Source organism: Phascolarctos cinereus, unplaced genomic scaffold (genome assembly GCF_003287225.1).
Source record: "Phascolarctos cinereus isolate Bilbo 61053 unplaced genomic scaffold, phaCin_HiC Scaffold_4;HRSCAF=312, whole genome shotgun sequence".
In the NCBI taxonomy this organism is placed as follows: Eukaryota; Metazoa; Chordata; class Mammalia; order Diprotodontia; family Phascolarctidae; genus Phascolarctos; species Phascolarctos cinereus.
The window spans coordinates 688,279,321-688,351,409 of record NW_027555847.1 but is presented as its reverse complement, the minus strand read 5'-3'; the positions used below and the strand labels follow the sequence as shown (position 1 = coordinate 688,351,409).

The window sequence follows — 72,089 nt, the reverse complement described above, 5'->3', positions numbered from 1 at the left end:
GACTTACCCAGGGTCACACAGGTAGGAAGTGTCTGAGGTCAGATTTGAACTCAGGTCTTCCTGACTCCAGGCCTGGCGCTCTATTCACTGTGCCACCTAGTTTCCCCTTCTTATGCTTTGCTCTTCTCCATCTACTCTACAATCCAGCATCACTGTGCTTTTGCTTTTCTTTACGTACAACACTCCATCATTCTATCTCCTAACTTTGTGCCTTTTTACTGGATGCCCCCATACCTGAAGTCTTTTTTCTTGTCTCTGTCTCTTTTTAACTCTCAGCTCAAATCTCATCTTCTGCAAGAATCTTTTCTCAATCTCCCTCAATGCTAGGTCCTTCCCTGAGATTACTTCCAGTATCCTTGTATCTATCTTGATACGTATGTAGTTATTTGCATGCCACTTAGCTGCTCTTAAGAGTAGCTTAAGTCAATGATAAGCAGAATTTAAATTGGTTGAGGGGGGGAAGCTAGATGGCACAGTGGATAGAGCTCTGGCCTTGGAGTCAGAGGACCTGAGTTCAAATCCAGCCTCAGATATATACACTTACTAGCTGTGAGAGTCTGGGCAAGTCACTTAACCCCAGTTGCTTCACACAAATAAAGAAATAAATTGGTTGGAATGTTTCGGTGCCTTTCTTTTTTAGCTAGAACAAGCATTTTTCCTACAAGATGGGAAGGCAAAGAACTGGAAGACTTTTAAAGAAAGAGGAGATGGCTAACGTGGAAATATGTTTTGCATGACTTCGTACGTATAATGGGTATTATATTTCTTGACCTCTCCATGGATGTGGAAGGGGAGAGGGAGAGAGAGAATTTGGAACTGTAGATAAAAAAAATTACATGTAAACATGAGAGAGAGGGATGGGGAGAGAGAGAGAAAGGACTCATGGTTATATACTACCTTGGGTAAATATCCAATTCCACAAAGATAAAAACAGTTTTGAGTATAACCCAGTAACAGTATCATCAAGTTGACTTCAGGGTTAATTTTTCTGTCACTGCCATTCTTGATAGTCGTCTTCTAAGGTATCAAAAAGGTTGGGAGCTACATCTTTGAAGGCGGTCCTGTACCAACAAAATCACCAAAGACGTAAATAGGGATTCTGGAGTCCATGGCAAATTCAGTGGAAGATGAGAGAATTGTAAGCTTCAAGGGAGGGATACAACTATAACTGCATCCTGGGGTTGACCTGGTGGAGGTTAGGAATCTGGAAGAAGGCAAGTTAGCAGAATGACCCAGAAAGGAAGTGTCTCTGGATGTCAACAATGACACCTGGTTATTTCACCCTAGTTACAGCTCTGAATATTATTAAAATACTGAATGATTTCTTGTATGCATATCCTTGTCTTGGCTTAATTCCAACACCTGGAGGTCTCCTTTAGCTCCTGGACAGAGTATATACTGCATTCCTTCTGTAATATCATCAATGCTCACTATAGTGCTATCCCCATGTATGATAATTAATAACTATTTGTTCAATGAATGTTGAATGAATGAACAATAAATTCTGAGAAGTCAGGTGGCAAGGCTGCATAGAACTAAGGCTGAATTTCTACCATGATTTCTGGAACTTGCTAATATACTGTTTTGAATTGTTCTATTGCTACCTTCTATGTATCTTGTCCCTACAACTATATTATTAATAACTTGAGAGAGATAATGTAGAATGAAAGAGGTTTGGAAAGCATCAAGTCCTATACTAATGTATGATGTGTTATTTCACTGACTCCTTTTGTATTCCTCATAATGTGTGCCTAGCACAGTATTGACTTTTAATTGCTTGTTGGATGAATGGATGAATGAATAGTTTGTGTTTCTGAGTAATGGTTCATAGGAATTAGGATAGATTCCCTTTCTCCTCTAAAACATTTAAACCCTTGTTATAAAGAATTAGATTGTCTTTTAAAAGGTTCTTTTAAGAACCAGGAGGATAATGAAAAATCTTCTGATGTACTAAACACTAATAAACTCTTTACTGCTCCCTAGAGGAAATCTGAAAAAGGTTGGAAAAACTCAGATATCTTTTCTGTTTTTGTTCCTTTAAGAAAATAGTCAATTCAATTCAAGCGAACAAACTTTATTGGATACCTACTACGTGCAAAACAATAGCATAGGTGATAAGGATAGAAAGACAAAAATCGAATGGTCCCTGACCTCAAGTAGCTTGTATTTTGGTGGTCTAAAAGATAATTTACAAAATAGATATTAAAGGTTTACATATGTATATGGTGAAATCCTGTAGATGGTGCTTAGATGGCATTGTGCTAATTTATCTCAGGTTCGAGAACACCACAGGGCCTCCTTACTCAGATCCACGGCCACTCTGAAGAGATTGACATGACGATTCCAGAGGAACCAAGTGAATGAAGTATGTATAGGTATGTATAAGGCTCTTCATTTCCCACCTGGCTGCATTCTGGCCAGGAATCTCCTCAACATGAAAGATCACTCACTTCAGCACTAGAACTCATACCTCCTTAGTCCTCTCTGCCCCTGGCTCTCCTTCTTCCCTCCGATTGGATGGTGGAAAGTTCCTCTCAGAACCTCTGTTTAAAAGGTGGAGAACCTAGGCCAGCCATCTCTCCCATTTCCCATTGTGCTGTACTCTTCTGGACTTCTCCATCCTGCCCGTTTCCCTCCTCCCACTGAGAACCTTCCCTTCCCCCACTTATTTTCAAGTTGCTTTTGTTTATTGTTTTCCCCATCAGAATTTAAGCTCCTTGAAAGCAGGGACTATCTTCTTTTTTGTATTTTCATTCCCACTGCTTAGCATAGTACCAGATGCATAGCAAATGCTTAATAAATGCTTGTGGACTTTGTTGTTGACTCAAAAGAGATTAATTTAACAACCACTTAGCAATTGATTTAGCAAGGAACCACATGGATGAAGAATGTACGTTAACCAGATTACACAGGTGGATACTGAGTTAGCACAGCATTGTCTGTCTCGAGCAGTTAGTGCAGATGAACAGTGAGTTAGGCAAATCACAAAGTAAGAAGAGTGGAGAAGGACGGATTTCATTTGGGAACTTGTACGGTACAAATCATATGTTGCTTGCAGATCCCAAAGTTCATCTTTTCAAAACATGTACTTCCAAACTCCAGTGGCTCTGGGTTACCCACTGATGTGGGTATTCTCTCCAGTATTAATCCAGGTTTGCTCATTCTGTGTCACTTTTATCTGTCTTCCTATAAGTTTGCCAAAGCAGTCCATCCAATGTGCTGGGAGCTTTCCTTGTGATCTCCTGATGTCTAGTGTACACCAGTGGGGAGCTCAGACTATCCATCAGTTAGCTTTTTTCTTTTTTCTTCGGTCTACGGCTGACCCATCTTATTTGATTATACACTTCTGGACATATTCTTCACTCTCACTTATATTGAATATTAAATCAATGGACAAATCTTGTCACTTCTCCCTCCTCAATAATTTTTGCAGCTGTACCCTTCTCTTCACTCACATAGCCACCAACCTACTTCATGCCTTTATCATCTCTTGCCTATACTATTACAATAGCTTGCTAATTTGGTTTTCCTGTCTCAAACCTCTTCTAAATCTAAAATATATTCCACAAAAGTGCCGAAGTGATGTTCCTATAGCACATGTCTGATCATATCACTACCCTACTCCTTAAACTCTACTGGTTCCCTATTTCCTCTAGAATCAAATATCAACACTTCTCTTTAGCATTTAAAGCTCTTTACAATCTGGTTCCTAGCTACCGTTCCAGCCTTATTGTAGATTTCCTTCCCTTCACCGAAACAATGGTCTAGCCAAACTGACCTTCTTAATGTTTCTCATTGACCTATTTACTGTCTCTCACATTTTGTATTCTCTCTGTTTCAGTCAATTGGATAACTGTGAAAATGCTGTCTACCATATCATATTCAACCGAATATTGATGCAGAAGCCTGCTTCTTCTCTTCTCCTATATTCAGTGATGCATTTATTGCGTGTGCAGATGATATTTTCTCTCCAATAGAAATCTGTTGCACTAGCCCTCCACCACACCTTGAATCTTTTCCCTCCTCACCTCTGCCTCTTGGAATCTCTAGTTTCCAACAAGACTCAGCTCAAACATCATTTTCTCCATAAAGCCTTACCTGCTGATGCCCCATCAAATTACACTATATCTCTTTTGTATATATCCAAATATATGTACATGTTGTTTCTTATGAGAGAATGTAGCTCCGCTAGGGCAGGAATTGTTTCAATCCCCAGCACTTAGCAAAATGCTTGGCACCTGGGAGGTTCTTTGTTGATTGGCTGATTGTCCTATAATTTCTTATTTATATTGTATTCCAGCTTGCTCACATCCACTGTGCACTTCTCCATTGACCTTTGGGTGACTTGCAACTTCAGTTCTTCAGAGCCTATAATGTTCCATGACTTGGGGCCATATAACATCACTGAAAGAACGTGGGCATTAAAAAGATGAGCCTTTGTTTCAAGACTTTGGGGGAGCCGGGGAGGGGACCGTTAAAAGACCTCAAATTTCCCAAAGGCAATCAACTCTGCTCTCCACTTTCCATTCAATTCTAGACCTGGCTCATTGTCCATTTGTGCATTTTTGGTATCTGTCAGACAGACAGAAAGACTAACAGAAAGACAGAGACAGACAGACAGACAACCTCTACAGATCTTCCCTCCAATTTCGTAGTATAATCTGGACCACAGATATCTTTATCCATTTCATTTTTCCTGCGTGGATAATTAGACCAAACTCTTCTGAGTGATTATAGAGCTCATTTGGATGTTCTGCAGTGTTCTGGGGTTTAATGAAATTAGAACAATATCATCTGCAAATGGAGCACTTGTACCACCTCACTATCTACAGGGAATTTTTCTTCAAAAATGGGAGCTCTGTTACAGATCTCTCTCTTTGGTGAGCATACATTTTCCTGTTTTATACCTTGCTTAACAATAATTGCAAAGCTATTGAACAGGTAATCTCTATTGTTATATCCTTTCAATCAGCTTTTATGATTTTGACTTTTGCATAGGACACACTTTATTGGAGGAGGGGCTTTAAGGTAGTATTTTGCTCTACCAAATCAAATACTTCTTAGAGCAAAAAAAGAAAAGGAAAAAAAAGCATGGTGGAATTTTGTATTTTCTAATATATCTCAGTCACTTGTGTGATTATGAAAATGTCTGTTATGGAATATTATATACCAAAGACTGCTTCTTCCCTTCTTCAACATTTATTAAGGATGTCTTCATTTCATATGCAGATTATTCTCATGAGCACTGTGTACAATTGGCAAACTATGCTCTTTTGGACTCCATCTTTTTGCTCATAATAAGATCTGAGTTTAGCCCTAATCCCATCATAACCCAACCATAATTCCATATCTATCTACTTTTATCATAGTTAATGCTATCATATCATGTCATATCTAACTCTAGCACCTGTCCTCTTTCAGATACCTGGAGAATCAGTCCCTCAGTACCCTTGATTGTTTAGACTTGTTCTAATCCAGGTGCTTTTCATATTCTACCCATTATGCTCTAAGGCTGCAAATCATGGGACTCTGCAATCTTAAAAAAAAAATCAGAATTGTGAACCACTCAAAGAATTGTGAAGAGATTCATGGTGGAAATAACCAGGCTATAAAATATTATTGGTGAAGATATCAAGGTTGACTCTCACATAAGAAGTGGTATAAAAAAGGCCATACACATGAGAATCTATGTGCCCAGGAAAAAGGAAGTGGGCTGATCTCGTAGCAAGAGAGGAAGACAGTTACACTATTGTCCATGAAATAGCATAGGACCCAGCAGAAGGCCTTCCGATAAAGACTGCATGTGGATGAGGAGTGTCCACATTGACAAAATCATGCATTCTTTGAAGTACCCAAAATAAGTATATTATTAAGATAAAACTCTTAATAGCAAAATTACATTAATTCATACCAATTGGGGAAATCATAGATTTAGAGTTGTAAGGGACCTCAGAAGCAATCAAGTCTAAATCTAAATATCTCTAAAAGGAAGAGTTTTAGAATTAAGAAGATAAAAAAATTTAGATTTTTAAACTAAAAAATAGGATCAAAAACATTTTCTAAATACTGATCTTTGAATAGTATATACAAGAAAAGAATGTAAGTAATAAATAAAACTGCATTATGAATTTGCTTGGCATGTTTTTCCTTTTCTGACGGTGCGAAGTAAAATTTTAGCTCGGAGTAGATTGAATTATCACAAATTCTAAGTTAGTGGGGTAAGAACTAATCCATAAATCAACAAACATTTCTCATAGGCCTGCTAGGTCCTAGGGGGCAGGTACTGTGTTAAGCGCTAGGGAGACAAAAACAAATATGAAAGTCTTTTAAGGAGTTTTTATTCCATTAGATATGTACACATCTAATTAGATACAAATACATATACAAAGTAATTACAAGGTAATTTCCGTGGGAAAGGGGAAGAGCCACTGCTGGTGAGATTAGGAAATACCCCACGGGGCAGGTAGGTGGCACAGTGGATAGAGCACTGGCCCTGGATTCAGGAGGATCTGAGTTCAAATCCAGATTCAGAAACAAAACACTCACTAGCTGTGTGACCCTGGGCAAGTCACTTAACCCCATTGCCTAGCAAAAAAAAAAAAAGAGAGAGGAAAAAAAGTGGAAATACCCCATGTAAGATGCGGCAGTTGAAATGAGTTTTGAAGGAAGCTAGTGATGCTAGAGGTAGAGGCAGTAGTAAACACTAGATGTAGAGGTAAGAAGGAAGTACATTCCAGGTTTGGAAGACAAAACTGTGTAAAGGCAAAGAGAAGGGGTGTTGTGTGTGAGGAACAGCAAAGAGGACAGTTCAGCTGGTCCTTAGAGTCTGCAAAAGGGAGTATAATATGTAACACATTTGGAATACTAGGCTGAAGCTAGATTATGAACGGCAGGACAATGAAAAACCTTAAGGTTTTCTTTGCCCTTGCCACCACAACAGTTTTAATATGAAATGGGGGGAATGAAAATGAAAAACGAATGGGAGAATTTGGAGTGTGCGTTGAAAAACACCAAAGTTGCCCACTGCTAAAGACACTGACGTTTCCAGGAAGCATGGGGGCTCATAGTTAAGGTGAAAGGTCAGTTTAAGGCATTTTCTTTGTTCTGGAAACAGGATACGCTCCAGAATGAACTTCGTTGCAAGTATTCTCATCTGACTTGATTTAACCTGCTAAGCACAGGAATTGCTGATATTTTTAAAGAAGACCGCTAAATACATTACCTTATCTCTATTATCTTTGGTTTTCTTTGTCAGAGGATTGTTTGATTCATAAGATTTAAGGTATTGAAAATTAAATAGGACCAAACTTTTAAAAAAATTTATATTTTTGAATCAACCTGAGCAGGAACAAGTGCTAGGTTTGGAGTCAGGAAGACCTGAATTCAAATTACACTCCAGTCTCTTAATAATGGGGATCTGTCTTAAGAACTTTGGAATTGATCATGTCACATGGGAGACACTGGCACGGGACCGCCCAGCACAGCATACCTACCTGAGAGAAAGAGCTGTGTTCTATGAGCAAAGCAGAACTGAAACAGTTCAAAAGAAAGGTGAGATGCACAAACTTAGAGAATCCACCCCAAATGTTCACATGGATTATTCGTGCCCTGTGACAGAGCATTCCAAGATCATATTGGTCTCATCAGCCACAGTCAGACCCATTGTAACTGGACTCTAAGATAGTGATGTCATTTTGGTCCTCATCGAGAACGAAGGACAATGCCCAACCAATCAACCAATTGGGCAGGTAACTTGACCTTCATGTGACTCCAGCAATTCCTTAGGACCTTTCTACTAAATCATAGATGGATTATAATCTGCCTTTGTAGAAGGAGTTGCCACCTTGAGAGCTGCCCATGCTGCTGAATCACAGATCTTCGATATATTCAAGTAAGATTATTATCCTTAAAAAAAAAAAAAGGACATCACTTTCTCGGGACAGTGTAAAGTGAACAGGCTTAACCTCAGGTCTGTGAATGTTTTTTTTTTTAATGTTCAAAGTTTAGGTTTAAGTCTCTGGTTTCCCACCTTTCTCCTTTTGTTTTTATTCTTTATTAGCTACCATGTATCATAGGGTTGCATCAGCTTCTTCTAGATCTTCTGGGAACCTTCTCAATTTTATCTCTGCTCCTTTCTCCAGGGGAGATTGTAAAAACTCCTCCTGACTTTTCATGGACCTATTATAGTCCTTCCAGTTTATTATTATTATTATTGTTTTTATATTAATGGTAAGTACAACCAATTTTTTCCCTGAAATATTCAGGACTTTTTGACAAATTACCTTCCAGCAGCAATGAATAATAGTTTACATGGACAGAGAACTTTTAAGATTTTTGAGGTACTTTTCCTCAGAATGGCCATGTAAAGTAGATGGTGCTGGCAATATTATCCCCATTGTACAGATGAAGAAAGTGAGACAAAGTGATTTGTACACTATTATACAGCTAGGAACTCTCTCAGGCAGAATTCAAACCCCTGTGTCCTAACTCCAGACCCAGCACTCATCCCAATATCCCATGCTGCCATCTCAATACAGGAATTAGGAGTTCATGTCTCTGTTCTCATGGCTCCCTCAGACCTACTTATCTTCCTTCTTGGACCTAAATGTGGAGCTAAAAAACAAGTTCCATTCCCAGGAACATCTGTCCTACTCTGGACAGTTAGCAAGCATCCTTTTTTAACTCCTTCTGCCCAGGGAGTGAACTGCTGTTCCTAATGAGGAAAAAACCTTTTCAGAATTCCTGATATAGCTCACCCTGCAGACATCCTACATACACACATTGAAGATATTCCTGTGGAAAGCGAAAAATTAACTTGTCCAGATTTTACCTATGTGAAGTAAAACATCTTAATATTTAATAGCTATAAAATTATGTAGCAAGTACACTCTAGCCCATCATTCCAGACCCAGGCAGCTATATCTGCTCTTAAGGGTGCTAAGAGGACCCAAAGGTTTTAATGTCTCTTCTCTATTGCCACTGGTTCAAACCTCTATTGGTCATGCTCCCTTTACTATTAGACTAGAGCCCCATTCCATTCAATCACTTAACATCAACTAGCTTTTACAAAGGGATATGTTTGCAGATACAGCAAAAACAGAGCTCAAATAGTTGCTCCCAACACCTCAGACACAACCTTTCCCCTATCCCATCTCCGTCTCTGAGGAGAAGGGGCTCGCTCATCTTACATAGCATTAGTTCCACTAAGTTCACATCCAAATGTGGCATCACTGCTGGATGAGCCCTTGTTTCAGTTACCACCGGCTGGGTTTCAAAGATTACTCCTTGCTCCTCAGAGCACTGATGCTCAGCTAGATGTAAAACCTGGACAATGGGACACCAGGATGGCATCTCTTCTGAGGCTTGCTCTCCTGACCTTTCAAAATTCATAAGACCTGAGCCTCCAGCTTAATCTCCTCCCTGCAAACGGGAACCAACCCTCCAAAAATGGTGAGGCTAAAGGACAGAGGCCCAATTCCATGGGGCCACACATTGGCCTCAGAGAAAAGAAGATCCAAAGTCTGTCCCCTTATAGCGTTGCCTCTCACTGGACACTGTCAGCAGATTCAAACAGAAAAAGGGCAGCTGAAGAGAATATTGGTGGAAGCTGGCTAAGGCCTTTTCAAGGTACCTCCAGGTCCAGATATACAGCCAGTCAAAGGTTAGCAGACCAGAACTAGTTATAGAATGCTTATACATGCTGTTTAGTCTTTCAAAAGCACTTCTATTATATATCATCACAACTGTTCTAGAAACTGGCTTCAGTCTTTCCTCGCGGGGGATACCATGTAAGGTATCAGTTTCCACTACATTTAGAATCACTAACATGCCATTGAGGTGAAGAAATTAATATTGGAGTAAAGATCATTGAAGTAAGATAATTCTCTCTCAATTTATTCCAACTTAAATCTAATGCAAAAAGTAACACTTCATTTACTCATCAATATTCTGTCTCATTACTGATCCAACCATTCTGGAGAGCAATTTGGAACTATGCCCAAAGGGATATGAAACTGTGAATACCCTTTAACCCAGCAATACCACATCTAGGTCTGTATCCCAAAGAGATCATAAAAATGGGAAAAATATACAAAAATATTTATAGCAGCTCTTTTTGTAGTGGCCAAGAACTGGAAATTGAGGGGATGCCCACCAATTGGGGAATGGCTGAACAAGTAGTGGTGTATGAATGTAATGGAATAGTATTGTTCCATAAGAAATGATGAGCAGGTGGACTTCAGAAAAACCTGGGAAGACTTACATGAACTGACACTGAGTGAAATGAGCAGAACAAGAAGGACATTGTACACAGTAACAAAAACGCTGTGCAATGACCAGCTTTGATAGACTTAGCTCTTCTCAGCAATGCAAGTATCTTAAACAATTGCAAAAGACTCACAGTGGAAAATGCTATCCACATCCAGAAAAAGAATTATAGTGTCTCAATGCAGATCGAAGCATACTATTTGCTCTTTTTTTTTCTTCTTTCTCATGGTTTTCCCCTTTGGTTCTGATTCTTCTTCACAGCATAACTAATATGGAAATATGTTTAATATGAATGTATTTGTACAGTTTTTATCAGACTGCATGCTATCTTGGGGAGGGGGGAGGGGAAGGAGAGGGAGAAAATTGAACTCAAATTCTTATAGAAGTGAATGTTGAAAACTAAAAATCAATTAATTAATTAATTAAAAATATTCTGTCTCAGACAGTATAGTAAAGAAAATATTCCATTTGATAAGTCATTTATATTCAGCATCCTGTGTAACATGTTAGTTAATTTAATGTTTTAGAGAAGCTTCCTTGTTGGTTCACCATTAACAGGGTTTATGGGAACTGTATAAGTCTGGCTCTGTATTTGGCAAATACAAAATGTTTGCTTAATGGTTTTATTTGGACATAAAATATAATTGTAAAAGGCCTAAAAATAGTAATGTTTCATACTCATATATTTTAATCCCAAGCCCTCATAGTAGGATATGTAGAATCTGATTGTAGTGATGGTGGTTGCTATCTCTACACAGATTTAGATGGAAAGACTAATAATGCCTGGTCAACAATGCCTTCTATAACACAGAAGATACAAAAAACTTCTCTTTGGTCTGTGACAATAAAAGCAATTTGCAAAGTCTGGCATTTCCAGGAGCTCTCACTGATAGATACAGTCTTTTGAAATGTTTCTCTAAGAAGATACAGGTCTGGTCGGTTTGGTCTCTTTGTTGTTATTTCTTGGCACTTGAAGCAAAAAGAAAATTCCATATGACTCAACACAATGCCACTGATTCAATGTGAGATGACAAATTGGTTTTGATTTTTTTACGTGCAAAACAAACAGTTAATTCAGTAGAAGGGACCACAAGGTTCTGCTAAATTTTATGTAGTATAAAGGTATTGCTTCTTCTGTCCTGAAAAATATCACGCCACATGCAAAATCTAACAAAAAATGCCTAAATATTTCACTTCTAATTGGATGCATATAATCAGCTTTTACTATACTAATTTATACTTTGAAAAACCAAGGTTTTCTAAGTATTTGGCTCTGTTATTTTCATTATTAAGGTATAAGTAGATTGCAACATGTTACCAATAGTAACTTGCAAACCAGAAGTACTGTATCTGTGACCTTAGGCAAAACTCATTTAACCTCTGTGAGCTTCAGTTTCCTCATCTGTAAAACGAGGAGTGAGACTAGATGGGCTCTGAGGTCCCTTCCAGTTATAAATATGTGATCCTAGAAGAAAGAATGTGGCCAGGAAGTGGGCTTACAATGTGCCCATAAAAAGGAATGACAAGTAGACAATCTGATGTTGCGCTAGTATCCAAAAAACATCAGAACGACTAGAAAAAGGCTTCTAGTGTGTTGAGTAGAAAACTTATGGAGGGTTTACAGAAAGATGTGATCAAGAAGGGCAAAGGGTCAGGGAGCGTGGGTGGACTAAAAGAGTGCCTACGTTGATGAGTCCTAATTGAATACTTTTGCTTCCTTGATCGTTCTTGGCTTCATTTTTTCAGAGAACTATTTCATACATCCATATTTAGATTCTTTAAAAAATAAAAGCCCAGGACAATTGAAATAAGTCAAGGGGATTAATTTCAGCACCTAGCACTAACAGCACTTTTACCTTGTGCAGGCCTGATCCAAGCTTCCTCACCACTTCCCACACCTGGACTCACCTCTCTCTTTTCTAGTTCCTCTTCGTGTGTTGTTTTTCCCCATTCAAAATAAGCTCCTTCAGGCCAAGGACTGTCTTGTTTGCTTGTATCTAAATCCTTAGCACTTAGCAGTGCTTAGTACAATACCTGGCACATACAATACAATGTGTGTTGGATTATGTTATATCATACTGTATGTATTGTGTTATACTCTACTGTTTTTTCCTATGTTGTACTATATTATACTATATTGTATCATACTCTAATATATTGTATTATACTGTACTATATAGTACTATACTATATCATACTGTACTGTATTATACTGTATTATATGGTACTCTCCTATATGGAATTGCATTGTACCATACTGTACCCCCACTCTACTGTATGTATTTATATTATACTGTACTGTATTGCATTACATTGTATTGTATTGTATTGTATTAACACAGTTCTTGGCAAATCCCACCCGTGTAAGAAACATTAAATGCTTTACCATGTGCCAGATGCTGTGTAAGGTCTGGCTAAGAATAGAAATAGAAGGAAGGAAGGAAGGAAGGAAGGAAGGAAGGAAGGAAGGAAGGAAGGAAGGAAGACAGCCTTTGCCCTCAAGGAGATTATATTCTAAAGGGAAGACAACACATAAAAGGAAGTGAGAAAGAGGAATGAGGGTTAAACATATGGTTGTGGCAGTAGTGTAGAGAAAGACTGGGAGGAAAGCCCAGAGCACAGCCTGGAGAGGAACGAGGACATGAGTGGACTCAGTATTCTCCTTAAAATGGAGATTCTGGGAGAAACCAACCTATTAGATGGGAGAGACCACAGGCGTTGAGGTTATTTCCAGAAATGGTGTACAGTCCAGGGCTGGAATGGGATTACAGGGTGAAGAAGTTTCTGGGGCTTAGTTGACAAAGGAGAAGGAGAGTCAGGGGCACAGCCTGGAGAGGTTAATGGATGTTTTCTATTCTATTTAGTTCACAGTATTTTTCACACAGAAGGGGCTTAATCAATGTATATTGTACTACTTTGGATGCATTGAATTTTGGTTTTGGCTGCTATAGTTGAAGCAATGTAAAGCCCACTGGTATGTCTTAAAATCCAATGGGTTTGACATCCCAGCTCTGCTCTTGACTGTATACGTGACCTTGGGCAAATCACTTTATTTCTTTAAGACTCAATTTCATCATCTGTAAAATAAAGGGGATGGTGTCTAAGATCCTTTCCAGCTCTAAATCGATGATAAATATTCCAGTCATTTTCAGATGTGATCTGCCTCCTCAATAAGATTATAAGCATCAGGAGGGCAGGAACTATCATTTTTATTTCTTTTGTTTCTCCTCCACAGTACCTAGTATATTTTGTACATGGTACTCAACAGTTGTCTGGTTAAGTATAGGGCTGCATGCTTTTTGGCTCATCTTCAAGTTTCAGTGCCTGATCAAAGTACAATTGGCAAAAAGAGGACCTACACTAGTTGTTAAACCACTGATGATCAAAAAGCTTGGGCAAAGTTTTAATGGTAAACAAAACTATTATCTGCCTTAGCCAGGGGTTCATTTCCCAATTTTCTCCCAGTACTATGTAAAACATAGACTAATTTAAGTTCTGAACTGGGGCAATTAATACCCTATATGCCCAGTATAAAAAACAATGAGTCATTTAGTTCTGAAGGGTAGAGCAGAGAAAGTAAAGCCATATGGTCTTGGTTTGGCACTTCTTTACTCCTCTTTCATGGGAAAGGCACTATTAAGTTTGGCCTAGGCTTTCTCCCTTGGTTCCCAACAGGCAGGCAGTTGAAGGTATTATCCCAATTTGCGTCACCTGGGTTCCCTGAGGACTTGCAGGTAGGCAAGCTCAGAACTTGGTAGTTAACTCCTTTGTGGTCATTGAGCCCAGCCTGATCTTTTACCCTCTGTGAATGCTACTCAGCTCTCCAGGGTGGAATCTTTTCTTGGATGACTAGCTACTTGCTTCATGGTAATAGTAAGTACTTTCATATTTATTATTTAACAAATTTCCAAAGTGGAAGGGACCTCAGTATCCATCTGGTCTAACACATATCCGAAAAAAAAGTCCCTTTTAGATAAAATGGAGAATGTTTTTAAAAATTGTGCAAACAAAATGAATATAATTACAATTAGAAAGGAAACAGTTAACTGGGCAAAAATCTTTTCAGCAAGTTTTCTAATAAAGGTTTTGTATCCAAGATATTTAAGGATCTGATTTTTTAAAATGTATGTATATACAAGAACTATTCCCAAATAGGTATTAGAGTAAAAACAGGCAGTTCCCAAAGGAAGAGATCCAAGCAATCAACAACCATATTAAAAACAACAACCTCCAAATCACTAATAATAAGAGAAATGCAAATGAAAACAACTCTGAGGTTCTACCTCCCATCCATCAAGTTGAAAAAGATCACCAAAAAAAAAAAAAGAGAGAGAGAGAAACTGACAGATGTTGGAGGAGTTGTAGGAAAACAGGCCGAATAATCTGTCCTTAGTGCAGTTTCAGGTTGTTCAGCCATTCTGGAAAGCAATTTAGCACTCTCCGTACAAAGTTACTAAACCATTTTTTCCTCTTTAACTTATGATATCACTATTAGGCCTATATTCCAAAAATGTCAAAGGAAGTAAGAAAAGACCCATATATACTTTAAAAATACTTGTACTATTTATTGTAGTAAAGAACTTGAAACTGAAGGGATGCCCATCCAATGTAGAATGGCTGAACAAATTATGGTATATGAATGTAATAGAATATTATTATGCCATAAAAAAACAATGAAAGGAAAGGTTTCGGAGAAACTTGAGGAAAAAAAAAACTTGTATAAACAGATTCAGAGTCAAAGAACAATTTACTCAAAGCCAGCAACAATATAAAGTAGAGTATATCTTCTGGGATCACTAACCCGAGTCCTGCTTGTATTAGCAGGCTGAAACCCTAGAGGGCAGTTGATTACTTTTCATTTCGTGGTTCTAGGGGTAATCCTGAGGTGTTGGGGGTTTTTCTAATACTATTACTCTTGAGCCCCCACCAGTGAAACTCCCCATAGCTTAACCAGTTAGTGTCAATTAGAAAGCCTGAGTTAATTAGCTTTTTAGTTAGAGGTATTGTATTTACTAAGGCTGTACAGTAACAATAATTGGCTAAAAGAAAAACCAACCCAACAATAATAAAACATTCCCTGCAAAAGTCTGGGACATATTCTTTCACCAGTGTATATAGTGTTTAGGGGAAATTAGGTTAAACCTTTGAAAATATATATGGCAAAGGGATAACTCACAACTCCTTGATAGATGGAAGTCCTTTCTTTCCCTGCCTGGAGTCCTTCTGCAGTTCACCTGAGGTATGCTCTGAGCTTTGAGGGTTAGAATCCTAGAGTTTATAGCTATACTGCACCAAAGACATTATCCTCCCTGAAGCTGCCTTTCCTTGATGTATCTAATTTGTCATCTTCAGCTCCTGGACTGTTACATTGTTTGCATCTAGTCTAAACTCTCTGATGACATGGCAAAGAGCAGCGAGTGGATGTGATACTCCATCTGGTCTTAACCTCCCTTCTCTATGCTGCAAAAGAGTCTGGCTCCTCAAAGTACCCCAGTCTGCCCCCCAATCTTAACTGTGTTCTTGCTGAGCTCTTTCTTCCAATATACCTAGGCCCAGAGATGTGTCTAATTATTTTACCCAATCCCAGTATCTACCCTCTGATTTCATAATGGCTTGAAGAACTCTACTTCTGGCATTTACTTTATGTATTCCATTGATTCTATAACTCAATCAAAGAGGTTTTCTCACTGGATAAAGGTATCAAGTAGAATGTCTTGTTAGTTATATTGATTGGGGTAGAGGTGTGTTGTGTTTGTGTTTGTGTGTCTGTGTGTATAAAACATCTTTTTTTACAAAAGAAAATCAACTTTGAAAAGACTTTAAGAATGCTGGTCAATGCAATGAGCAATCAGAATTCCAGAGACCAATGTTGAAACATGCTATCTACCTCCTCCTGACAAAGGAGACAGATCTGCCGAATAAGACATATATTTTCAGCCACGTCCAATATGAAATTTTGTTTTGCTTAACTGTGCATATCTGTTACAAGGGTTGTTGTTTTAATTTGGTGGCGGGGGAAAGATAGAAGAAGGGAGTTAGCAATAGGACTACCTTCCTCCCCAAAACAAGGGGGGAAAAAGAGAAATAATAGAGTGAAATTGGAGTATTTCTTTTTAAATGGATAGAGGGGAAAAGAAGGAAGGTCAGAAGGAAACCTAGGCAAGAAAGAAAGCTATAAAAGTTACATACTGAAATGATTATATACTTAAAATGAAAAGCAAGTGGTATAGAATAGAGATTCAAAATTACATATACAATCACCTATTTCTTTTCTACTTTATATATGGAAATGCTAATTTTATTTGGCAGTTATTAAATTGAGAATAAAAATATAATTGAAAAGCAAATCTTTGTTATAAGGGAAGACTTGCTGATAGGGAGAAGAAATGTTTATATTTGGAAAGCAGTATGATCTAAAAACAATAAAAGGTAGTAACATTTTTTAAAGAATATTTTTAGCGATATCTTTGACAAACGGTTATTTAGACTTTGCTTCAAGATCTCCACTGAAGGAGAATCAACTATTTAACAAAAGCATTTATTAAATAAATGTCCTGTGCCAGGCACTGGATTAGATGCCAGAAACACAAATCACTCCCTGCCCTTAAGAAACTTATGTTTGTTTTCCTACTAACCCAGAAGTCCCTTCATTTTTGTTTAAATCTGGTTGTTAGTGTCAACTGAACAGAACCCGCCTCTAACCTGTGGGCGGCTGGAGCTGAACAGAGCAGGCTAGAAAAAGGAGAGTCAGGAACCCAACAGAAGTTTAATTTCAAAGTGAGGGAAACAGCTTGCAAGCAATGACGCATGTGCCAGGGTTTTGCCCTTACTGCGGGGGCCCAAGGCAGTGGTGTTGCGGTGTAAGAGGTTGAGAGGTTGTGACCCCTCAAAGACCTGCATACAGGACGGGTCGTCTGGAATGAATTCACTGACTCAAGCATTCTTTAATTCAAGGTGGCAAAGATCTATTGTTATGCTTTTCAGCTGTCAAGGATTCTTAAGGATCCTGTGAGGGACTGAGAATGCAGCTAGGGTTTATATGGAAAAGAGCATGGGAAAGAAATGCCAGGAACACTGATAAGGTAATCCAAAGGTGCAGGTGTCTTTGGGGGCTATGGATGGGAAAGTACAGGGAGTATACCAGACAGGAAGGGGGATGGATCTTTGAAGTCTGGCAAGAGGAAGAGTCCTCGGTCAGGTCAAGGACACCCCTCTCCCTCTATCTTGATGAAAGAATGCTCTGCAACAAGGGAAAGCTTTCTCACAACTAAAGAATTGGGAGGCTTCCAGATACATGATCTGAGGGCTGGGGCCTGAGCAGCCCAGATAAGGGTCGTGCTGAGGCCCATGCATGAATAACTGCTTGGCACAGTGTCCTTGGGCTGGGGAGTGGTTGTCAGAGGCAGTGTTTCTGAGACTAGGGAGAAATTGGGGTACAAGTACAAGCACAAGCACCCCGTCAGTGGGGCTGAACCTCGATTTGTATACTTGTGGCTAGACAGAGTCAGTGTGGTGTGGCAACAGTGGTGAGGCACAGCAGCGACAGAGAGCAAGGTTGTCTAGTGACAAAAAGTCCTTTTGTAGCAGGGCTTCATGTCTGGGCCTGTTGGGGCTCGCCCAAGCTCGGGGACCATCAGTTCCAGAAGGTCAGTGCAAAGGATTATTGTTATGCCAAGCTCAGGACACTGCTTGCTTGCTGGGCCTTAGCTCTGGAAAATACGGTGTCTCCTAATATCTTGACATTAGGAAATTTTTTCTGACCTCAAACCTAAACTTGGTTCTTGGCCTCTCCAGGCTCTACTTCTGACTCTTCTGATGTCCTCAACCTTTTCACCCTGGAAATTGACTCTGCCCCTTCAGTCCCTTCTTCTGATTGCTCAACACCTCTCAGACTCTCCATTTTAAGGAAAGTGCCCAGGCCAGTCAGGTCATCATTCCTCTCTGGGGTCTTGACTCTCTGGACTTTCTCTACCATGCCCAGACACTGGCACCTTCTCGGTTTCCTTCTGTGCATTGTTATCGCTCTCTTCAGGGCATGAGCTATCTTTCTTATTGCTTGTATTTGTATTTTCAGCACTTAGCACAGTGCCTGGGACATAGTAGGCACTTAATAAATGTTTGTTGATTTTGCTTTGCAACTTTTACCCAATGCTTTTAATTTTGCCTTCTAGGCATGCAGAACCCCTCTTCCTTGTGCCAGGTCTTCAATATTTGAAGACAGATACCAAGTCTCCCAAGGCTTCACTTATTTAAGCTAAATACACATGCTTATACAAATATTGTTCTCTAGTCCAGATTTTCATTTAGCTTCATGTCTAAATCGTTGGCATTCCCTTGATAGCTCTTAGAATTTCTGGCTTCCTTCAAGGCACAACTTGTGTCATTTCCTACAGGAAACCTTTCCTGATGCCCCTGACCTTTAGTGTTCTCTCTCTCCTCAAGTATTCATATATATACTTAATTGTTTATGTTTATCACTCCCCTTCCCACCCTGCCCCGTGTAAATTCATTAAGGGGAATGAATGGGGTTTTGTTTTCTTTTTTTAATCCCACTACTTGGCACAATGCTTTAGACATAATGAGTACTTCAAAATATTTCTTGGAGTGAACTGGATTGTTGGATTTCCCTTTCAACTCACCCCCTCTCCCAGAATCTCTATCTATGGCTATCTGGCCATTGAACAAGTTCAAAATAGAATGATTACTTGTTGGGAATGTTGTCTCTGGTCAGTTACAAGTTCCTCTACCAGCTGTATTCTAGATTCTTTAGACTTTATCACTGTGCATCAGCTGCCTTCTCAGACTTGCAGTTTCACTAGAGTTTGTATAGCTTTCTCACTTTGGAGCATACCTTTACCCTATGGCCTTCTTTCCTCATTGGTGAGTGCCTTCTGAAACCTCTATTTTGGGGAAATGTTCAATTCACGCACAAATCAAGCTGTCACCCTATGATGTCATTGGTCCTCTTGGAAAACAACCATTCCCCTGAGCAGGCACTTTATCCCTTCCCCTCCTTTTTAGTCCCCTTTTATTTTTTGTCTTCACCAATGGAAAGTAAGTTCCCTGAGAGAAGGGACTTTCAGCTTTACTTTATACTCCCAGCACTAACAGGGTTTGGCACGTAATAAGGGCATAATAAAAGCTGCTTGACTTGATTGATTTGTTTTGACAAGATGTCTTTAAGATTCCAGGAGAGGAAGACTGGTATAATAATAGTTGATATTTGTATAATGCTTTCAGGCTTACAATTTTACATATATTTTACATTTGAGCCTCACCACGACTTTGTGGTTATAATCTTATATCCCATTTGTAAATGAGGAAATTGAGACATGAGTTCAAATCTCTATTTGATATTTTTCCTTATCTGTAAAATAGTGATAATAATATTTGGGCTATCTTACAAGGTTGTTCAGAGAAAAGTATTCTGTAAACCTTAGTGTTACATAAATGGAAATTATCATATAGAATAGGACCTCCTTGTGGTCAGCCACTCTCGTAAGTTTTGTATGCCCCAGGATATAGCACAGTGTCTCACAAAAAGTCTGGGCAGCTAAATGGCACCATAGTGCATAAACTGCTGGGCCTGGAGTCAGGAAGCCTCATCTTCCTGAGTTCAAATCCAGCCTCAGACACTTACTAGTTGAGTGACCCGGGGCAAGTCAATTAACCCGGTTTACCTCAGTTTTCTTATCTGTAAAATGAACTGGAGAAGGAAATGGCAAACCACTCTAGTATCTTTGCCAAGAAAACCCTAAATGGGGTCATGAAGAGTTGAATGCTGAACAACCATAACAAAAAATCCCCAGGATTTAACACAGTATCTTACAAAGAGTCAGTATATTATAAATGTTTTATTAAATATTTGATTTCAGGAACATAATTTAGTTTCTTCCAATCACATATTCTATGAGCAAAGATACAGGTAATAGCAGACCTGAGAGATGAAATTCCACACTGCCAACAAATAGCCAGAATCAGGGGGCCATTTCAGCTGTTGTGGCAGCCAAAATATAGTTGAGAAGTTGTGGCAATATGAACTTTGGATTTGTAATCAGAGACCTGGGTTCAAATTGTATCTTAGGCATTTATTACCTTGTTATCTTAGCCATCATCACATTTTCCTCAGATGAGGAAGAAGGGGAAAATGACATGCACTGTGCTAAGCACTTTGCAAATATTTTCTCATTTGATCTTCATTTCATGATTGAGTAAACTAAGGCAAACAGAGGCAAAATGACTTACCCAGGATCACAAAGCTGGTTTTCCTGCTTTCAGGTCCAGCATACTTCGCCACCTTGCTGTCTTAATAATAATAGTAATAATAATGATAATAATAAACTAGCATTTATATAGATCTTTAGAGTTAGCAAAGTACTTTATCTCATCAGGGCCTTCTAGATCTATGACAGATTACCACATGACCCTCTCAGCTCTCACATGACATTTGGTTGTAAGTTCCTAAATTGCTGATCTTGTCTTGTTGGGTATTGTAGTTGGTTTGTTGTTTTATCACTAGACTAGAGAGAATGTGCTACATATAGTGAATAGACAGTTAGATTTGGAGGGAGGGAGGCAGGAGAAGAAAACAAGCATTTATTAAAAACCTACTATGTTTTAGGGCAGCTAGGTGGCACAGTTGTGACAGAGTACTGGCCCTGGAGTCAGGAGGATCTGAGTTAAAATTTGGCCTCACACCCTTACTAGCCGTGTCATTCTGGGCAAGTCACTTAACTCTCATTGCCTCAAAAAAAAAGTATTTTTAAAAAACCTACTAGGTGCCAAGCACTGTGCTAAGTGCATTCTGCATATTGTCTCATTTGACCCTCACAACAAACCTGGGAGGCAGGTGCTATTATCTTCATTTTAATGAGGAGTCTGAGGAAGAGAGAGGTAAAGGGGCTTGCCCAGAGTCACACAGCTACGGTTTGAAGCCACATTTGAATATAGGCCTTCCTGACTCTAGTCCCCAGGATCTATCCACTTCATCACCTAGCTGCCTGGATTTAAGTCTCAACTCTGCTACACTGATTGTGAGTAAGGTGCCCTATCTCTCAGGCTCTCAGAGATTCTGTAAGGCTATAAATTGCAGTGAAAGTGTTGACCTACATTGCTAGAGAACATCTCCATGTTCCCTATGCCATCAAAACCATAAATCCAGATCCGACTGTCCCCCCATTAAACTATAGGATTCACTGAAGGTAGGGACCCCTAATCATCGATCTAGACCTCCACTTCCTGCCGTGTCCAGCATGGTTTAATACAGATAACACTGGGATTTGGAGTCATTATACCTGGGTACTAAATCCAAACTTTTATGATCTTGGGTCACTGGGCCTCAATTTCCTTCTTTGTAACATAAGTGGGTTGGATGAGGTGATAGCTGAAGATGACTTCTGGCTCTAAAACCTATGTAACTCCAAGAATATAGAAAGTGTTTAATCAAGTCATTGATTATGCATTAATTAACTACTGTGTGCCTCTCACTATGCTGAGTGCTAGGGTTACGAAAGAAAGGCAAAAGACAATCCCTGCTCTCAAGGAGCTCACAGTCTGATAAGCGGGGGGACCCGCAAACAGCTACTTTAAAACAAGATAAAGGATTAACTGGAGATAATCTCAGAGGTAAGGCAGTAAGACAAAGCGGGATTGGAAAAAGCTTCTTGTACAAAGTCGGCTTCTAACCGGCACTTGCTAGCTTAATGGTTGATGCTTTGCCTTAATCTGAGGGTTCCCAAGCATCTCCTTCCACTTCTAAATCCCTTTAAGTAAAAGGAGCTCAGAAGCAAGGACTAGGCTTCTAACCCGACTTTAGAGGCAGCAGGGACCAGGACTGCCCCTAGTCTTTTGACATCCTCCTTGACTAGGCAACATAGAACAACTCTCCCCTCCTCCCAATGATCGAGGTGGGAGTGGGGGTGGGAAAATACCCAAGGAACTGAACTAGATGCCATCTAACACCCCCCCCAGCCCCAATGTCCTCTTCTGTGAAATGGGGACTAATAATCCACGTATGCTCCTGGAGACTGGGCCTTCTTTTGCTTTTCTTTAAAGCCCCAGCACTTGGCACAGTGCCTTGCACACAGTAAGCGCTTAATAAATGCTTGCAGATTGACTACCTCGCAGTTACTGAGGGACAAATGAGAACACGTGAAGGCCTTGCAAATTCTGAAGCACTCGATGAATTATAACAATAACAGCATGTAGACAGTGCTTTAAGGTTTGCAAAGCGCTTTACACCATCTGACACTTTTATTGTCATTATTCTGAGGAATTAATTAGTGCCTTTTGTCCCAGCTTTTTCGGATTCCTGAAGGGCTCGAGTTCGGTGCCTAGATCCCGGCAGACATCGGGCCTGAAAGAGGACAGGCCCTCGAGTTTCCAGTTGGCGGGAGCCCACCTCCCCGTACCCCACCTCCCGCTTCTTCCCTCTAGAGGTGGTTGTTAGGCGCGCTCCCGCGGCGGCCCTAAGCAGTTCCTTTGGGGCGCATGCGCATGAGCCGGCCGCGCGCCGAGGCGGGATCGAGAGCGGGGACGAGAGTGCGGTGAAGTGTAGGTGGGGCCGGGAAAGAAGAAACTAGATCTCGGCGGAAAAGCTCGAGCGCGCTTCCGCAGCTGTCTCAGCAGTGCCTTTGGGGCGCATGCGCACACGCCAGTCGAGAGCTGAGGTGGGACGGAGGCCAGGCGCTAGAGCGCGGTAAAGGTAAGGGAGGGCGGCGGGGAAAAAGTGATTAGAAGGGTGAGGAGAATCACTCGAGCGCGCTCTCGTGGTGGCCCTGGCAGGCCTTTGGGCAGCGCATGCGCACGGGGGCCTGCGTGGAGGGCGAGAGCGCGGTAAAAGTCTTTCTGGGAGGGGTAGAAGGGATTAGAGGAGTCGGGAGCGTTCTCGATTGAGGGAGCGCATGCGCAAAAGTCCGCCGCAGCGCTCCCGATGGCACTGTAAAGACCAGGCGTCGGCGCGCTCCCGGCTCGTCAGTCCGTTTCTCTCTTCCCGCCCCCGCCCTCTATGCCCCGCCCTCTCTCCCTTTTTTGGGGGCAGCCGGTAACGTAACATCCACTTGAGCGCGCGACGCCTGGCGCACGTGGGGGCACGTTGCGCCGTTGCCCCGCCCCTATCCCCTCCCCTCGGCCCCTCCCTATTCCGCGCGCGCGGCGGCGTCGGCTGCGTCTCCGGGTATTTGAATCGAGCTTCCGCCATCTTTCCATCGTTCAGTCAGGCGGAGACGGAGACGCTTCTGGAAGGTAGTGGCGGGGTGCGGCGCGGGGAACCGGGACCGGGCCCGGGCCAGGGAGGGGAGGCCGGCGGCCGGGGGTTCCAAAAGAAGGCTTAGACGACCGACGCCAACAGGGAGGCGGCTGGGCGGGCGCCCGGTCCCCCCTCTTAGGGGGGTGGGCGCCCGCGCCGGGCCGGGCTGGGCTTGGCGCGCTTTGTGTGAGGAGGCCCCGGCCACGCAGTCCATGCGGAGGCCGCGGGCCATGAGGGAGCCGGGGAAGGGGCCCGAGGGGATGTGAGTGCGGGTGCGAGTGCGGGCGGGGTGGGGGAGCGGCCTCGCCTTCCTTCTCCCCCATTCCCTCCCGCCGCGGGCTCCATGACCAGGCGGTTTTCCCAGGACCAGCCCGGCCTCCGCCGCCCCTTTTTGGCGTCCCCCGGAGACGCCCTCCGGCTCCCTGCGGTTGAATGAACCCGAAACTCTGGGGGAAAAAAAAGGGCCGCCGCCATTAGCGCCTCATTCATCCCCCTCCCTCGCCATCGTCGCTCCACGCGGGTGGGGGGAGGAGCCGCCGCCTGTGTCGCGGCCTGGGCCCTGGATGAATGGGCAGAGCAGGCCTGTTTACCCGGGCGCGGAGGGGGGGGGGCTTTGTGCGGCTGCCGGGGCACGTGGCTGGGGGGGCGGGGGGCGGGTGCATGCGGCCACGGGTCCGAGGGCCTGACGCTCTTGTATCTCTCTCCCAGAACCATCGCGATGGCCGCCCAAGGAGAACCCCAAGTGCAGTTCAAAGTACGTAATTCCTGGGGGGCTGGGGCAGGGGTGGCTCTTTTCTGCACCTAGAAGAAACCGTTGGATCAAAAGGCGGCCTTGTGATGAGAATAGATGAGTTTGCACGACAGCCTCCCCACTTACATAATAGTTCCTGAGAATAATCTGTATTTTGTAATTGATTACCTCCTAAAAAGTAGTTAGTGAGGCTTTTTAGTCTACCTAGGACCTAGTTAGTGTTTGTTAGTTATTCAAAAAAGCATTTAGATTATTTGGTTGGTGCATAACACAGCTTCATGTACCCTGAAAACAATGTGTTCTTCTATACTTGATTACTTAAACTGTAATAGCTCTCTGAATCCACCTAGTGTGCATAGTATATGGAAATCAGTGTTAAAGAAGGCATTTAGATGGTACTGTTTGATATTGTTTGAAATCGAGAATATTCATATATGGTTTTAAGTCCACTTAAAATACCTTTTTCAACAGCTTGTATTAGTTGGTGATGGAGGTACTGGAAAAACAACATTTGTGAAACGTCACTTGACTGGTGAATTTGAGAAGAAGTATGTAGGTATGTATTTTTTTTTAAGTTACCTGCACCAGTTTCAGTTAAAGTCAGTGAACTAAGTCAAAACTTTTTCACTATTCCAGCCACCCTGGGTGTTGAGGTCCATCCTCTAGTGTTCCATACTAACAGAGGTCCTATTAAATTCAACGTATGGGATACAGCTGGCCAAGAGAAATTTGGTGGTCTGAGAGATGGTTATTACATCCAAGGTATGTATATAATTATTTTGCATGTTTGCGTGTATCAGCTGTTCCCAAGAGTCTCCTTAATATATGTATACTTTTTACAAGTGACTTCTGTTCTTTGTGGAGCTACTGTATTTAATGTTGGTCTGAGATCTGAATCTCAGCTGGTCTGCTGAGGTACCAAATGCAAGCTGTTTGCTGATAGCAAAAAGGAACCCCTATATATTTTGTGTGAGATACTAGTTAAAGTTGTAGCATAATTTTTTATTGCTTAGACATGTGACAGTTAATTGACCAAGTTGTTTTTTAATAGATAAACTTTTGAGAAACTTTATTTGAATTTTTGAAAGAAAGGTAGCGTCTATGTGCCTGGTTGTTACAAAAATCTTTACACTTTAAAAATGAAAGATTATAGAATTAGGATTTGAAAGTGGATCTCTCAAGCTTAAAGAAACAAGGCTAGAGTGTTTAAGCTACTTGTCCCTGGGGCTCCAAATTTTTCTTCCCCTAAATACCTGTAAATGTGTAAAACATTTCAGCTTTAGTTTGAAAGGTTAAATCTTGCTGCCTCAGGAACTTGAAAGAATCATTTTAAATTTTAATGTTGTGAAGTCAAGACTTTTAAACTCATAAATTTCTGGTTTTATTTGAAAATGACAATATTTTTGTCTGCCATTTGTTCATTTAGAATTATAAAAGGGTTTTTGAGATCATCTAATAACTAGCATTTCTGTAGAGCTTTTATGTTAATTTGATTCTCACAACAACCATATGTGAGTAGATGCTATCATCCCTTTTCTTCAAATGAGGAAACAGATCTAGAAAAGCTAAGTGACTTGCCCAGAAGTCAACACAGGTAGTGCCTCTCAAGGCATGCCTCAGCATGATTCAAAGAGGACTCAGGTCTTCCTATCTTCCAAATCTAGCACTTGAACTACTATTCAAAAGTAGTTTCCTGAAGGTTGTACAAAATTGCTGGTGGCAGAAATAGAAATGTGAAGCTGTCTCCTGACTTCCACCTTCATTTAATTCCACTTTGCTCATTATGTTTTCCAATAAGTTGTCTGTTGTTCACTTAATATTCATTGAATTTCTTTTCAGCTCAGTGTGCCATTATAATGTTTGATGTAACATCAAGAGTCACTTACAAGAATGTACCAAACTGGCATAGAGATCTGGTACGAGTATGTGAAAATATCCCCATAGTGTTGTGTGGCAACAAAGTGGATATTAAGGACAGAAAAGTCAAGGCGAAATCAATTGTCTTCCATAGGAAGAAGAATCTCCAGGTAAGTCTAAAATTGACCATTTACTTAAGAGTAGGATTCATTGCATATCTATATTCATGCGAAACAAGACTCGTACCAGGCAACAGGATAAACCCACTTTTAACAATTTGTGGAGTGCTTCTATATTAGATTATTTGTGTATTTTGTTAAACTCTGCATATTAACTGTTCTACAAGGAAGTAGAAATTTAAAGAATTTTAAAATTGCATATAAGGGACAGCAAAAGAGCTTAACTGACAAACTCTTGTGGAATAGTCTGCTTGAATGTTGGCAAGTTACTGGTTTTTAAAATTGTGTGTGTGTATACATATTATATATATATATATATATATTTTTTAACAGTACTATGACATCTCAGCCAAAAGTAACTACAACTTTGAGAAGCCCTTCCTTTGGCTTGCTAGAAAACTTATTGGAGACCCTAATTTGGAGTTTGTTGCCATGCCTGCTCTTGCACCTCCAGAGGTTGTCATGGACCCAGCACTGGCAGCACAGTATGAGCAGGACTTACAGGTATTTGTCATATTCCAGTTAATCAGACTGTATTAAGTACTTGAACTTTATTTCCTTTCTTTCCTTGCTAAATTTATAACTTCTTAACCACTTATTCCAGATTGCTCAGACAACTGCGCTCCCTGATGAAGATGATGACCTGTAAGGGAATGAAGCTAGAGCCCAGCGTCAGAGGTCTAGTTTTATAGGCAACTGTCCTGTGATGTCAGTGGTGTAGCGTGTTTGCCACTTTATTATATAGCTGAGCAGAACATGTGCTTAATCTTTGGGATGCTGAAGGAGATGAATGGGCTTCGGAGTGAATGTGGCAGTTTAAAAAAATATAATTCATATTTTGGACCTGCGTATTTAGCTGTTTTGGACCGCAATTACGTCCCCTTGAGTTTCAAATATAAAACTGCTGCAGTCCCATCACAATATTCAGTGGTGAATCTTGTTTGTTACTGTCATTCCCATTCCTTTTTCGTTTAGATCATAATAAAGTTGTATTTCAAATATCTAAGCAAGTGAGCTCTTATCCCTTGTTTACAATAAGCATTTTAAAACCTGTTTTGTAAGATCCGTGGTAGATGTGTACCATGTTACTATTTAAATGGCCTTCACGTTTTTATGACTAGTTGTTTTTAAAATGTGTTTCAAACATATCAGTAAGATACATCTGAGTCATACATTTCACAAAGTAAAGATAGGGGCTGGACAGGTTAAGAAAAACTTTGTGCTACTGTTAGATGACTGGTCACAACTTGGTAATAAAGTTAAAAGGTGTGAGTATATATAATTTAGACAGTTAAGCTAAAAGTTTTCACACTAGCTAAGTAGTGTACCTAAGGTGGTTTGTGGAAGAAGGGTAAAGTTGAAGAATAAAGTAATCACATGAGTGTTGTATGTTTTTCCTGTGTATGAGCTGTCGATAGAATAGAATTTTAATTTATGTGGATTGAGTATCAATTGAATGCAGCTTTTTAAAGGCTATATTGCTTAACATACATGGGAATGGTAACCATACTTTGAAAGGGTGGTTTGAGGTGATAGTGGAAAAAAGCTAGACTCTGTTAACTTCAACTTTGATAAGCTTTATTTAAATCTACTGTAGGCAAAATATTGTTGGGAAGGAAGCATATCAAGACAAAAGTCAGTAATCAGGTAATGCTGTGATATGACCACCACCGGAATAGTGAGAAAATGGACCATATTCAGTGATGTCAATCTAAATTGAAGCCTTGGAATGAGTTTTGTATTTTGGGTTCTATAATAAAAGTGAAGCATTTAATTATTTTTATTTTGCATGGTTTCTCCATTTTAGTAGTTGGTTTTCATTGGAGTATGAAAAAGAAATCTTTAATGTTGGCTTATTTGCTTATGTATTTCAGCCATATTTATTAACTGAGAAGGGGTTTCTAGGGAACTGGCCACTTGCCAAGAAAAGGCATTCGTATACTGTCCTGGATAAATCTTGTAACACCTATCCCAATGATAACCAAATTCTAAGTAGAACAAAATTATGCACAGATGTAGTGTTTTATCTCTACTCAAATTTTAAAAAGTACATTTCTGAATCTTTTAATTCCGTTGGTGAATTTTAACTAGTAGATACAGCTACATTGTCACAATTCACATGACTTAAAGATTTTTTTATCTTAAACATGTGACTACAGCTAGCTGCTGCTACTCCTGGTGGAAGAAATTGCTATGTAGGAAACAATGTTAATACCAACAGGAAAAGCCTTACCCAAGAGTGCTTAGTAGAATAGCTTCATAGCTACCTTACCCCCCCCATGTGATTAGATAATGGTCTAGACTGGGGGTGAGTTACAGAATTAAGATTTGTAGATCTCTTTTCAGCATAGAAAATTACTTTTAATTTTCAGAAATATTCCTGTGTTAACTGCCATGAAATTACCAAGAAGCTACTAAAGCCAAGAATTGAGGTGTTTTGTCATGGCTGGGGGGAGGGTGACATTTGAGATGCACACACAAGTAAATTGGGCAGCTTGTTGCAGTATAATAAAAATGGGATGGTATTTGTTTAAAGCTTTATGGTAGACTTGGTTGACAAGTATTACATATCTAATGGCTAGATTCTGGGAACTCAAATACAAGTGATGAGCAAATCCCACTGTCACAACATTTGAATGGGATAAAGTCCAAGTGAGTCTAGGTTTAGGCATCCTCGGGATGGATTAGGAATGAAGGCAAGTTGTCTCTTCAGTTTTGGGTTGGGGGTGGGGCAGGGGACAAAATGCCTGTAGTAGATAAGACTCAATTTGAGGCCTGCCAGCCAATTGAGTTTTCACATATGGATCAGAGTTGGCTCAGCCTTAGGGCAGAGGTTAAAGTTACAATAGGAAAGAGAAAAAAACATGTAAGTAACCATTGAATTCTTAGGGGTTTTTTTTGAGTTCACAAGAAAGACATTCAAAGTATTATGTAAATCATGGTAGTGATGCGACTATAATGATACTACATAAGCCTTTATAAAGTGAGGAAATCGAGCTGTGACTGAAAATAAGTAACTTGCCAGCTATTGGCACTATGAAAGGTGATATACCTCACACAAAGATGGTCATACACTAAATCTTGCTGTTACCCACAAATTTAACACCTTCATATTCGAGAATTCTGGAATTCTCTCATTTGAGGGTCTTTGCATTGCTTCTTGCCTTCACTATTAATCTTCATTGTGACCTCCAATCTCTTGACCTCAAACCATTTCTCCTGCGCTAGCCCTTCCTCCACATCTTGGACCCCTCTGAACCAATTCAACATTACTTTTTAAAATTCCTAGGCCTTTTAGTCCAAACAGCATGTCGCCAATTAGGGCCAGCCAGTCTCAGATTTGTATCATTCTAACCTTTGAGTCTACACATCAGCTGCTGAACAAAAGTGGGGAAAATCGAAACTGTTCGGGTTGGGTCCACCACCGGTCTGTGTTATACAACCTTAGTTGGGCCCTTCCAGTTAGGCAATCCTACTAACTTCCCTAATCAATTCACTCACCTATTCTCTACAGAAGTTCTTCCAAACCTTCCATAGCTCCTGCTGCCCTCTACTCATCTGAGAACTTTACCTAATGTTTTACAGGAAAAAATTGAGGTCATTTACCATGTACTCCCTCTTCCCTTTTCCTCATTTCCTATCACTGATGCCTTCCCCTTTTTCCTCCCACAACCCTGTCTCACATGATAAGGTGGCCCTACTCTTTATCAAAGCGAACCCGTCTTGTTCAAGTGATTTCATCCCTTCCTCTCCCACAGAATGTCTCTCCTCTGTCATCCCCACTCTCACTTATATTTAATTTCTCCCTCTCTGCTGGCTCCTTTCCTGCTATCTACAAAGTTGCCCATATTTCCCGCATCCTGAAAAAACCCTCACTTGATCCCTTTTCTGCCTTTTGTCCTAAATTCCCCCCAAATCCATCTACATTAGGGGTCTCTACTTTCCTATAACCCCTTACAATCTGCCTTCAAATTGTAAACTACTCTCAGGTAGTGATCTAGTTGTCAAATTCAATGGCTTTTTCTCACTCATTTTCTTTGAGCTCACCTGCAACCTTTTACACTATTGATCACACTGTCCTTGATATTCTTTTCCAAGTTTTAAGGACCACCATTCTTTCCTGGTTCTACCTATCTTGCATTCTCTTTCTCAGTCTCCTTTGCTGGATCCACCTCTACATCATGACTTTATTTAATTTTTAGCCAGTTGGGGTTAAGTGACTTGCTCAGGGTCACACAGCTAATAAGTGTCAAGTGTTTAGTGTGAGGCCGGATTTGAACTCCGGTCTTCCTGACTTCAGGGTCAGTGCTCTATCCACTGCACTACCTAGCTGCCCCTGCGTCATGACTTTTAATGACAGATGTTCCTCAGGTTTCTGTTCTGGGTCCTCTTCTCCTTCTATACTACTTCACATGGTGATCTCATCGGCTCCCATGAATTTAATTACTATCCCATGAATTTAATTACTATCTCTGCTGATGATTCTCAAATCCATCTTTCCTTCCCAATCTCTCTGCTGACCTCTATTCTCTCATCTCCAAATCCCTTTCAGACATCTCGAAGTGGATGTCCAAAAGATATCTTAAACTCGATGTGTCCCCAAACTACCATCAACCTCCTACCTTTCCTATTGATTGTTGAGGGTTTCAGTACCTCAGGCTTCCAACCTGGGAGTCATCCTGGGTTCCTCACTACCTCTTACTCTCCATATCCAAGCTATTTGCCAAGGCCTGCTGATTTTACTTTTGCAACAGTTCTTGATCATGCCTCCTTCTCTCCTCTGACACTGCCTCCTCTCTAGTGCAGACCTTCATCACCTCATTCTTGGACTTCTGCAACAGCTTGTTGGTGGGTCAACAAGCCTCTCCCCACTCCAATCCAGTTTTCATTCAGCCACTAAAGTGATTTTCTTAAACCAGATCAGATCACGTTTCCCTCCTTACACAATAAACGCCAGTAACTCACTATTCCCTCCAGGAGCAAATACAAAATCCTGCTCATCATTCAAAGCCCTTCATAACCTATCCCCATCCTGCCTTTTCAGTCTTCTTACGTCTTACTCCCTGAATTGTATTCTTGGATCCAGTGATACTGGCCTTCTGGCTGTTCCTCCAAGAAGACAGCCCAACTCTTGGCCTTGGGGGGTTTTCTCTGGCTATTCCCCATGCCTGGAACGCCATCTTTCCTCCTTTTCCCAGCCCTTTTCCTTCCTTTAAGTCACAACTAAAATCCCGCCTTCTACTGGAAGCTTCCCTTACCCCTCAATTGAATGCTTTCCCCCTTTTAATTATTTCCTAGCTTGCTTTGTGTGTGTTTGTTTGCATGTTGTCTCTTCCATTAGGTAGTAAGCTTCTTGAGGGCAAGGGCTGTCTTTTGCCTTTTTGTGTCCCCAGCACAGTTCCTGGCACATAGCAGATACTTAAGGGCACATACTTAATAAATGTTTACTGAATGAATGAATACCACTTATAAACTAACATATGAAGCTTGCTTTCTATTTGGACTTGCTCAGTTTAGTTTACTCAGTCATAAATTTGACTAATGTCTCTTTGGCTCCACATTTGCATGTCCAGGTTGAAAATTTCAAGGGACTAGCAAATGAGCTTTCTCTTGTTTCAATGAGGGCAAAAGGGAAATTCACTTAATTTGTTCATCTTTCCTCCGCCAGAGGAGAAAAAATTTGGTGTCTGCTAGGGTGTTGTGGTGGTGGTGGTTTTTTAAGAACTACATTCAGGTATTTGAAACAGAAGAAATATGAATATATTTTAATAGCCTAATAGATTCTTTATCCTTTTGTGGCCATTCTCTCGGTTACCAGCCACAGAGTTTCATTTGATTTTTCTTTCTAAATTCCATAACTTTTTGAAACAATTTTTCTATCTCAGTTCCCTCAAAGTACAAAGCCATTATATTAAGAACAATAGAGCTGTGCAAAGAAAGGATTACTGCCTTCACTTACTACCTGTGGAGGCAATCTGACCCATGCTCAAGAAATCGTTACATAGTTAACTAGAATTGGAGAAAAATACATGCTTAAGTACAGAGGGTTGGTTGTTAACTGAAGTGAATAAAAACTAGGTGGGATTAGTTACCAGAAGAGGGACTTTGGAGGGATGAATAGAAAAGCATTTATTAGATATGTGCATTGGACTGAGTAATGGGCTAGCAGTTACAAGAGTGAAAGCCCCTCTGCTCATGGAGTTTATCTTTTGGGAATCTTGGGGACACATGTAGAGAAGCTGTGGCTAGGGGACAGCCTTTTGATTAGGAAAGTCACGTGGATGGAGATGGAGTGGAAGTAAAGGGACATTTGCCTTTCCAGAAACAATTGTAGACTGGTTTACTATTCCCTGAATAGTAATGGCAAGTAATGAAAAGTAATTTGCAAGAAAAGGGGAGGAATAGCGTTGATATAATGCTTACTTTGTGCCAGGGCACAGTGATAAGTACTTTGCAAATATCTTATTTCATCCTCATAACAACCCTGGAAGGTAGGTGCTATTATGACCTCCATTTTACAGGTGGGGAAACTGAGGCAAACTGAGGTGAAGTGACCTGCTCAAGGTCACACAGCTAGGAAATATCTGAGGCCAGATTTGAATACACATCTCCCTGACTCCAGGTTCTATCTATTGGGCCATGTAGCTGCCTTGAGCATGGAGACTCAAAGGACAGGCATGAGTTTTATAGTTCAGTGTTTTCAAAGGGCATGTATGTGAAAGAAACTACTGGAAGAGATATTTTGGGCTTTAGACCAGGAGATGTGGAAAGCAATTTTAAGGTTTAGTCACTAAAATTCAACAAACTTTTTTGAGCTTATAGGAGGTCCTCCCACCAGAGGAGCTAGTGCTCCCTTAATCCCATACACCCTATTATATCACACAAAAGACACATGAGAGAGCTTTTACAATGGAGGGAAAGATGAAGGTGGTGGTGGTGGGTGATACTTGAACGTTATAACTGGTCATTGGAATTGGCTCAAAGAGGGAATAACATTTTCGGTTGGGCATGGAAGTCTATCTTACCCTACGGGGAAGTAGGAGGGGAGGGGGACTAAAAAAAGAGGAAGGGCTGATAGAAGGAAAAGTGGATGGGGGAGGCAGTGGTCAGAAGCAAAACTCTTTTGAGGAGGGAGAGGGTGAAAGGAGACAGAGAGAGATGGATAAATAGGTAGACAAAGCAGGATGGAGGAAAATAAATAGTAATCATAACTATGAATGTGAATGGGATGAACTCACCTATAAAAATAGGAGCAGATAGCAGAGTGAATTAAAAATCAGAATCTTACAATATGTTATTTACAAGAAACACTTGAAGTGGAGACACACACAGAGTAAAAGTAAAAGGCTGGAGGAGAATCTATTAAAGCATAATAGATTCTTATGCTTCAGCTGAAGTAAAAAAATAAAAGTAGTGGTAGCAGTCATGATTTCAGACAAAGCAAAAGAAAAAAGAGATCCAATTAAAAGAGAGAAGCAGGGAAATTATGTTTTGCTAAAAAAATACAATAGACAGTGAAATAATATCAATACTAAACATACATGTACCAAATGGCATAATATCCAAATTCTTAAAGGAAAAGTTAAATGAATTACAGAAGAAAATAGACAGGAAGACCACACTAGTAGGGGACCCCAACTTGTCCATTTCAGAACTGGATAAATCTAACCAAAAAAATAAACAAGGAAGAGGTTAAAGAAATGAATAGAATTTTAGAAAAGTTGGATATGGTAGACCTCTGGAGAAAACTGAATAGGAATAGAAAGGAATATACTTTTTTCTCATAGTCTCTATCGTCATTTACTACTGTGTATTGTCTACCTAATCTATTCCACTGATCCACCATGCTATTTCTTAGCCAGTACCAGATTCTTTTAATGATTATTGTTTTTTAATACAGTCTGAGATCTGGTACCTCTAAGCCACCTTCCTTCACATTTTTTTTTTATGAATTCCCTCCATATTCTTGACTTTTTGTTCTTCCAGATGTATTTTGTTATTATTTTATCCTAGCTCCATATGAAATATTTTTTAGTAGTTTGGTATGACACTGAATAAGTAAATTAATTTAGGTAGCATTATCATTTTTATTATATTGTCTCAGCCTACTCATGAGGGGCAGCCAGGTGGTAGAGTGGACAGAGTGCCAGCCCTGGAGTCAAGAAGACTTATCTTCCTAAGTTCGAATCTGTCTTCAGATACTTTCTAGCTATGTGACCCTGAGCAAATCACTTAATCCTATTTACATCAGTTTCCTCATCTGTAAAATGAGCTGGAGAAGGAAATGGCAAACCACTCCAGTATCTCTTCCAAGAAAACCTCAAATGGGGTCACAAAGAGTTGGACATGAATGAAACGATTGAAGAACAGCAACGACAAAAATTACCCATGAGCAATTAATGTTTTTCTAATTGTTCCTATCTGACTTTGTGTGGAAAGTGTTTTGTAATTATGTTCATTTAGTTCCTGGGTTTGGTCTTGGCAGGTTGACTCCCAAAGTATTTTATGTTGTCCACAATTATTTTCAGTGGAATTTCTTTTTCTTTTGCTGCTGGGCTTTGTTGGTAATGCTATGTACAAAAACTTGTGATGAGAGATCACTTCTTTCTTTTTTTAATATACATTTATTTATTTTTAGTTTTCAATATTTACTTCCCCAAGATTTTGAGTTCCAAATTTTCACCCCTTCCCCCACCCCAAGATGGCATACATTCTGAATATCCCTTCCCCTAGTCTGTCCTCTCTTCTATCTCTCCCCCACCTTCTCTTATCCCCTTCCCCTTCTATTTTCCTGTAGGGCAGGATAGACTTCTGTACCCCATTTCCTGTATTATTTCCCACTAGCGTGTGAAAACATTTTTTTTTTAAACATCACTTCTAATGGAAAAGGTGGGAAAAGGTTTCTTAGAGGAAGGGGAGGCATTTGAACTGAAAAGGCTGGGTGGAGAATGGGAGAGGCAAAGCCACAGAGACATGAAAATGGAGAATCTATTTGAATTACTTTTATTGGGAGGTAAAACTTGAAAAGATAGGTTAGGACTAGGTTGCAGAGGGCCTAGATTGCCATGCTAAGTATGCTGGTTTTGTTTTCAGATGTTGGGGAGCCATTGAAGGTTCTCAAGTAATGGCATAGCATTAAAGCTAAATTTTAGGAAGAAATCTGGTGGTGGGAGGGATTGCTTGAGGGGTAGTCAGCAGGTAGAGGCCAGCAGTGGGGAGATGGTTTATGAAACAGTAATAAGAGCAATCAGTGACAGTTCAGATCTAACGGGTTAAATATGAGAGACTGGAGAGGTAGAAGGGACGGATTTGGATGTGGGTAGGTAAGAAAAGATAGCCATCAAAGATGATTCCCAGATTTCATTCAAGCCTGGAAACTTTGGGGCAGAAATAGGATGAACAGATTTGTATTAGATGATGAATTTTTATATGTTGGGTTTGAGTTGCTAGGGGATGTACAGCTGGAGATCCCTACAAGGCAATTAGGAATGTGGGCCTGAAACTCAGATGTTAGCATCATCTGCCCTCAGTGCAGAAAAGAAGCCAAGGGCCAGAGGGTTTTTTCCCCCATAATATTCTATTTTTTCCCCAATTATTTTAAAAACATTAAAAAAAAGTTTTGAGTTCCAAATTCTATCCTTTCCTCCCTCTCTCCCTTCCCCTCTCCCTGAGACAAGAGACCAGAGGTTTTAATATTTTCTATACTTAGGGGACAGTAACTGATATCATCTATTCTAGTCAGTTGCCAAATGTCTTTGCTTCTGCTTCTCCATCTATTATCCCTTCCACCTTCATTGCCACCACCCTGATCTCTTTCATTCCTCCCTTTTGCCTCTAGGTAAGATAAACATTCAATAAACAATTCTCAGTCTGGCATTTAAAACCATCCACAATCTGTCTCCTACCTAACTTTTCAGTCTTATTTATTATTCCTTTTTTATGCATAACTTCCAGTCAAGCTGGCTCACCAGTTGGGGTTTGTAGATGGCCTTCCATCTTCTGCTTCTCTCCATTTGCGTAAGCGGTTGCCCATATCTGGAAGGTACTCCTTCCTTCACTTCTGCCTGGGAAAATCCCCATCTTCAAAGCACAGCTCAAACCCAGCTTCCTACAGGGTATATGAAGTGATGTTCCCACTTGTTAGTGTTCTCTCCTGGGAATTACTTTGTTACTCTTTTTGAACTTTGTATACATGATATAATCACCCCAGCTGAATGTAAGACCCTTGAGGGCAAGAACTGTTTCTGTATCTCTATTACCTAGGTAATAGACACTTCAGTAAATGCTTGTTGAATTAATTGACCTTCAAGGCTCTCTACCATTTGTCACCACCTTACCCTTTCAACCTTATCTCATGCTACTCTCCTTCATTTAACTTTCTTTCCAGGAAGACCAGATTCTTTCCTTCCTTTCCTTGGTCCTGCCTGTACACTTTCCTGCTTCATATTTGCTCATACCGTTCTGAATGCCTTGAATGGCATTTTTTTATCTCTGTCTGTTGGAATCTTACTCTCTTACTGCAAGATTCAGGCTAGTGCTTTCTTTGACGACTAATTGTTTATTGAGTATTGTGATAGATGCTGTGAAGACAGAAACATAAAACATTTGGGATGCTAGTCTACAATATATACTAAATGCTCATTGATTTCTTTTGGAAATTTCCATCTTGTTTCAAAGAGCTTTTTATACCCCAAAGAACAACATCTGCTACTTTGAACTGACAATTCTTACTAATCAGTTATTTCTCTAAAACTAAAAAGGCACAGCCCAAACTCCTCAGAATGTATCGCAATCTTTTTCCTCCTCAAATATTTACCTGCAAAGCATCTGATTAACCTAAATGAGAAAACTGAACGTTTTGAGCAGCTGTGTGGCCTCCTAAGTGGTTCTTACTGTGGGGAAGAGGTTTTTTAATTTGCATTCAACTTAAGGGATATCATACCACCATCAAAGACCTTTATAGGTATTAGTAATCACTTAAAGGGGCAGCTATGTGATGCAGTGGATAGAGTGCCAGGCCTAGAGTCAGGAAGCCTCATCTTCATGAGTTCAAATCTGGCCTCAGACCTTTACTGGCCGTGTGACGCTGGACAAGTCACTTAACTCTGCCTCAGTTTCTTCATTTGTAAAATGGGCTAGAGAAGGACATGGCAAATCATTCTTTGCCAAGAAAATCCCAAATGGGGTCGTGAAGAGTCAGGACTGAAAAACTACAGAATAACAAATCACTGAAAACAGTTCTGATTGTTTATTGTAAGTGGTCAGCATTTCTTACAGTCTTTGCTCACAGTTTTTGGTCACTGAAAATATTTCACATATTTCTATAGTCTTACCTGCACAATTCTGCTTAAATGTGACCAATTGACTTGACCCAAGGTAGGAGACAGTATTACATGTGGTAAAACTTAGCAGAATGACTATGATTTTTTATTTTTCTATCCTCAGTATCTAGCTTTGCACATAGTAGGGATTTAAATTCATTGAATAAATAGAGCAGGGAATAGAGACTGAGTAGGGAACCTTCAACCAAGGTTTCACTGGAGACTTTTCAGCAGCCTTTCAGTAACTCATTTTCTCCCAGACTCCCCACCCCCTACCCCCAACCTGTTTTCTTCTTAATGTCCATATTACTGCCAAGAGTAATCCATCCTCCCAACTGCCCAGGCTTAGATGTCACCCTTCACTCTTCCCTCTCTCTCTCTCTCTCTCTCACAACCCATCCCCTTGCCCCATATCCAATAAGTTGTGAAGTTCTATTATTTCTACTTTCATAACATCCATCATATATGCCCCTTCTCTCTTCTTTCACAGCTACCACCCTGATGCAGGCCCTCATCACCCCATGCCAGCTTTTTTGTTTGTTTGTATGTTTGTTTTTGGTAAGGCAATTGGGGTTAAGTGACTTGCCCAGAGTCACACAACACAGCTAGTGAGTGTTATGTGTCCAAGGCTGGATTTGAGCTCAGGTCCTCCTGACTCCAGGGCAGGTGCTCTATCCACTGCGCCACCTAGCTGCCTCATGCCAGTTTTTTTCAAGAGCTACTGGTTTGTCTCCCTGAAACAAGTCTCTCCTTCCAAATCCATCATCCACTCAGCTGTTAAACTAATCTTTTTAAAGTGCAAGTCTCACTGTACCATCCCCCAGTCAATCAAATTAAGGGACTCCTTATTATCTCCAGGATAAAATGCAAAATTCTGTTTAGCTTTTAAAGTCCTTTCCTACATTTCCAGTATTCTTCCGCCTTATTCCTCTCCACATACTCTACTTTCCACCCACTCATGCAAACTCATAGAATATGACTCAGGTTGCATTCTAGAATGCTGGTGACACTGTCCTCCTTGCTGTTCCTTGCACAGGACTCCCTATTCCCGGGGCCATGAAGGTTTTCACAGGCATGGGAGCCTGCAATGCTTCCTCCTCATCTCTGCCTCCTGGCTTCTCTGGCTACTTCAAATCTCAGCTGAAGTACCACTTTATGCAAGAATTCTTTCCCAGCCCTTAATCTTAATACCTTCCCTCTGAGACTACCTCCAATTTATCCTGTGTACATTTTGTTTGTACGTAGTCGTTTGCATGTTAACTGTTCCAATAGGCTGGGAACGCCTTGAGATAAGGAACTGTCTCCACTTCGTGCCCCCCCCCCCTTTTGTATCCCCAAGGCTTAACAACAGTCCCTGGCATAGAATGGGAACTTAGTAAATGCTAGTTGATGACTCACTGATTGAATTCTCAGACACTTATAGAATTCTTTGGTAGCTCACAAGCACCATGAAGCAGCTTGCAGGGGGGAGTGGTCCTCAAGTTTTCATTCATTCATTTATTGATTTTTAATTTTTTTCCCCAGTATGTGTTTATTTATTTCATTAAATATTTCCCAATTACATGTAAGTTTTTTAACATTCATTTTTTTAAAATTTGAGTTCAAAATTCTTTCCCTCCCTCCCACCCCTCCAATTTAATATTGATTATACGTATAAAGTCATGCAAAACATATTTCCATATAAGCCATGTTGCAAAAGAAAACAGACAACCTTCCCCCCCCGAAAAATAAAGTAAAAAAAAAAAAGTCTGCTTCAACTTGTATGCAGAGTTTGTAATTCTCTCTTTGGAGGTGGATAAAATTTTTCACCATAGGTCCTTTGGAATTGTCTTGCATCATTCTCTTGGTCAAAATAGCTGTCTTTCACAGCTGATCATCCTTACAACACTGGGTACAATGTTCTGGTTCTGCTCGCTTCACTTTGCCTGAGTTCATGTAAGTCCAGGTTTTTTTGAAAGCCTCCTGCTCAACATTTCTTAGAGCACAACAGTATTCCATCACAATCATATACTACAGCTTGTTCAGCCATTCCCCAATTGATAAGCATCCCCTTGATTTCCAATTCTTTGCCTTCACAAAAAGAGCTGCTAGAAATATTTTTGTGCAAATAGGTCTTTTTATCTTTTCTTTGATCTTGTTGCAATATAGATCTAGTAGTGGTATTGCTGGGACAAAAGGTAGGCACAGTTTTATAGCCTTGTGGGCATAATTCTTAATAGCTCTCCAGAATGGTGGACCAGTTCACAACTCCACCAAAAGTGCCTTAGTGTCCCTGTTTCTCCACATCCCCACTAGCGTTGTCATTTTCCTTTTCTGTCATATTAGCCAGGTGGGAGGTGGTATCTCAGAGTTGTTTTAATGTGCATTTCTTTTATTAGTAGTGAATCCCACCTGGTCATAGGTCACTATATGACCTTAGGTATATATTGCTGTAAACTTCTTGCTAGCTGTAATCTTTATTTAATTTTTTTTGCATTCATTAGAGAAATTGGTCTATAGTTTTAATCCTGTTTTTGCTCTTTCTGGTTTAGGTATCAGCACCATATTTATTTTATAAAAGGAATTTTGTAGAACTCCTTCCTTGACTACTATCCCAAATAACTTATATGGCATGGAATTGATTGTTCTTTGTAGAACTGACTTGTGAATACATCTGGTGCTAGAGATTTTTAGGGAGCTCATTGATGGCTTTTTCATTTTCTTTTTCTAATATAGGGTTATTTAAGTATTCCATTTTCTCTTCTGTTGATCTGGGCAGTTTAGATTTTTGTAGATATTCATCTATTTTACTCAGATTGTCAGTTTTTCCTGGCATATAATTGGACAAAATAATTCCCAATTGCTTTCAGTTTCATCTTATTTGTGGTGCATTCAACCTTTTCAATTTTGATACTGGTAATTTATTTTTCTTCTTTTTTATTAAATCAAATCAACAATGGTTTATTCATTTTATTGCCTTTTTCACAAAACCACCTTTTAGTTTCATTTATTAATTCAATGGTTTTCTTATTTTGTATTCCATTAATATCTCCTTTAATTTTCAGGATTTCCAATTTGATGTTTTGTTTGTTTGTTTTTTTGTTTTTTGGCTAGCCAGTGGGGTTAAGTGACTTGCCCAGGGTCACACAGCTAGTAAGTGTTATGTGTCTGAGGCCGAATTGGAACTCCTCCTGAAGCCAGGGCCAGTGCTCTATCCACTGTGCCACGTAGCTGCCCCCAATTTGATGTTTAATTGGGAATTTTTAATTTGTTCTTTTTCTAGTTTTCTCTAGTCACATGCCTACTTCATTGTTCTTCTTTTTCTCTATTTTGTTGATGTAAGTGTTTAGAGATATAAATTTTCCTGTAAGTACTGCTTTTGCTGCATCCTATAAATTTTAGTATGTTGTCTCGTCGTTGTCGTTCTCTTTAATAAGATTATTGATTGTTTCTGTGATTTATCATTTTACCCATTCATTCTTAGGATTAGATTATTTCATTTCCAATTAATTTTTAATCTGTGTTTCCATGGCCCTTTATTAAATATAATTTTCATTGTATTATGGTCTGAAAAGAATGGATTTAATATTTCTGCTTTTCTGCATTTGGTTGTGAGGTTTTTATGCCCTAATACTTGGTCAGTTTTGGTGAAGGCACCATGTTCAGCTGAGCAAACGGTTTACTTCTTTCTGTTTCCATTCAATTTCCTTCAGAGGTCTATCGTATCTTAACTTTTCTAAGATTCTCTTCATCTCCTTATTTTTTTTTTCTTGTTTATTTTATGGTGAGATTTATATAGTTCTGAGAGAGAAAAGTTGAGATCCCTCATTAGTATAATTTTACTATTTCCTTCTTTAACTCATTTAATTTTTCCTTTAAAAATTTGGATGCTATTCCATTAGCTGCATATATGTTTAGTATTGATATTACTTCATTGATTATGGTACCTTTTATAAATATAGTTTCCTTGCTTATCTCTTTTAATTGGAGCTATTTTCTCTTTTTCTTTGTCTGAGATCATGGTTGCTACCCCTGCCCTTTTTACTTTAGCTGAAACATAATATTCTGTCCAGCCCCTTATTTTCACTGTGCGTATCTCTCTGTTTCGAATGTGTTTCTTGTAGAAAACATATTGTTGGATTCTGGTTTTCAATCCATTCTGCTACTTCCTTTTTACGAGTGAGTTGAACTTATTCACCTTTAAGGTTATGACTACTGACTGTGTATTTCCTTTCATCCTATTTTTCCCTGTTTGTCCTCTGTCTCTCTGTCTTTCTCTCCCCTGTCCCTCTTCAACATTCTATTTTGCTTTTGGCCACAGCCTCCTTCAATTCACCCTTCCTTGTTTCAGCCTCCCTTTTCTTATCTCCTTCCTTTCCTATTTCTTTGTAGGGTAAGATAGATTTCTATAGTCAAGTGAGTGTGTATATTATTCTTTCTTTGAGCCAATTACAATGAGAATAAAGTTCAAGTGTTGCTCCACTCCCCAATCTTTCCCTCCATTCTAAAAACTCTTTCTTTCATACCTCTTTTTTGTCAGATAATTTCCCCTTGTGCTTCCTCTCCCTTCCCCCTTCTCACAGTGCATCTCTCTTTCTCACTCTTTCATTTTATGTTTTTGAAATCATCCCATAATGGCCAACTCACACCGTTGCCATCTATCTATATATACTTCTTCTAACTTTCCAAATAATGATTAAGTTCTTAAGAGTTACAAGTGTCATCTCATATAGGAATGTAAACAGTTTAACCTTATTTAATCCTCTATGATTTTTCTTTCATGTTTACCTTTCTATGCTTCTCTTCAGTCTTGTTATCTGAAAATAAGATTTTCTCTCAGCTCTGGTCTTTTCATCAGGAATGCTTGAAAAGTCCTCTGTTTCATTAAATATCAATTTTCCCCTGAAGGATTATACTCAGTTTTGCTAGGTAGGTTATTCTTAGTTGAATCTTAGTTCCTTTGCTTCTGGAATATCGTATTCCAAGCTCTCCAATTCTTTATTGTGGAAGCTGCTAAATCTTGTGTGAGCCTGATCACACAAATATCGACAATATTTGAATTGTTTCTTTCTGGTTGCTTCCAATATTTTCTTCCTCACCTGGGATCTTTGGATTGTGGCAATAACATCCCTGAGAGTTTTTGTTTTAAGGACATGATTGGTGGATTCTTTCAATTTCTATTTTACCCTCTGATTCTAGAATATCAGGGAAGTTTTCCTTGATAATATCTTGACATATAATGACTTTCAGGTAGTCCAATAATTCTTAAATTATCTCTCCTTGATCTAATTTCCAAGTCAGTTGTTTTTCCAATGAGATAGCTCACATTTTCTTCTAGTTTTTCATTCTTTTGATTTTGTTTTATAGTATCTTTATGTCTCATGGAGTCACTAGCTCCTATTTGCCCATTTCTAATTTTTAAGATATTATTTCTTCAGTGAGCTTTTGTATCTCTTTTTTCACTTGGCCAATTCTACTTTAAAATGATCCTTTCTTCAGTGGATTTTTGTGTCTTTTTTATCCTTTGGCCAATTATTTTTTTAAAATTTTATTAATTTATTTTGATTTATCAACAATCACTTCCATATGCTTTTGAGTTTAAAATTTTTCTCCCCCTTCCTCCCCACCACCCTCCCCAAGACGGCACACAATCTCATATAGGCTATACATTTACATTCCTATTAAACATATTTTCACATTAGTGAAGTTGTAAGTAAAAATTAAAACCAATAGGAGGAACCATCAGAAAGAGGAAACAAAACTCAGCAGAAGAGGAAAAAAAATGATAGCGATTCCACTTCCATAGTTCTTTCTTTGGATGTGGATAGCATTTTCCATCATGAGGCCTCTGGGGATGTCTTAGATCCTTGTATTGCTGAGAAGGGTTAAGTTTATCAATATTAGTCATCGCACAACATGGTTGTTATTGTGTACAATGTCAATTATGTTTTTTTAAGGTATTATTTCCTTCAGTATATTTTGTGCCTCTTTTTACCAAGCTGTTGACTCTCTTTTCATATTTTTTTTGCACCACTTTCATTTATTTTCCTAATTTTTCTCTACCTCTTTTATTTGATTTTTAAAATCTTTTTTGAGTTCTTCCAAGAATTCTTGTTGGGCTTGTGTCCAATTCATATTTTTTCCCCTTTGAGGCTTTGATTCTAGTTTTTTGGCATAGTTTTCTTCTGAGTTTGTGTCTTGATTTTCCCTGTCACCATTGTAACTTTTTATAGTCAGATTCTTTTTTTATTGTGTACTCATTTTTCCAGTCTATTTCTTGATTTTAACTTTATGTTAAAGTTAGGCCCTGTCCCTCTGGTTTAGGGGTCACTGTCCTAAACTTCAGGTTTTTTATGCTGCTGTTTTCAGAGGTAGTTCTAAGTATCTGTAAGTTTTTAGTGCTTCCAAAGTGGTATGCTCTAAGAAGCAGTGTGGTCACTGCTCTCCTGGTCTGCACTCTGGTCTTTGCCAAGTTAAGCTTGAGAAAAGACTTCAGTGTTTAGTATATTATCTTGCCAGGTGATCTTCAGAACCTTCCCAAGATAATTCACATGGAAACGATTACATTTCTTGGCATAGTGCTGGTATGTTGCCCAAGTTTCACAGGCATACAACAATGAGGTCAGCGCAGTGGCTCTGTAAACCTTCAGTTTGGTAGGCAGACTAATACATCTTCTCTCACACACTTTCCTTTGGAGTCTCCCAAACACTGAGCCAGCTCTGGCAATATATGTGTCAACCTCATCATCTACGTGTACATCCCTGGAAAGTATACTTCCAAGGTAAATGAATTTACCCACAGTATTCAAAATTTCTCCATTTGTTGTAATCGATGCTTCCATGTATGAATGGTGTGGTGCTGGCTGGTGGAGAATCTGTGTCTTTTTGGTGTCGTTAGGCCAAAACTAGCACAAGTAGCAGAGAATAGATCCTTACTTTGTTGCATCTCAGCCTCAGAGGCCACACTGTGTGCACAATCATCTGTAAACAAAAAAATCATGCACCAACTCTCCCTCCACTTTAGTCTTGGCTTGTAGCCTTTTCAAGGTAAATAAATAATTTACCATCAGTGCAATAGCTGACCTTGATGCTGCTTTTGTCCTCGTTGAAGGCATCCGGCAACATTGCTGAAAACATCATACTAAATAAAATGCATGGGAGCAAACACACAGCCCTGCTTCCCTCCGTTGGTGACCAGGAAAGCATGAGAGCATTATTCATTATCCAGAACCTGTGCAAGTATGCCCTCATGTAATTGATGTGCAATACTGATGAACTTTTCATAACCAAATTTCTCACAAGTCCTCATGACTGACAGTATCAAAGGCCTTGGTCAGATTAATGAATATTGTATGCAGACATCTGTTCTGCTCCTAGCATTTCTCCTGGACTTTTTGGCCAGCAAACACCGTATCGATGATTCCTTGGCCCTTTCTGAAGCAACACTGGCTCGCAGGTAGATGACCATCTCCTAGATTAATGAGCAGCCTATTAAAGAGGGGCATGGTGAGACACCACCCTTCCCCCATGATTGTCACAGGACAACCTAGTTCCCTTTCCTTAATGGAAAGGGACAATGGAGGCATCCTTGAACTCCTGGGGGATAGCCTTCTCTTGCCATATAACCCAGAAAATTTCAACCAACTTTTGTATGAGCAGTGGACCCCCTGCCTTGTAACTCTCAGCTGGAATAAAATCACCACCAGACACATAAGAGGAGCCTAATGACATTCAAACCTCTTCTTCAGTTGGAAATTCAGCTAGAAAGGAATTGGTTTCAATCTGAGGTATATATAGTCAGTGGCTTCAGCACTGATTGATGATGGCCCATTGAGAACTATGGAAGTGTTCAGCCCATCTCTCCGGGATCATGTCCTTATCATTAATCAACATGGCTCCATCATTGTTGAGTAGTTGAGATGCACCACTGGTCTTTGGCCTATACATAGCTTTTACGGCATTGTAAAAGCACTTTGGATTGTTACTATCAGTGTAAAACTGAATTTCACCTGCCTTCTTGTGGAGCCAGGAATCCTGCATCTCTCTAAGCTTCATTTGCACTTTACTTTTGATGGAATGAAACACTGTCTTCTTGGAGACACATGAACTATCTTGCTGGTAAGCCCTGTAGAATTCTTGTTTTTCCTTTAGCAGCTTCTGAATTTCCCCATCATTTTTGTCAAACCAATCTTGATGTTTGTCAGTGTTCTGATTCTGATGATCAAATTTAGTGCTATACACCAGATCCCTGAAAGCTGCCCATTCCTTTTCTGCTCCACTGTTGCCAACAATGTATTGGCTTCCTCTCCAAGTTAACAAAACAAACTGTTCCTGCGCAGAGAAGTGCTCTAAACTGTTGACATTAAGTCTTCTGGTAGTCATCTTGTCTTGGGGCCACAGCTTTTATTGAATGAGAATATTTATCTTGGAGAGATTAAGTCTATGATCAGTCCAGTACTCTGTGCCGCACGTTGCCTTCATCACTCTCACATCCTGTCTGTCGTTTCTCCTTACAATCGCGTGATCAATTAAATGCCAATGTTTTCTGCAGGGGTGCCTCCGTGAAGTTTTATTGCATTTAGGTAAACAAAAGATAGAGTTGGTGATGAGAAGATCATGAGATGCACAAGCCTTCAGTAGTAAGTGACTGTTGCTATTGCTGTTTCTACTCCATTCCTCCCAATGACTCCCTGCCACATCTGATAGTCTGCGCCTACTCTAGCATGAAAGTCACCCACATTATAAGCTTGTTCTCTTTTGGCACATTGATGACGAGGGTCTCCAGGTCTTCATAAAACTTTTCTTTGACCTCGTCAGGGTTCATCATGGAGCACAAGCACTGTGGATGGCGGCATGGCGTTTTCCTGCAAGTGGCAGTCTCATTGTCATGAGCCTATCATTCACTCCTTTTGGCAGGCATATAAACTTGTTTGACTAGATCAGTTTTGATGCAAAACCTGTGTCAGATTCGTGGTGCTCCCCTTCTCTGTAGCCACTCAGAAAAACATGTCTCCAGCTCTGACTTTGGTAAGAAGGCCTTCGTTTGCCAGTGGTAGCTGCTATTTGGATGTAATACCTGATGAGTTCTCTTGCAACAAGAGCCGTTTGTCTTTTGGGTCTACTGGATTTCCTGTTGTCCTTAAGTGGGCACACATTCCACGTGTCAGTGGTGAGTGAAATCATCTTTGCAAAATTCTTTGTACATTTTTTGGTGTTTCTACCGCAGGGTGGGTTCCCCACTCGCCTTGTTTGCCAGGGTTGGCTGGGATTGCCAACAGGCCAGGTGAAGCAGACAATTTTTAGAGCAACTTTTCTAGCCCTTTCCTCCCACCAGGAGGTGATCAGTGTGGTCCTTAAAAAAGGCTGCCCAGACACCTGCGAGGCTGCCAAATCCCACTGTTACTTCAGTCCAGTAAGAAGAAGACCCTATGGCCTGGGCTGCCTTTGTGCAGGGTTGTAACAGGTCCCAGTGTATCTGCCCCTGTTGCTTCGTCGTTTGCCTGTTGCCACAGGATTTTGAGGTAGGTAAAAGTGGTACGGGTGATGTCTTTTGATTCATGCGTAAATTGTGTCACTTTGCCATTTCTAGAGGTTTAATAACTGCCTTCAAGTTCTGGCATTAACATAGGTTGTATGACCCTGGAAAAGTCCTTTACTCCTTTGAGCCTAAATTTCCTCAAGAATGTTATTAATCATTTCTATGAGGTTTTTTTCTTTTTAGTTTATCTATTTCTCCTCCATCAGTATATCCTCCTTTGTGCTTATTTTAAGTTTGTTCCTTTGTTGGCTTTCTAATTAAAAATGAACTTTCAGTTCATTAATCCTCTATTTTTCTATTTTGATACTATTATGTTGGTAGGGCTATGATTTTCCCCTGAAGAGTGCTTTAGTTGCATCCCAGAAATTTTGGAATATTTTTAAATCACTATTATTTTCTTTCATATAATTATTGTTTTGATTTATATTCTTTGACTTATTATTTAAGATTGTTAAATCTCCATCTGAATCTGTGATTTTTGTTTGTGGTCCCTGAACCAATGACTATTGGTCCTCTACAGGACGTGTTTATTATTTCTGCCTTTTTATATTTGTTTATAATATCTCTGTTCTCTAATACATGGTCAGTTTTTGTCAAGGCTCTTTTTAAAAAATTGTCAGGTAGACCAATAAATTATTTCTCCTCAATCTATGTTCCAGGTCAGTTATTTTTCCAATGAGATATTTCATACTTTCTTCTATTTTTTTTCCAGTCTTTTCACTTTTTTTAGGGGGGAGTGGGGGAGACTCTTGATGTTTCATGGAGTCATTAGCTTCTACTTGTTCACTTCTAATTTTTAACGAATTATTTTCTTTAGTATTTTTTGTTCCTCTCTTACCAAGGTGTTAATTTAGTTTAATTTTATTTTGACTTTTTTTCCTTTTTTTTTTTTTAAGGCAATTGGGGTTAAGTGACTTGCCCAGGGTCACACAGCTAGTAAGTGTCAAGTGTTTGGTCTGAGGCCGGATTTGAACTCAGGTCCTCCTGACTTCAGGGCCGGTGCTCTATCCACTGCGCCACCTAGCTGCCCCTGTTAATTTTATTTTCAATGATTTTCTTTCATGGTCCCAATTTTTCCCTATCACTTTTATTTGATTTTTAAAATCATTTTTTGGGCTCATTTTAAATCTCTTTCTTTAGCTCTTCTTGTAATTCTTGTTGGGCTTCTGTTCTATCTGCACTTTTTTTTGAGGTTTTGTTTGTAAATGTTTTCAAGTCATTATATTCTTCTGAGGTTGTGTCTTGCACTTCCCTGTCACCATAGCAGCTTTTTGTGGTCGGGTTCTTTTTGTCTTCTTTGCTCATTTTTCTAGCCTACTTTTTGACTTTGCACTTTATGTTAGTTAGTTGGTATCTCTGGTGGTGGTGGGAAGAGAACTTCTGTTATGTTCTTCTTCTGCTGTTTTCTGTTGCCTTCATGGCTCGGTCTAGGGACCTGTAAGTTTTTGGTGCTTCCAATGTGGTATGATCTGGGGAGAGATCTGTTCACTATCCTCCTGGTCATCATTCTAGTCCTTACATAGGTAGGGTCTCTGCTCCCTCATGACCATGACCACTGCTTTCCATTCTGGAAGACATCAATTGGGTAATGGGTGGCAGAGCTGCCAAATAGCACCTGATGTTTCACCCTGTGCTAGTGTGGGGTCCCCTGGGTTCTCTTTGTGCACAAGTTTTCAGTTCCCTTGCGGTCCCTGAGTACTGGGTTGCTCCGTGCTGCTGCTGGCCACTGCATGGTGCTACTTCTGTTATGCTGGGTTCCTGGTCAGCCCCAGTGTCTGCAGGCCTCTTTTTCTATCTTCCCAAGCTGATCTGGGCTGGGAAAATGACTTACTGTGACCTTTACTTGGCTTTCCCACTCAGAATTCAGCTGGACAACTTTCTGTGGTCATTGTAGAAATGATTTTGGGGGAGATTTGGCAATTGTGACCTTTCACTCTGCCATCTTGACTCCACCCCACCATGGCCACTTTTTGTAAAAGTTCTAGGTGCTGCTGAAGAATACATATTTTGTTTTGCAGTCTCATTTAGAAGACATCATAAATCTTTTAGCTCTAGTTTCTCCAGTAATTTATCTTTCTGTTAGACTTATCCAAAATTGAGAGAGGGACAATTAAGTCTCCCGCCAATATTATATTACTGTCAGTTTTCTTGTTGCTCAATTAACATTTTCTTTATGAATTTGGATGCTAAGGCATTTGGAACATATTAATTTAATACTAGTATTGGTCTGTTGTCTATGGTTCCTTTCAGTATAATATAGTTTCTTTCTTTACCACTTTTAAGTTTGTGAAAATTTGTTTTTGCTTTGTCAAACAGCATGGCACGATTGTGTTTCCTGTCTTTTTTGATTTACTGGGTGCATAGTACATGTTTTTCCATCCCTCAGTTTTATTGTGTTGTGTCTTTGTTTTTTAAATGTGTTTCTTGTAAGCAACTGATTGTGGAGTTTTGTTTTTATTCATTCTGTACCTCTTTTTCATTTTATTGTATTGTTTAATCCATTCATGTTTAAGATTATAGGAATTAGGTTTATATTGTTCTTTATTTGTCACTAATATTGATATCTTTTTCAGGTTATAATTTTTTCCCTTCTTCTGATATAAACACAATACCATGTCTCTTTGGTTACTTTAGATTATTTTTTTTTAAAGGTGACCCAATTCCCACCACCGCTCAACACTGCCTCTCCCCCACCTTTTGTTACCCTCTTCCCTTTGGATTTTTGCTTATTTGTTAAATTTCATTTTTGGTGCTACTTTTCAGGGAAGATTTATCTCCCTCACTATCACTATCACTATCACTTTCCTATCCATCTTTCCTTTCTAACTACTCTGGACCTTCTTTCTTTGGTTGATGGCCCCTATACTTATCTAGTCCCTCTCTAGTCTGTATTCTTCAAGAAATCAAACCTTCTGAGGTACTCATTCTGGGCCTCTTCCCTCTAAACAATTTCTGCCACTGCCTTGTAGAACTTGCCCCTTAATTCCTCTTTTTCCATTGTTTCTTACTTACAGAAAATGCCTGCAGGTGAGAGGACACTGCCCCATGGCAAGAGCCCCACCCTCATCTTTGATTTTGCCACCCACCACTGAAATACTCTACCCTGGTCACCTTCCCTCCCTATTTGCTTCAAAATTTTCCTACTGGGATTCATGCCTTCCCACTCTCTCAGGTGCCAATTGCTCCTATGAGCTCTGATTCTTTCCTTCCCAAGGCAGGATGATTGGTCCCTTCAAGTGCTAAATCTCTGTAGACAACACTCAGTGCAAGGTTCCGATTTCCCTTCGCAGAACACATCTCTTAACTCATAAGAGCATTCATCAGCGGAATCCCCTTTCATCACCATAACAAAGCCTCCCCTTCCCTACACCCCAATTTTCTGATCCTTCCCCTTCTTACCCACTCTGCTGAAGGCTCTTTTCTTCTAGAAAGACCACAGGGGTTGCTTTTTCCTCATTGTTAGCCCTCAATCTGTGTAGGGCACATCCCATACTCCCCTCTATTCTCCTCTCTTCCTTCCATGAACCCTCTCATTTTGTAATTTATTCTCAATACCCCCTCCCATATGGATTCACTGATAGTTGGCATCCCTTAAGGTTCTGTTCATAATGCCCATGGCCCACCTCTCCATCATTATCTCCTTCTGACTTCCTCCTTTCCCCCTGTCTCCTTATGCACATTTAGAGAGAAGTCTCTTACTGGACTCTGGTGTCACTGTTACTGTTGCTGTCCTTGACTGTGGCAATCATCCTTCACCCCCTCCTGTATTTCTGTTATCTAGGGTATTCAAGAAAGAAATAATATCTTCACATCTGATTTTTTTTTCTTCTAAGAATGTTTCAAATGCCTCTTTATTGTTGAATGTCCATCCTTTTTTCACTTATGGTTAAGCTAAGATTTACAGGGTAGATCACCTTGGGCTGCATCTTGAGCTCTATTGCTTTTCTGAATACATCATTCAGTTCCCTCCTGAATTTTCTTGTGGGTGCACAATAGTCTTACATTAATAGTTTTTACTTTCCTTTGTATTTGAAAGTCTTTCTCCTGGTTGCTTGCAGAACTTGTCATTGTGAGGATCAAATGAGACAATATTTCTAAAGCAATTTCCAACGTTAAAGTAAACATTAGCTGTTATTACAGAGCAGGAAACTGAGGCTCAACCAAATCATCACCTAACGTCATACAGGTAGTAAATGACAGAGGTGGGATTTGAGCACTGCTCTTCCTGATTCCAAATCCACCACTCTTCTGTGCCACACTGCCTCTCCTTTTCTTGTCTTTGAGCACCAGGATCCGATGGGTTCTTAAATATGAGCACTACTTCTGGCCAAAGCACTGGACAGTCCTCACTACATTGTCATCAATATGTCTGCCAGGTTATGACCTTTTGTCCTGGTTTTCTCATTGATATGAAAACGTCTAGTGATCTTCAAGAAGAGCTTCTTATACCAATGAAATCATAAGTTTAGACCCCCAAAGGGGTGTAAATGAGAGAGACTGGGCCACAAGATCATAAAAACATAGATTTAAAGCTAAAAGTGACTGTGGAGATCACCTAGTCTTGGGGACCCAGAGTCCACAAAGGGTACTGTACTACCCGTAGACTAATGGTCCTGAATCCAGCTTGGCCCCACAACCATTGTGAAGAAGAGCAACCCTAGCTGTTGATTAACTCTCACTGATAGGTAAATCCAATGGTACCACGAAGAGTGGTGGCTCCCTAGATCACTAACCCAGCCACCAGCATGGCCCCTGCACCCATTATTCAGAGAAGCCATCCTTGGGGAGATGCCAGCTGTCAACTGCTTCTACAGGTATGGCAGCCCCTTCCTCCTCAGAAGCCACAGCTACTCAGGACCTAGAAAAGGAAGTACTTGGCACTGTCAAATGGTTCAGTATTAGAAAAAGACATTGTTTTATCAATGGAAGTTACATTAAAGCACGACCATCTGCTTTGTTGCTGCACCCTAAGGATCACGGGACCTTTCCATCTGATTTGCAGCTGATTCATGTGGTATGTCTATTAGAATGTGAGCCCCCAGAGAACAGGGACTGTCTTGCTTTTCAGTTTGTATTTCTGGGGCTAGAACAATATTTTGCAAATCTGTAAGTGTTTAACAATTTTTTTCTTCTTCCCTCCATCCCTTATTCCCTCCATCCCTCCTTCCTTCTTTCCTTCCTTTGCTTGAAGATCTCCAAGCAGAGCAAAGTCACCACTATTAGAGGCAGCATTAACACCAACTTAATTTCCCTCCTTGAAATTCTACTCACTGTTCCTTGTTCGGCCTTCTGGGGTCATACAAATTATGTCTAATTATCTCTTCCACAAGACAGCCTTCAAACACTTGAAGACTGCTATTATATTTCCTCCCCTCCTCTCCCTTCCCCTCATTTCTCCTCTCCTCCCCTCTCCTCCCTTTCCCTTCCCCTCCCCTCTCCTCTAATTGCTCTCCCCTCCTTTCCTTTCTCTTCCCCTCCCCTTCTTCTCCCCTTCTCCTTCTCCCTCCTCCCCTCCCCTTTCCCTTCCATCCTCTCTCCTTTCTTCCCCTCTCCTCCTCTCCTTTCCCAGTCCCCATTCTTGGGGGCTTAGTCCTGGGTTTATTTCATGGTATCATGATGGAACCTTGCTCTTACAAGGAGTCTCTACAGAGAAATTGCTGTCAGAATACATCAAACACCTTCAGACATGGCAAAGAGCTTTGGAAATGAGCTGCAATAATGTATAGACTAGTTATAGATTATAAGAACTGAGAGAGATGTCAGACATTATCCAATCAACCGAAATAAGAAAAGGAGAATGAATCAGAGTCCCAGCTCCGAAGTTCATATCCAGCTCTTCTGTGCCCACAGGCTTAGGCCATAACAGTATAAAATATCAGACTCCAGGACCTAAAAGAAACTAGTCTGATGCCATTTATGGAATAGTGGAAACTGTTTAATTTGGAGTCTAAGGACCTGGATTCAAATCTTGACTCTTCCACTTACTGTCTGTGTGACCTTGGGCAAATTAGTTAACCTCTCTGTTGGGCCTCAGTTTTCTCACCTGATTATAGCTAGCACTTATATACCTTTAGGGTTTGCAAAGCACTTTACATATCCCATCCCTAGATCAAGGACCTTGGGAAAATCACTTTTCTAGGTCTTTGCTTCTCCCTTGCTGAGGAACCTTCCTTCTATCAAAGTAGCTCAGCTATAGGTCTATACTTTATTTTCTTAGAGAATTCATAATTACTAATCTCAACTCCAGAAGACTGATGAGCAATCAGACTTCCCACCTGTTGGCAGAGAGGTGACAGCAGCAGGAGACATTAATGTTTCTATACAACCAATGTATGGATTTATTCTGCATGACTATTTTTTTTTTTTACAAGGGAGTAGTGGTGGTTTTTTTTTTGGAGGGGGAGGAGGTTAGAGGGAGAGTTGGGGTTGGTAATGGTGGTACTAAAAAAAAAGAAGAAAAGAGGAAAAATAGTTAAAAAAATAAACAGAAAAGAACAGATGAAAATTCTAGACAAGCCTGACAGTTTTGGAAATATGTTCAATTTGAAATATTTTTAAAATTTTATTTTTAATCTATGGAATAAAACAAGTATATCCATAACATGGCACAATAAAAGAGATGATTGTACATGAAACTGCAAATCTACTATGCACAACTTGATATTTCTTTCAAATGTACGACAAAATTATGTAAGTTTTTTCTTTTGAAATTAAAAAAAAGAAAGCAAACAAAGCCCAATGTACATAGTGGGGATTCACAGTTCCATATGCAGCCTTTTTTTTCTGTCCTCCTCAGAACAAAGACATGTGCATGTTTGTTTATGTTTGGTGATTTCATAATGATAAAAAGGAACATTTTTTAAAAAAAGGGTCGCTGTAAAGTAGTACTCATATCAGCCACATGGTGGTGGTAGCTCTCCATGGTTGTGGTTACTAAGACCCTGCACTAATTGTGTTGAAAAGTGACCTGTAGGAATGAATTGGAGCAATATCCCCTTTAGGGAACCTCCACAGCAGAGGGTCTGGAGGCACATTTATTAATTAATGGCCAGACTTTGGCTTTGCGAGTTATGAAGAGGTGGAGAGAGCTACAGCCTGTGTTCTCATGCTAGAAGGAGAGACTCCGAGGCACTGTTGCCGCAGATGGGGCACCTGCTGCCAAACCCAAGGACAGGCTCTTTTCTCTCTGCATCACATTTCTGTAGTTTCCTCGAGAAAAGTCTAGATGTAATTGCATTTTTATGGGGTTATTTGTTTGTACTTAATGAAATCCTCCAGCATTGCAAAGCAGTATAGCTTTCAGGCAGGAGGTGCTGGGGGGGGGCCAGGGGGAGGCAAAGACTGTGGTGGGCCTTTTGAAATGCCAAATGGGGAAGTGCTGGGAGTCAGGGTGGCTTTACACTTGGTTAATCTTTTCTTATTGCTCTTTTCAAGAGAAAGCATCAGACCCATCTGCATAAATGGCCAACGAAGGAATAATCAACTAACGATATGGTAAATAAGTAATATTTCAACTGGTGGAAGAAGCATCCCCTCCCATAGCTCTCAGCACATTAGGCAAGCATGCACAACCAGGTTTGTGCCAAATCCTTTTAAATCAACAAACATTAGAACCTAAAAGAAATCAGCCTCTGTCTGATTGTGGTGGGGTAGATAGAACACTGTCATTTGGAATCAGAGCAGCTGGACTCGAATCCTCTCTCTGCCTCTTGGCGTCTGTGTGACTTTGGGCAGGGCGGTTCACATTTTTGAGCCTCAGTTTCCCTTTCTGTAAAATGAAAGATTGAGACTAGATGATCTCTGAGGCACCTTCCTGCTCCATAGCTATGATCCTGAAAAAGATTGTTCTTTAAGCGGGTCAATAGAAGACAATCATAATAAAGAAACTTCCTGGATGATAGAGTCAATTCTGGGAAAGTCAGGACAAAAGGTCAGACAGGCTGGTGGGCATATTTGTGGGACTCTAGAAAGGCCTGTGGTTTGAGGCATTGGGTTTGGGTTCTCAGATGAGAAAAGGCAAGGGTTTGACGCTATCTTTAGCAGAGAGTCTTCTGAACAACTGTCCGACGGTATGTTTCGGTGGAAGGCTCATTCATTCATTCATTGACAGTACTTGTCACCGTTCAGTTGTGTCTGACTCTTGTGAATTCGTCTGTGGTTTTCTTGGCAGAGATCCTGGAGTGGCTTGCCATTCCCTTCTCCAGTTCGTTTTATAGGTGAGGAAACTGAGGCAAACAGGGTTAAGTGACTTGCCCAAGGTCACACAGCTAGTAAGTCTCTGAGGTCAGCTTTGAACTCAGGTCATCCTGATTCCAGGCCTGGCACTCTATTCACTGTCACCTGAATGCCCCGGGTCCAGTGTTCCTGGAAAATATGGCAACTCAAAAAGACAAGGTCAGGGGACCCCTTAACAGGCCTTAGCACTACTGAATCACCTAGCTGCCCCTATTGGTAAGTAGACAATAAACGCATGCTGAATTCATTCATTCATTCAACAAACAATTGCTAGGTGCTATTAGATGCCAGGTACTAAGAAATAAGTAAATAAATAAATAAACAAACAAATAATGATAGCACATTTTCTAGTACTTTCTGTGGGCTGGGCACTATGCTAAACCCTTTACAACTTATCTCATTTGGTCCTCACAACAATCCTGGGAGGTAGGTGTTATAATTATACCCATTTTATAGATGAGGAAACTGAGGCAAACAGTGGTTAAGTGACTTACCCAGGGTCACACAGCTAGTAAGTATGTGAGGCTGGATTTGAACTCAGGTCTACCTGACTCCAGGGCCAGAGCTCTATGCAGTGGAGGAATGGAACAAAGAGCTTCCGCCTTGGAGTTTACATTCTGTTGGGGGGGGGAATGGGAATGACCAATCAATACACTGGCAAATCAATACGAATATATACAGAGTTATTATTGTCATCATCATTATGATTAATTATTCTGACTGAGGAGAATGCTAACAATTTGGATGGATCAGGAAAGGAATTCTTAAAAAAAACAGAAAGGAAAAGGAAGAACATTTCAATTATGGAATGACATGAAGACATGATGGGATGTTGTATATAGACAGCAAATAGGTCAGTTTGGCTGAACTGTGGATTGATTGGGGGGGGAGTCATGTGATGGTCTGGAAAAAAAAACAATTTGGAGTCAGGTTGTGAAGGCAAAATATTTTAATCGACTGGTAACAGGGAGCCAATGCAGCTAAGTTAGATCTGTACATTAGGAATATCCATTTGGCAGCCTTGTGGAGGAGGGGTTGGAGGAGGGGCAGATCTGAGGAAGGCAGATCGATTAGGAGGCTATTGTAAGGATCCAGGTGAGAAGTGTTCTGAAATAAGATGAGAGCTGTTTAACTAGTATATATCAGAATAGCCAAGGGACTTAAAAACAGATCCCCACCCAATTCCATGAGTTTGTACATATGTAGGAGAGGTAATATGACAAAGTTCTGTATAGTCAGAGCTATGGTTTTTCCAGTGGCAAGATACTGTTGTGAGAGTTGGACTATAAGGAAAGGTGAGCACCAAACTGAGGTGCTGGAGAAGATTTTTAGAGTCCCTCGGACAGCAAGGAGATCAAATCAGTCAATACTTAAAGAAATTAATTCAGGGTATTCACTGGACAGTCAAATACTGAAGCTGAAGCTTAAAGACTTTTGCCACATCATGAGAAGACAAGACCCAATGGAAAAGACACTGATGTTGGGAAAGATTGAAGGCAAAAGGAAAAGGGACAGCAGAGGATGAGATGGATAGATAGTATCATGGAAACAATGAACATGACTCTGGACAGACTTCGGGAGACAGTGTAGGATAGAAGGGCCTGGTGTGCTAGGGTCCATGGGGTCATGAAGAGCTGGACATGACTGAACAACGTAAAGTATGATATAGTAGAAAGAATCTTGGCTTTGGAGTTAGATTATCTGAGTTCAAATCCTGGTTCTGCTACTCCCTGTGTGGCCTTGGGCACATCACTTAGGATCATAGATCTGGAGCTGAAAGGGACCCAGAGGTTAGCTTGACCAACTTCTTTATTGTTGGACATTTAAAGACAGGTCACACAGTTGGCATGAGAAGTGGACTTGAAAGCTGACTGTCTGACTCCAGCCAGGGTCAGTGCTCTTTCCACTGTACCATAATGTCCTCTTTGCTTTCTGCACCTAGTTTCCTCATCTGTCAAATGCAAGTATAGATCACTTCTAAATTCTCTTCTGGCTCTAAATCTCCTAATACTATTAATCAGCCTAAAAGTCGTGCTGGTAATTTTTAAAAACCAAGACAGAAATAGGGGAGCCAAAGACTCTCCCCTTTTTTCAATCAACCTGGAAAGTTTCCAGTTGATAAGTGCACCCGTCAAACCCATAAATTAGTAACAATTACATTTAATAGCCTGCTGATCTCAGACGTTAAAACAAATTGTGGCGAACACCCAGAATGACCGCCAGAGGGCGACAGAAAGACGTAGTTTATAGCCTGTCGAGCCTATTACAGAATCTAATGCCTGAAGGGCCAGTACCTGGCGGCGCTTCTACATTTGCGCAAAGTTGTAGTTCTCCCAATGTGTCCCAGAATACCTGGATTACAGCCTGAATCCATAACAAACTACTCCATGTATATTCGATCCAAATCTGTGTTGATTTAACTCTCTCGCAATAGCTCCTAGGTGAAAAATTAGGAATCCCAGAATCCCTGTGTTGAAGGGGACTCTGGAGGCTTGAGCATCCATTCTAGCTGGTACCTGAACAAAGAATTCCTTCTCTGACATTCTTGGTGAGTGGCCTATACAGGTTCCTTTCTACAGGGGAGCTCACAACCTTCAAAAGCAGTCCATTCTACTTTGGGCTGGCCCTAATTCTGAGCAGCTTTTTCTCCTTGAACTTGGGTTAAAAATCCCACCCTGGATACTTCACAGATATAAGACTCTGGGCATGTCATTTAGCATCTGTGTGCCTCGGTTTCCTCATTTGCACAATGAGGAGGATACACCGGAAGTTTCCTTCTATCATTGAATTTATGATCTTATGATCGTAAGAGATCTCTTCAAGCTAAGCATCCTCAGTTCCCGCAGCTGGTTTTTGTATGTATTTTTAATGATGCAGGGTGCTTGCTATCTAGCAGGCACTTATATGTGTTGAAATGAATCCTGGCTGACATCATGTGGACAAGAAATGGTCTGATCAGGGTAGAAGAAAGAGATATTCTAGTATTCTGGATACTAAACTTTCATAGCATTGTACTCTACATTTTAGACTTTCAGAGAGGACACGTGGTACACTTCATACCAGGCTGGCTTTAGAGCTGTAAGGCCTGTGTTCAAGTCTTTTCCCTGACATGAGCTAACTATGTGATTATGGGTGATCTTCCATTGAACAGTAGTGTGATATAGTGGATAGAGAGCTGGACTTGAAGTCAGGCAGACCTGAATTCAAATCCTGCCTTAGATATTTAGTAGCTATGTGACCTTGGGCAAGTCACCTTACCTCTGTTTGCCTCAGTTTCCTCATCTATAAAATGGAAATAATAGCACTTACCTCCCAGGGTTGCTGTGAAGATCCAATGAGATAATAATTGTGAAGCACTTAGCACAGTGCTGGGCATGTAGTAAGTGCCATATAAATGTTCACTATTATTAATATTTGTAAAACACTTTATAAACCTTAATGTACCCTATAAATCTCAATTATTTTTCTAGTTCTTCATGAAACCCAATAAGACTTTATTGTTGTTTGGTCATTTTAGTTGTGTCTGAGTCTGTGACCCCATTTGGGGTTTTCTTGGCAAAGACACTGGAGTGGTTTGCCATTTTCTTCTCCAGTTCATTTTACAGAGGAGGAAACTGAGGCAAACAGAGTGAAGTTACATGCCCAGGGTCACACAGATAGGAAGCGTCTAAGGCCAGATTTGAACCCAGGAAGATGAGTCTTCCTGACGCCAGGGCTGGCTCTATCTACTATGGTTCTGCCTGGGTGCCAATAAGACTACAAGTGGCTTATCTGCCCTGAGCTCCCATGCAGGGAGTTCTATGAACTGATGAAATCATAGATTCCGATCTCCCCTCCTTCACTCCCTGAAAGATCATATGACCTTTTGGGCTGAGCTGCCACTGTTGGCCCACATTGCTTGCAGCTGACTCAAACCCTGACATCTTTAACACATGAAACAGAGTTGTCATAATGATGGGGATGGGATCTGAACCCCTCCAAGGGAAAAACTGTGTCTCTGAAAGTGACCCAGTCCCTGAATTTTCCCATACATTTCAGTAGCCCAGATCACTGGTGCCTCTGCCCAAGGCCCACCCCAGCCCACCTTGATCACATTACTTGATACTCCTTAAATCCCATCCAGATCTTCCTACAGTCTTTCTGTATGAAAGTATCAATCTGACCCCCATTAAGTTGTGCAGATTCTTAGAATCTGGCCTGCTTGTGTTGGCATCACAAATACCACAGACTCGCCAGGAATCTTGCCCACCCCTCCAGTGTCTTACTAAACGCACTACTTGGACTGAAAGAAGGTTTGAGGGGTTGAATTCTTTCGAGGTAGACTCCTGCCCTGTACCCTTGCATTTTGGGGTTCCTAGAACCCCCAGACCACAACAATATTTATTCCTATCCTACACTTGTGAATTTGATTTTTTATAATTTAAGTGTGGGGTTTTACATTTATGCCTATTAATTTTCATTTTATTACATCTGTCTAGTTGGTCTAACCTGTTGGAAAGTATTTGACTCCTGATTCTGTCATCTAACATGCTAGCTATTCTTCCCAGATACGTGTATGTGTGTGTCTCCAAATTGACAATTGGGCCGTTAATGGGTCTAGACATTTAACTTGTTCCAAATCTGCCCAACTTATTCCATTATATATGTTGGATCTCTCCATTTTGTATACAATTTTCTATTTTGTATGCAAGGATAGTGTGATTTTTTTTAATTTTTAAAAGTTTTGTTAATGATCATATAAGCCTCTATGTGGCAAAGTAATTAGAACATTAAACTTGGAGTCTGGACATCCAGAGTTCAAATTCAGCCTCAGATGGTAGCTGTGTCGCCCTGGACAAGTTAATTAACCATTATCATCCTCAGTTTCCTCGTCTGTAAAATGAAGATGATATCAGCACCTATCTCATAAGACTGTTGTGAAGAGCAAATGAGAATAATGTATGTGAAAATGTTTGTAAGCCTTAAAGTGCTACATAAATGCTAGGTGCTATTATTATTGTCTTCACATTGGGCTTCTGACACTGGTTTTTTTTTTTTTTGGCAAGGCAATAGGGGTTAAGTGACTTGCCTAGGGTCACACAGCTAGTAAGTTTCAAATGTCTGATCTGAGACTGGATTTGAACTCAGGTCCTCCTGACTCCAGGGCCAGTGCTATATCTACTGGGCCACCTAGCTGCCCCTCTTCTGACATTATTGTTACATGTCTATTATTAATCAATCAATCAATAAACAAGTGTTTGTTAAAGCTTGATATATGCCTTACAATGTGCTAAACATTGTGGATATATAACAAGATGTTAAACTGACAGTAAAAAAGGAACCACACCTGGCAATTGAATTAGAAGGGGAACAACTCATTGGCTGGAGAGGAGTTATATTCAGGTAAACCCAGTTAGTAAACATACTTGAGGAGTCCAGTTCCAATAAAATGTATAGAATACAAAAAGAGATGGAGAAAGCTTTGGGAAGTCAGGAGAGTGGAAGCTCAGACAAAGGCAACTACCACCAGGAACAGTTGCCAGGGCTCCAGGAATGAAGCTTTATGGAACAATCAGGCACCACGAATGTTGGCACAGGTGCTGTGTGATTGGAACCCCATTAGGCTATAGACTCAAAGTCTGTAAATTATGTATTATGTATTTTCTTGCTCTTCTTGAGCTCATGGGAACCTGAAACCTTTTCATCTGGGCATAAAAACGTCTGTTTACCTTTCCTTGTTTTAAGTGTTTGCTTTATCTTTATAAATAACGTTAATGTCAGCCATTTGCTAGTCTGGATGTACTTACTGGGACTGTAGTTGAGAGGAGGCAATTGAGGGGATTATCCCATGAAGGAGTTGGGGGAGAGGGAAAAAGACAAGAGAGAGAGAGAGAGGGAAAAAGATGAGAGAGAGAGAGAGAGAGAGAGAGAGAGAGAGAGAGAGAGAGAGAGAGAGAGAGAGAGAGAGAGAATTGAGGTGTTTTGCCAGAGAGTTGTCTCCAGTTGGGGTCTCAGAGCTTAAAAAACAATATAGAGAAAATTACAGATTCATTTGTTACAATTTCCAAAAGCAGAGAGAGAATGTTTTATTGGAAAACCCATCTAGGCAATGAGTCAGTAGTGGGGGGGGGGGGAAGTGAATAAGGATGGCTAAACTCATCACTCTACTCCACCCTACTACTGCTACAAGTGACTCAGTATTTAGATAGGTTTGCTGGTCTGAAGTTGTAACAAAAGGATTTAAAATTCTCTCTCTCTCTCTCTCTCTCTCTCTCTCTCTCTCTCTCTCTCTCTCTCTCTCTCTCTCTCTCTCTCTCTGTCTCTGTCTCTCTCTGTCTCTCTCTTTCTCTCTCTCTCCCTCTCTCCTCCCCCCCCCCATCTCTCTCCTTTGCTCTGGATGAAGTGACTGCTACTGACAAGTAGTTTCGTTGCCAGGTACCGTGGTGTCTCACCAAAGTGGTGGGGTAAGAGAAAATATCCTCCCCACCTCTGATACCGGTGCTGGGATCTCTCTTCACAGTAATGCTCCTATCTGGGACTGCAATTAACTGATAAGCTTCAGCCTTTTAAGGAGCCATTAGGAGTGTGGCCAGTTTTCACCCAGCCAGTGATATTATTGGCCAGCTAGGTGGCACACTGGAAGTGAGCCCAGCAGTGAGAAAGACCCGAGTTCAAATCATGTCTCAGACACTAGCTGTGTGACCTTGGGCAAGTCATTTAATCCTGTTTGCCTCAATTTTCTCATCTGTAAAATGACTGGAGAAGGAGACCATAAACTACTCTGGTATCTTTGCCAAGAAAACCCCAGATGGGGTCATAAAGAGACGGATGTGATTGAAACAACTGAACAACAAAATGATATTATTAACCTTTCCCATTCTATCAAGAAAAAGCTTGTCGACACCTCCTAAATGGATGACTTTAATTATATCTCTATAGTTAAACTTGTTACTCGTGCTTTATCACTTTGATTGCATCGGCCGGCGGGGGTGGGGAGTTGGGGGGGAAGAAGGAGGGGGAAAAATCATTACATAGTAGCAGGTGGGCTCATAGAATCATCAATTTAGATCTGGAAGGGACCTTTTAAGTCATTGAGTCCAACTCCCTTGTTTTACAGATGAAGAAACTAAGGCCCAGAGAGAATGACTTCCCCAGGGTCATACAGCTAGTGAGTATCTGAGGCAATATTTGAGAATGGTTCTTCTTTCTTACTCGATTCCAGTATGTTATCAATTAGTCAGAAACTAGCTACTATTTTGCTGACTCCCAACCCCACCTCCATGGATTAGATTGTGGTAGAGGCAAGAGAACTTATTTGAAGGCTATCCTTCAGATGGGAAGTGATTAGGACTCATCCTAGGTAAGGATGCTAGGGAGATGAAAGGAATTGGAAATGTCCAATTTGATAGCTCAACTGATGTCTATGCATGTGATCCTGGAATCTGGTTCATATGGACAGATTACTGTCATCCCATAGTGACTCATCCCAGGGAACACCTGTCACCATTATAGTTTAGGTCAGAATCCCAAAGTGGGCTAGCACCTTCTGTTTGTTGGTGTTTTCCATACTTTTTAGTTAGGGTTAGGGGTTCTTGAATGTCAAATAAGTTCCAGTTTCAGACTCATAGTGTAAGTTAGTGAATGTGATAGAATTGATCGACTTGGTGAGAGCACTCTCACAGAGTTGATGGGCCATGGAACCTCAGGACAGGACTGATCACAGAGAGCTCATTTTGACTATCTTCCCTCTGATGTTTTCTTGGGAGCTCTGCTGGCCGGGCATCTTTGAAGGCAGAATCGTGAGGCCTGCCTAAAGAGATCATTGGAATATGGAATCTTATAGATTCAGGATCAGAAGAGACCTTGGAAGTCATAAAATCCAACTCTTTTATTTTACATTGAGGTGATTGAGGGTCAGAGAAATTAAGTAACACAGCTAGTAAGTAGAAGAGCTCAGGTCTTCTAGGTACATACATACATATACACACATATATGCATAAACATATATGTGTGTATATGTATGTGTGTATCCACATCTATATGTGTATGTATACAGCACAGACATATACACATATAAAATATATACATGCATACATACATATAAGTCTCATTGCTCCATACTGACTTCCCAGTGCATTCAGCCTGTGCTGCATTCTTTGCAATTGGATTTATGTGGGAGGGCTGTTCGGATTGTTATAAATTCACAGGATACTTGCCACAGGACCATGCCAAGGGTGTGTCTAGCAAGGCCATCTCTCAGCATTCATGTGTGCAGTTTGTGGAAGGGGGAGGTGATAAAAGAGGGTGGGGACTTTCAAACTGAGTGGAAGGATTTCTTTTCAGTCTCTATTTGAAGGGAATATGTGGCTGGGGGTATAAGTATTAGAGGTAGAGGGGCCTTGAGAATTCAGTCCTGTTCCAGGTGTGTATGAGACTGTCACTATTAGCCTCCCAGGCAATGTGAGCCCTGGAAGAAGCTGATTTCTCAGCAGAGTCCTTCCCCTTGAAAAAAAAAAAAAGAACTCTAGGTTGCAGGGCAGGAGAAGGGAGAATCTGGCACAGATGGGGAGATTTATCGTGGTCAAATATTTCTCTAATTGCAAAAAATCAAGTGCCTGATTTTGAGCCAAGAAAATAAAAGCCCAATGTACTGGGTGGAGGCATTTTGGCAAAGCAGATGTGGCTGTAATCATTTTTTAGAAGATATGAAAGGAATTGCCTCATTCTCTGTGATCACTTAAGCCTGACATTTGTCTGTTACTTCAGAAACAATATATTTTGAGGGAAACCATATTAGCTGCAGACGGTGAATTAGCCCGTTAATAGTTTTTGTGAATAAATCAGAGCAAGGATGAACACAAATAAAGAGCCTAGAATTGCTGGTAGGCTTAAGGAAAGGGGCATCCCTTACTGGGTTAAAATTCCTGTTTTTGCAGGGGAGAATGAATGTTTTAAGGTTCATAGGACACACATTTTATAGTACTTAGGAAGATAATGGAAACTGATTATAAGGTTACAAATATCTTTGCTGCTTAATAGGTATTACAAAAAGCTTCTAAGACTGATTAGCTTCAGGGTAAGGATTCTTAGTAATATTTTAAGTGAATAAATATCATTTAATTTGAAAGAAAGGAACTGGGGATGGTATTGTTATGGAATCATAGAACCTCAAAAGTTATCTGTTCTACCCCGCTACCTAGAAAAGTCCAGATCTCTTCCATTGTTATTTAATTATGTCCAACTCTTCACGATCCCATTTGGGGTTTTCTTGGCAAAGGTACTGGAGTGGTTTACCATTTCCTTCTCCAGCTCATATTACAGATGAGGAAACTGAGGCAAACAGGGTGAAGTGACTTGTTCAGGGTCACCCAGTTAGTAAGAGTCTGAGGCCAGATTTGAACTCAGGAAGATGAGTCTTCCTGACTTCCGGCCTGGTACTCTGTCATATAGATACACCACATATACCACATAGCTACCCTAATCTCTTCCACAGCACCCCCAATAAGTAATGACCCTGCATTTCATAGAAGTCATCTAATGATGAGGAATTCATTGTCTCCCAAGGCAGCCCAATCCATTCAGTATTAGGAAATTTTTCCTTATGTAAACCTAAATTTGTTCTTTCCATTAGTCTTGGTTTTAGCCTCTGGGGACAAGTAGAACACATTTAATCCATTTTCCAAGTAATGGCTCTTCATATACTTGAAGACAGCTCTCCTGTCTCTTCTTAGTCTTCTTTGCTTCAAGCTCAATATCCCAGTTTTTCAACTAAGTCTCATAATGCATTACTACTTACTGGGATCTTCCCCCTCCTCCTCTAGTCTACCAGTGAGAAACTATAAGATGTCTATAGCCACCGATGAGAGGCACTGATCTCTCCCTCAGTCAGGCAGCCTTCAATCCTCCATTGCCCACTTTCCATTAGACAAAAGTCACACACTCTCAGTTGGATGAAAACCCTGAGATAGCTGAGGACCCCACTCTACTTTAACACTGGTATTCACTCTCCTCTTGCTAGAGGACCATCTGCTCTGCCATTACTCTCCAAAGCCCTTGGAGCCTTGCCATATGAATTGCTACTTTAGCCAAGTCAATAAGTCAATGAGTCTTTATTAAATGCCTACTGTATGCCAGGCAACTGCTAAGCACAGGGGTTACAAAGAAAGACAAAAACATTACTTACTCTCCCAGGAGATCACAAACTAATATTTTGCCTAAGTATCACTTGGCATTTCCATCTGTCATTAAATGAACATGGACAAAAACCCTCTCTTATTATATACCATCTCCCAATTAGAATACGAGCTTCTTGAGAACATTGACCGCCACCTTCTTTCTGAGCTTATATTTCTAATACTTAATATAGTGCTTTGTATTTAGTAAGCAGTTAAGAAATCTTTTTTATTCCATTCCTTGAACTCAAGACCCTTTACTATCCTGATTGCCCTCCCTCAGATGCCCAATATGCTCCCTAAAATATGGTGCTCAGAACTGAACCATGATCAAATAAGCTGCTCTTGCTTTTGAATATGTATTTATCTACTCCCCAGCGACCTCATTAAACTATCCCTGTAACTTTCCTGACCATGGTGCTCCTCCCTGACCTCTACTCCTCTTATCTCCCCGTGAAAATATGAATTCCTCATCTTTGTCTTTTGTGTTGATATCTCCAGAGCTTAACAAAGTGCTTGGCACAGTAAGTGCTTAATAAATACTTTTTCAATCCTTTATTCATTCATCCTGTGTGATTCTTATCATCACATGTTGATCAGCAGAAAGAACTGATGTTTAGTTTGGAGAAAAGAAGACTCAGGGTAGGCATCATAGCTGTGTTCCCATGGAAGAGTGATTCAAACCTGTTCTGCTTGGCCCTAGAATTCAGAACAGGAGCAATGAACAAAGGTGACAAGGATGAAAATTTAGGCTCCATGTCAAGGAATGCAGCATCAACAGCAACCAGCTTTCCTACCAACAGAAGCTGTCCAAAAGCCAGAAGTGGTGGGTTTCTCCTCCCTGGACGTCTTCAAGCAGAGGCTGGAATTCAGACCACTTGCCATAGTGGGGATTCCTTTCAGGTATGTCTTATGACTGCTGGGGTCCTTTCCAACTATGAATTTTTGGATCCTGTCTATAATGTCAAGCCACTAGAATGGATGAATTCATGAAGGGTAAAGAGTAGATAAAGAGTATGGAGAAAATGTCTTTCTTTAAGGGTCTGGAAAAGGAATAAGGAAAGGAAAGTAAGAAAGGGAGGAGAGAGAGAGAGAGAGAAAGAAGATGAAGAGGAAGAAGAAGAAGAGGAAGAAGGAGAAGAAGGAGAAGAAAGAGAAGAAGAAGGAGGAGGAAGAGGAGGAGGAGGAGAATCAGGAGTATGATTATTGTTAGAAGCCAATAGAGTACAGAATCGAAGGAAAGGATGGTCAAAAGAATCTAGGTTCAGTGGCTTGAAAGTCACTATGTTTTACTTGATTGTACACCTCAGTGTAATGCTATGAAATTTACAAAACAATTTATGTGAAACAATTTTTCTTTTTTATTCCTCGTATAAAGCCAGACTTTACCAAGCATATGTCATATACCGGTTGGCTAAAGGACAAAGAAAGTGGAGGACATGTCCCTTCTTTGGCCAGATGGGCCAGATGTTCATGAGCATCAGCCATGGTCCTGGAATGCACCTACATTCTTCTTTTTATCTCTTTTAACAGAGATAGTAGAGGAATCTTGGGAGTAACAGGGTTGAACGCCACCGATAAGACCATCTCGAATTTAGGGCACCTTTGGGAAGAAAGGAGTGGATAATACAGCCCCAATGGCTGGGATTTCCCAGTTCAGAGAATTAGGGCAAAACTCCCATTGTTTGCTTGTTATCTCTTATTTTTATTTGAATTTCCAGATGATTATTCGCACCCTCTCTTTTGCTTAGAGGCTCTGACAAGAAGTTTCTGGTCAATTAGTCTGATAATTAGAGGTGTCAGGGAATCATTAGTTGGGGCCAGCAAAGGATTTCTTTTCCCACTTGTGTAGGTGTTCGGTGGTTGGTTTCTCCTTCGTTATTCACTTTTATTCATGTTACACCTTTAAAGGTTGGTTTAAAAAAGAATTTTTCTGCCCTTGCCACAAGGGCCTTGAAGGTAATCTCATAGTTCTACTTTGGGAGCAAAGGCTGGTGGTTTCCTGCTGCTAAATTCAACCCTTAAAGCAGCCATTTACAGAGAAATACTTAGTATTCCTGGATTTCTCCACATCCCCAACCTGGAGAAAACTTCTTCCTGTCAAGGCCACTCTCCTGGTGGGTGAGTCCCTAGCATGGACTACTATTTTGTGAAGGCACTTGCTGTCAACCCCTTCCAGAACTCTTAATGTGTTTTCTTTGCTCCATTCGAATGTGAGCTCCTCGAAGGCAGTCTCTATCTTGCTTGCTCGTATTTGTATTAGCAGGTTTAGCATTGTGCATACTCTAAGACGGTGTCTGTAGGCTTCGCCAGACTGCAAAGGGGTTCATGACACGGTAAGGATTATGAATCTCTGATCTGTCTAATGAATTCCTCACCAGCCTCAGTTCGTTCTCACCATTATATGTTCTTGTTCCTCTTCCCTCCGCTCTCTATGCTCACACTATTCTGTGTGACTCTTGTCTTCATTCTCCTTCACTTGCCTTTGCTTTCTTCTGGATGTGTCTTTTAAAAATCTAGGTTGGTTCAAAAGTTTCCTGTGAATCCAAATTGTTATCTTTCTTTTCCTGAAAACAGTTTTATTGATGCCTTCCCCTTCTGTCCCCTTCCCTTCCCTTGGCTTCCCTTCCTTCCTCTTCCCTTCCTTTCTTTTTCTTCCTTTCTCTCCTTGCTTCCCTCTTCTTCCCTCCTCCCCTTTCCTCTCCTCCCTTCCCCTCCCTTTCCCTTCCCTTCCCTTGCAGTGCCTGCCTCAGCCTTCCCTTCCTACTTATCATTATGAGTTCTCTGAGCTACCTGCACTGGCCTCTTTGCTGTTCCTCCCACATGGACTCTGTGTCTTTGTACTGACCCCCCTCCATGCCTGGAAAGCTCTCCCTCCTCACCTCTTCCTTTAAAAGTCCTTGACTTTCTTAAGGATTCAGCCCTCTCAAGACAATTCCAAAAGACACATGATTAAAAAAATGCTAACCACCTCCGGAGGAGATTGAAGCACACTGGTTTTCATTGTATTTTTTTGTGGAGTTTTTTTTTTTGTCTGTGTTTTCTTTACATCATGACTAATTTGGAAATATGTTTTGCATGATTGCACATGTATAACCTATATCAAATTGCTTATTGGCTTGGGAAGAGAGGGAGGGAGGGAGAGAATTTGGAATTCAAAAACTTAAAAAATGAATGTTAAAAGTTGTTTTTACATTAATAGAGAAAAATAAATATTACTTAAAAAAGATTCAGCTCAAATTATATCTTTTGCAGGAGGCCTTGCCTGGTCCCTTCCGCTGCTAGTGTGTACCTTCCCTATCTACTTAGTTTACATCTCGAATATACCTAATTTGCATGTTTTCCCTATAGAATGTTAGCTCCTTGAGGGCAGGGACTCTGTTTTTGCCTTTCTTTTTTATCCCTAGGTGCTTAACACATTGAGTAGCAAATAGTTGTGTTTAATATTTGCTTATGGCCTATCAATTCCCACTGAATACTTTCCCCTCATCATCGCTATCACTATCGCTAGTCACTAAGAAGTATAATCACACAGAATAAATCAATATATTGGCCATGTGTGAAAGTGGATGCCTCATTCTACACCTCTAGCCCACCACCTCTCTGTCATGGGTCAGAAGGCAAGATTCACTAGCAACTTTCTAAGGTCATGTCTGGTCACTGCACTAATCAGTATTCTGAAGTTTTTCATGCATTTTTTTTGACATAACCATCTGTTTCCTACTCACTGAGGATTTTTTATCTTTCAATCTTCAGAATTTCATACTAAATAGCTTCCCATTCTTTCTGAGACAGTTCCTCTTGTAGAATTTTAGGCTACGGGAGCCTACCTGTCCTTTCTCAAAACTCTGTGGTAAGGCTTGAATGAGATCATATTTAAAAGTGCTTAGCGTGATGCCTGGCATATAATAGGCACTTTACAATTACTTATTCCCTTTCCTTTACCCTCTGAAAATTACAAATCAAGGGAACACGCTAACCTATGCCAATTTTCCTTTTCTACTCTGTTACTAATTCTAAGATGTAGCAATCACCCTCTCCCTACTTATTTCTACTTCAGCAATACTATGAGTGTATTGGTGCGACTTAATAACAATTTTCAAATATTTGAAGGGCTATGATATGTAAGAGGAGTTAAATGTGTTCTGCTTGGCCTCAGAGGATGCAACCGGTAGCAATGGGGGAAAGTTATAAAGAAGTAAATTTAGGCTTGATGTCAGGAAAAAACTTCCTAGGAATTGGAGCTGTCCCAAAATGGAACGAGCTGTCCGAGGAGGCAGAGGGATTCCCCTCCACTAGAAGTCTTCCAACAAAGACTGGGTGCCCATTTGGTTAGGTCCCAATTGGAGGAGATGGCTGTTGATATCACTTCCAACTCTGAGATACTGTGAAATTATTCAGTTGCAAGTTAAATTTACTACAAGGGTGCAAATGGTACAGCATCTATGTGATGGCAACTGGTTTGTTTTTCTGTTTTGTTTTGTTTTGTTACTGTATGTACTTAAGGCTGAACAAAAATAGAGGGACAGCTAGGTGGCAAAGTGGATAGAGTCAGGAAGACTCATCGTCCTGAGTTCAAATCTGTCCTCAGACACTTACTAGCTGTGTGACCCTGGGTACTTTTAAGACACTTCACCCTGTTAGTCTCAGTTCCCTCATTTGTAAAATGAACCGGAGAAGGAAATGGCAAATCATTCCAGTATCTTTGCCAAGAAAACCCCAAATGGGGTCAGGAAGAGTCGGAAATGACTCAACAAAAACAACAACAAAGCCCCCAAACCATCAGTGATAGTTTAGAATAATGAATGAATGAATTAAAAAAAAAATATTGCGCTGTTACTCTGTGCCAAGCAATGAGCTAGGCTGCAAATACAAAAATAAAGACTGCGGGGCAGCTAGGTGGCACAGAGGATAGAACACCGGCCCTGGATTCAGGAGGACCTGAGTTCAAATTCGGCCTCACATATATAACACTTACTAGCTGTCTGACCCTGGGCAAGTCACTTAACTGCATTGCCTAGCCAAAAAACAAACAACCCCCCCCAAGTCCCCCCAAAACCCTCCCCCCCAACCAAAGACTGCTTCTGCCCTCAAGGAGTTTACATTCCAATAGAGGAGACAACATATATGTATATACATATTTATTGTATATATGTGTGTGTGTGTGTGTGTGTGGTGTGTGTGTGTATCTCCTAATAATAAACTGCTGGTTGGTCTCCCCTGTTTCAAGTGTCTCCTCCACTCCAGCCCATTTTCCATTTAACTGCTAATTTGTTCTTTCTCAAGCACAGGTCTGACCTTGTAACCCTCCCCAGCTGCCCCCCTCCCCAACACATTTAATCAGCTCCAGTGGTTCGCTATTACCTCTAAGATCAAATATAAAATCCTTGGTTTGGTTTTAACCTTCATACCTGGTCTCTTCCTACCTCTCACCTTACTACCCCTCACATACTCTATGATTCATTGACACTGGCATCCTTGCTTACCAGACATATCATCTAATTCTGAACATTCCCACTGGTTGTCCTCCATGCCTAAAACTCTGCCCATCATTTCCACCTTCTCTTTTTCCTGGCTTCCTTTAAGTTTCCACTAAAGTCATTCCTTGTGCAAGAAGCCTTTCCATGTCTGCTTTACTCTTAGCACCTTCCCTCTGTTGATTATTTCCAATTGATCCTCTATCTATCTATCTATCTATCTATCTATCTATCTATCTATCTATCTATCTATCTTGTGCGTAGTTATTTGCATGTTATCTCCCCATTAGATGGGTAGATCCTTGAAAGCAGGGACTGTTCTTTGCCTTTCTTGTATCCTCAGTGTTTAGCACAGTGCCTGGCACTTGGAGGCCCTTAATGAACAGGGAGGTGAAAGCCAGGGAGAGGTCTTTTGGCCTAGAAAGTTACAGGGCTGGTGACTGGAGCAGATTGACACACTATTACTAGGAACAATGGTGGTATTGATTTGATTGTGATTATGGAATGAAAAGTAGGCGGTGGTGAATGTGTGTAGAGAGGGGTGGCAGCAAATTGGCTGCTCAGAAGATGGTTGGAGAGGGAAGTATAAAAAAAAGCATGGCTGGGGTGTGCCTGCTACTGCTGGCAACCCTGACGCACTTACCAGTGGGAAAGAAGAGGTGGTAGGGCAGGGGGTAGGCAGTTAGGAGGTGAAAGGTTATTCTCCAGGCTGTGGTCTTTAGTCCAGTTGAGAAGACAGAATTATCCAACACTTAGAGTGTTACAAAGTATTTTTCCTCTTAAATGATGTAATGAAATAGGTAGTATGTACATAAATATATATGGACATGTGTGTGTATATTATATAGACACACAAGTCTACCCTCCATATAATACATGTAATATGTATGTATATGTGTATGCATACATAATATGTATATGTGTATGTATATATACAGTATGTATGTGTGTGTGTGTGTATGTGTATGTGTATGATTATCCTCGTTAAAGCTGGACTTGGGATCCATTTAGTATAAACCCCTCATTTTATAAATGGGAAAACGGAGGCCCAGAGAGGGAAGTGTCTTGTCAAGGTCAGATAAATGATAG

At 40.5% G+C, this 72,089-nt stretch overlaps 1 protein-coding gene across 2 annotated transcripts; it reads left to right on the top strand.

The window, feature by feature from the left end:
* Positions 1-22,793: 22,793 nt before the first annotated feature.
* Positions 22,794-28,078, top strand: RAN (RAN, member RAS oncogene family). 2 transcript variants are annotated; one of them, XM_021004360.2, is made up of 7 exons: positions 22,794-22,969; positions 24,221-24,266; positions 24,735-24,819; positions 24,900-25,025; positions 26,103-26,290; positions 26,633-26,803; positions 26,904-28,078. In XM_021004360.2, the coding sequence occupies exons 2-7, from the start codon at positions 24,231-24,233 to the stop codon at positions 26,946-26,948; spliced, it is 651 nt and encodes a 216-aa protein (XP_020860019.1). In that variant the 5' UTR covers positions 22,794-22,969; positions 24,221-24,230; the 3' UTR covers positions 26,949-28,078. The 2 variants fall into 2 exon arrangements, with proteins under 2 accessions (XP_020860019.1, XP_020860018.1); XM_021004359.2 differs by lacking the exon at positions 22,794-22,969 and adding an exon at positions 23,422-23,508.
* The last annotated feature ends 44,011 nt before the right edge of the window (positions 28,079-72,089 follow it).

Excerpts from the sequence above, each read along its gene's own strand:
- RAN (XM_021004360.2), top strand. The coding sequence starts at position 24,231 with ATGGCCGCCCAAGGAGAACCCCAAGTGCAGTTCAAA. Across the intron at positions 24,820-24,899 it reads ATTTGAGAAGAAGTATGTAG|CCACCCTGGGTGTTGAGGTC; the intron begins GTATGTATTTTT and ends TCACTATTCCAG. Across the intron at positions 26,291-26,632 it reads ATAGGAAGAAGAATCTCCAG|TACTATGACATCTCAGCCAA; the intron begins GTAAGTCTAAAA and ends ATTTTTTAACAG.